The 56,933-nt window shown below is 42.2% G+C and overlaps 1 protein-coding gene across 1 annotated transcript; it reads left to right on the forward strand.

Annotated features, from left to right (window-relative positions):
• The first annotated feature begins 3,507 nt into the window (after positions 1-3,507).
• Positions 3,508-10,442, forward strand: St8sia3 (ST8 alpha-N-acetyl-neuraminide alpha-2,8-sialyltransferase 3). Its single transcript, XM_051163565.1, has 4 exons — positions 3,508-3,949; positions 5,275-5,397; positions 7,745-8,302; positions 9,760-10,442. Exons 1-4 carry the CDS (start codon positions 3,771-3,773, stop codon positions 10,040-10,042), a joined length of 1,143 nt encoding a protein of 380 aa, XP_051019522.1. The 5' UTR covers positions 3,508-3,770; the 3' UTR covers positions 10,043-10,442.
• Positions 10,443-56,933: the final 46,491 nt, after the last annotated feature.

The raw sequence follows: 56,933 nt of genomic DNA on the forward strand, positions 1-56,933 counted from the left end.
ACATGGATCAGTGCCCCATTCTGTCATGAGTTGATTGTTGTCTGGCTTTTCATACTGAACTTCCTGAAGCCCCCATCTTTCCCCACAACACATTCAGCATCATGAGGTCATGCTGCCTGGCATCACTATGGATAATCAATGCATTTCATTTAGTGAGCTGAGGAAAGAAAAAGAAATGAGTGAATGAATGAATGAATGAATGAATGCTGTTATTTATAATAAAAAGCATAATCCTTTCAAGGCTTTCCAATGACTTGGTGCCTGGAATTCACTGTGGGTGAAGAGACACAGAGTAATAAAATCATGTCTGCAAAATGTGGGCAAGAGGAAGTAAATATTCTGACCAAAGTAACAACTCCCTGGAACAGTTTCATCTTCAATCATTTACAGTTTTAGTTTGAAGACAGGCTCTCTCACCAAACCCATTGACTAAAATCACTGTCCAGTGACCTCCAGGGATCCACTTGCCTCCTTGTTTCCCTCCAATTTAGCAGGGCAGTGCGTAACTTTCATGTGAACGCTAAAGATCTAAACTCAAACCCTCGTGCCTGTGTGGTGAGTGCTTTACCAACTGAGCCATCTTCCAGGCCCCTGAATCTCTTTAAGTAACAAAAACAGAACAAAAAACAACAAAAAACCTCCATAAGAAGATACCTGTGTTTTCTTGACCCATGTCCCTGTATTTTAGTATAAGCATCTTTAGCGGGTACCGGGTGGTCCCCTTTGTCACTGATCACAGAAGTATCCTGTGTGTTCCTGATCATAGGCAGATGCATAGTTGATGAGAGAGCTTGCCTGGTCTTCAAACATTTAGCTAGCATTCTCTCAAGGTAAGACTGCACTAGAGAAGACATGAACCTTGCTCTGCAGGAGCTCACAGCCCATTTGGTGAATTTACAGTCCCTAAAGCAAAGCGTACTATTAGGCACTTCCACCTTCAGAAAGGCAAGATGTCTCTAGGAGAAATCTCAACTTGTTTTATGGAAAAAGCTCTCGAAGGCCATCTTCTGACCTTGACTTTCTTTCGATAGTCTTATTGACTGGTATCGGCATGAGCAAACAATGGATAAAGACAGAGAGGAGGAGTGCCCATCATCTAACTGTAAAGAGCAAAGCTAAAAAGAAACAAGTGTGCTTTTGCAAATAAGGCTGCTATGAACATGGTTGACCATATGTCCTTGTTGTGTGGTGGAGCATCTTCTCGGTATATTCCAAGGAGTGGAATAGCTGGGTCTTGAGGAAGCACTATTCCCAGTTTTCTGAGAAAGCGCCAGATTGATTTCCAAAGTGGTTGCACAAGTTTGCACTCCCACCAACAATGAAGGAGTGTTCCCCTTTCTCTACATCCTCACCAGCATGTGCTGTCACTTGAGTTTTTGATATTGGCCATTCTGATGGGTGTAATATAGAATCTCAGAGTCATTTTTATTTGCATTTCTCTGATGACTAAGGACGTTGAGCATTTCTTTAAGTGTTTCTCAACCATTTGATATTCCTCTGCTGAGAATTCTCTGTTTAATTTTGAGCCCCATATCTTGATTGGATTATTTGGTTTGGTGGTGTTTAATTCCTTGAGCTCTTTATATATATATATATATATTAGACCTTTGTCAGATGTAGGGTTGGTGAAGATCTTTTCCCAGTCTGTAGGCTGTTGCTTTGTTCTGTGGACAATGTCTTCTGCCTTACAGAAGTCTTTCATGAAGTCCCATTTATAAATTGTTGACCTTAAGGCCTGAGCTGTTGAAGTTCTGTTCAGGAAGTTGTGTCTCCTGTCCCAATGAGTCCCAGGCTCTTCCCTACTTTTTCTTTTAACAGATTTAGTATCTCTGGTTTTATGTTGTTGTCTTTAAGAACTGATCATACTGAGTGAGTTAACCTAGACTCAGAAAGACTCATATGGTATATACTCACTTATAATTAAACACTAGCCCAAAAGGGATGTCCCATGAAAGTCTTCATTTACCAGGAGATAGGGGTGGATGCAGAGACCTCCTATTGGGATTCTAGGTGAGAGAAGTGCAGGAGAATAGGGAAATAGAAGGGTCCAGAGGGTCCTAGAAACCTACAAGAAGAACATCATGATGGGCAGATCTAGACCCTGGGGGAATCTGCTCAAGCTACTGTACCAATCAAAAACAAGACATGCAGTAAATACTGAACCCCTCTCAGATCTAGCCAATGAACAGGACATTATCCACAGTTGTGTGGAGAGCAGGGACTGACTCTGACATGAACTTTAGTGCCCCACATTTGACCACTTTCCCTTGGTAGGGAGGCCTGGTGGCACTCAGAGAAAGAATAGACAGGCTACCAAGATGAGACTTGATAGGCTGTGACCATAAGTGGGGGAGGAAGTCCCTTATGTCACAGACATAGGAGAGGGGAATATGGTGAAAGAGGGAGGGAAGGAAGAATTGAAGGAGACAAGCAAGAGGATAACAATTGAGATGTAATCTGAATAAAATAATGATGATGATGATGATGATGATGATGATGAAATAAATGTGCTTCCTCTGACCATGACTGAAAGCAGGCAAACTTGGATTTCTAATGCATAGTTAAGACACACAGCATGTACATGGGATGAGATGATATGGCCAATTTTTTCTTACGTAGGTCTTGAGCTCCTACAAAAACATCTTGTGCATTTATAGTGGACCTGGATTCTGGGAACCTTAGGTCACCTATGGCAGCCAAAAAGCTGGCCTAAGGAGTGAGCAATAGAGTTATCAGTCAGATCTAACTGTTCCAAGCCAGATACTGGGAACACAGGCCAAGCACTGACAGAAGCATTGAGAGACACAGTCAAGGCTTCCCACACTTATGGATCACCTTATAGCTTTGCTAGGCAGTACCCACATGGTTTAAACTAGTCTCTAGGATCTTCTAAGTGTTCCCAAGGCAGGCTGGCCCAGATGCCATTTGGATCTTCCTTGCAGAGATGCTGCGGCACGTGCAAGCCCGTGGGACTCAGGGTGATGCCTGATGAAGATGAGAAAGCTTTTAAACGTTTGCCTTCCTAAAAACCATTCTCAGTGCTGCTCTGAGAAGTACCCAGCTGGTGTTTATCCTCCACAGTAGCAAATCAGGTTATTTATCGTCCTATTTCGTGATGTATTTTATAAAGTAATGAATGGTTCATTAAACTAAGTTTGGGCATCTGTCTCCTGACAGCCACCTACTTGGCTGTACCCTTAGCGGGTCCTGGAGGCCATTGGAGTGGGCTCCAGCCTCACAGCCTCCTACCCGCCTCCCACCCCACCCCGCCACTTCCCCTTCTGCCCTTCCTCCCTTGCACTCCTCCCCCCTCCGTTATTTAGGAGATTAGAGTTCATTAATTAAATCCTGTGCTTAGATCGAACTGTAACACTATTCCAATCACATTTATCTTGCAGGCGGCGGTGGAGATGGCAACCTCGCTGGAAACGCGCGGGGGAGCCTGATCCAGCAGCCTGAGACGCACTGCTCGGTGTGCTCCATCTCCCGCCACGCCGCCGCGCAGACCCTCCATCTTTCTGCTCAGCTCCGGGCCAAGCTTGCCCCTGCCCCGGGGTGGGGGTGGGGGCGGCTCCCGCTTCTCCCGGGGTTCCTTGTCGTTCCCCATCCCCGATCCTCCGAGACTCAATTGCCTGGGTCCCCCCTCCCCCGCCACACACACTCACACGCGCCCGCGAGCACACACGCACGCACACACTCACACGCCAGCAGGCTGCTGGCCGCTCAATGGACCGGTTTCCCTGGTTTCCCTGAACCCAGCTTAGCCCGGGATGAGAAATTGCAAAATGGCCCGAATCGCCAGTGTGCTAGGGCTGATCATGCTCAGCGTGGCCCTGCTGATTTTATCGCTTATCAGCTACGTGTCCCTGAAAAAGGAGAACATCTTTACCACTCCCAAGTACGCCAGCCCGGGGGCGCCCCGAATGTACATGTTCCACGCGGGATTCCGGTGAGTGTGGGTCTCTGTTTGAGTGCCCTAGGGTATCTCGGGTCGATGGTGTGTTGGGGGACCGTCATAGAAGGGTGTTTGGGCATCTCGGTAACTGCGTGAACCTTTCACTCCCTTTTCTGCTTCTCCCTTCCTTCTCCACTTTTTATTTTATCCCAAAGTCCCTAAAAAGCCTTTGTCCTAATCAATGTGATTGAATTTCTTCTATTCTTCCTCTGTGTCCCCTCCCCCATTTCAAAACTGGGGTGTTGGTGGTAGAGCGAGAGGCGGCGTTTGGAGAGGCAGTGCTTGGACGGCTGGAGGGGGTGTTGAACCCAGAGGTGGGCAAGGAGTGTGGTGGTCGCCCTGGCCAGGCTCTGGCGGCGGACTCTGCAGGCCTGGCTGGGGAGATCTAATGGCGCAGGCGCCGACTGCTCTCGCATCCCTCCCCTCCTCCCCTTTCTCATCTAATGATGCGCAGGTTTATTCTCTTGAAGCCCCTAGGGGTTCTTCCTCGACCCTTCCCCCGCTGTCACTCTCCTCCTCCTTTCGTGGATTTCTGCAATTCCTCAGCCCCTGCGGGAAGCAAGCCTTATGCTGAGGGCCGCCCACCCTTGCCGGGTCGAAGTCACCACGGGGCGCAGCTCTGCCCAGCTCGACTGGAGCCCCACCCCTACCTGTACCCGCAGGGAGCTCTCCCCGCACCGCCTCCTGATGGGCGGGTGACAAGCACAAGCTGCACCCTGTGAGGCCAGCCGGGCTGGCGAGTACAAATCTGAAAAAGCCAGGCCTGGACAGAAGAGCCAAGCTGCATGCAGCCTCTGGGGGGGTCTCCAGCTAAAGGCCGAGGGTGAAATCAGACTCGTGCTCGGGAAGGAAAAGGTTAAGGCTGGAGCCCCCCTCCACCCCCACCCCTTTCGCCCGAGTCTCAAATTTCCCCTGCCCTTTCTCCAAAAAAATCAATTCTCGGGGCCCTGGGGGTGCAGGGTCGGCTGGCGGCGGCTGCTGTCCGCAGTGCTGACTCGTAGTCCCTGCCGAGCCGCGGACTGCAGCCCAGCTCTGGTCTCTAGCCCTGAGCTGGGCTCCAACCCTTGCTGCCAGCGTGACCGCCATCTTTCTTATGGTCTCTCCTGCACCCAAGGGCTAGACATTGAGGAAGAGTTTCCCCCTTTCTCCCTTTCTGCCGGGTATGTGTAGGAGTAGAGAATGTGCCAAAGGAGAGGGGCTGCTGGGTGGGCTTGCCTGTGTGCCAGCTGCCCCCTCTGGTTACGGCTGGAGCTGTCGCTCCGCTCCCGGGGTTCCCCTCCCTGAGGCCAGAGCCTGTCTGAACCCATGCTCCTTCTCAGGTCACAGTTTGCGCTGAAGTTCCTAGACCCGTCATTTGTGCCCATTACGAATTCTCTCACCCATGAACTCCAAGAGAAACCGCCTAAATGGACATTTAATCGGACAGCGTTTTTGCATCAAAGGTAGGGTAGGAAGAGAGGTTTTGTTGTTGGTTTTGTTTTGTTTAAGTCTGAAACTCAATAAAACAAAGAGCACAAAACAAATCCAAAACCACTAACACACACACACACACACACACACAGAGTCACAACTCATCTCACTGCACCTGCAAGTGTAGGGGCTTTGTCCTCCTAGGGTAAATGCAAGAGGAGGTGATGATTAGCCATCCCTCTCAAACGCCTATAGTAATCTCTAAAAAGGAAGAATCCAGGTGATCAGGACCCTTTGTAATTTGGCCTTACCAACACCATGATGGAAAGTCTGGCAGCACCAAAGTTGTCAATCAAAACAAAAAAAGTTTCATTGCAGTCACATGATCCCTTACTTTAAAACGTAATTATACAATCTTTGGGAAACACAGAAAATATGGTGCAGTCTAATCACATCTCTCACTAGTGGAGATGTGGGCCCAAATACATGTATGCAAACAGGATTTTGTTTTGTTTATTTTTAGTAAGCCTTTACAGCTTTTAAGGTACTATAAAACTAATTTCATTCTTGTTAATTGTAGTAGCCTGTTTTTATATATGAAGAAGGGTTGTCTTTATTGTTTGATTTTGTTTTAGGTGGAGGGAGTAGAAGGAAATTGAGTTTCAGTGATTTTGGTTTCAGAACCAAAGACTTCTGCCTTGCAATGGGACTGTTATGCCACTAAATGCAATGTGAGCCATCTAGTGTATTCATTAGGGCTGTGAGTACTTGCTTTACAGCCCAGTAAGGGAGCTGTGGTTTTGTCCCATCACTATTTTTTTAATTATAATCTAAAAACAGAATCAAAAAAAACTCATGGTATCAGAAAAATGCTGTGGCTTTTTAAAAAAAATGGTATAATCATAGGATTATGGTGATGATTTTCAAGTATTTATGCTTAATTGTAAATAGTTTTTGGCCATTAATTCTAAACCATGGAGGTGCTTTTCACCTTTCGCCTTTAGGAATTTCATCTAAATTTAATTTTGCGGCTGGCACAGTTTTCAAGGTAAACCATCTTATACCAGTTCCCCAAGCACACAGAACACATATCTAACTTAATTACCGTATTTCCCTGCACTGGGCCAAGTATCCCTAGCGATCAAATCAAAGAATACTTCCTTCTCAAGACTTCCTGCCTTTCAGGAAGATTCTTAGGGAATCTTTAGTCGATTTTAACAGCATCATTTTGTTGCTCTAAGAGCTGTGCTGCTAACTCTGAAAACTGAAGCGACTGTACCAGCCTACATTGTCCTAGAGTTTGATAATATTTCTTTACACCCTGCTGTTGTTTAAACAGAAGGCAGGGTAGTTTCAGTTGGCTTTCCTGTCACTGGGGAACCCATGGCAAAGTTGCATGTTGCTTCTTTTTAAACTATTTTTAAGTGCCTGAGACATTAAAAGGAGACAATTTCACAGAAAGTTCAATGTGAAATCAAGCCGAAGTCAATGCTGAGTGTCACCTTACTCTTACTTGCTCCACCACCCGCCCCCCCACCTCAGATTTCAATGGCTCCTTTTTTTCCTGAAGGATTACCTATATATATACTGCAAAATTGTGATTCCATGTAAACAAACAGGTGGAAGAAAAAAAATCCATGCTTTGTTATTCTGCCAGCCTTAATAAGATTATCAGCTCACAGCCGGGCGTGGTGGAGCACGCCTTTAATCCCAGCACTCGGGAGGCAGAGGCAGGCGGATCGCTGTGAGTTCGAGGCCAGCCTGGTCTACAAAGTGAGTCCAGGATGGCCAGGGCTACACAGAGAGACCCTGTCTCAAAAAAAAAGATTATCAGCTCACTTTCATTAAGTATTTAGCCGTGCCCATTTTCATATCTTAATAATAGATAATACTGTGCTATGTATGGACCCATACCTATTTAGTTTTTATTTGGACACCTGTAGAGTTTGATATTCCTGGAGCACCACAGTCCACTAGCAAACAAGTGGTCCCTGGGTGCAAACTCTAAGGCACCAATGGCTGTGCATTAATGTGAGCTCCCTAGGGCCTGTGTAAATGTCTCCCTGTATTTCCTAACACAGTTTGGCATCTGCCTCCCCCCTAGCCAAATACACTCTTTGACCAGAATACCAAAGAATAGTGGCTGAAACTGTACACTGGGTTTACTAGCATCCAAAGTTTCCACTCAGAACTTGGCTGAGATATATAATGCCTGTACATTATAAACATGGCCTTTCCATTGGAGCCCACCAATACTTTTATTTGACTCGAATGTGCTTAAGACTTTTGCTGGTTGGAGTTAATTGAAAGCATAAGATGCAAACTCGGTTCTCTTTTTTTTTAATGGAACGTATTTAATGAATCTCTTTTTTATTTTAGGCAAGAAATTCTTCAGCATGTCGATGTAATAAAAAATTTTTCTTTGACCAAGAGTAGTGTTCGGATTGGACAGCTGATGCATTATGATTATTCCAGCCATAAATACGTCTTCTCTATTAGCAATAACTTCCGGTCCCTGCTCCCAGATGTGTCACCCATTATGAATAAGCGCTATAATATTTGTGCTGTGGTTGGAAACAGTGGGATCTTGACAGGGAGTCAGTGTGGACAAGAAATTGATAAATCAGATTTTGTTTTCCGATGCAATTTTGCCCCGACGGAGGCTTTCCAAAAAGATGTTGGAAGGAAAACCAACCTTACGACCTTCAACCCCAGCATCCTGGAAAAATATTACAACAATCTTTTAACCATCCAGGACCGTAACAACTTCTTCCTCAGTTTAAAAAAGCTCGATGGGGCCATTCTTTGGATCCCTGCGTTTTTCTTCCACACTTCAGCAACTGTAACCAGAACACTAGTTGACTTTTTTGTTGAGCACAGAGGTCAGTTAAAGGTCCAGTTGGCTTGGCCTGGAAACATAATGCAACATGTCAACAGGTGTGTATGTTTTATTACATTTAACTCATACCCCCCCCACACACCAGATGGCAAATCAGTACTGTAATCTCTCGGGCATGGGAGCCGTCCAACACACTAGTTGTTGTGGTTGGTTTAGTTCTTGAGGACAAACTCTTATCTTTTTAACGAATGGAAGAATCGCTCTAGTTAAAAAGTTCAGTTTATCCCTAACAGGTAACCAAGTGCTAAGTGAAAAGACTGTTCACCACTCGTTCCTTTTTGTTTCCCATTGTCTTCTTAGTGCACAGTCATGGAAGTCTCCACACACCAAGAACTTCCTTTGTACAAATAAGGATATTTCTGTAATGCAAGTGGCTAGATTAAACAAAGCAATTTTTAAAAAGAAAATAATAATTTAAAAAAGAAAATGCCCTTTTTTGTTTGCTGTTTAGATGTTTATAGATTTGCAGGACTAGGAGCCCACCTGGCATGATCTGCTTTTATAATTAAATGTTTGAGTATTTGGGGAGCTCCTTCCTGCCCTTTATGGCTTGATAAGGAATCTGCCTGGAGATACAACAGTTTCATCTATCCGGTAACTTTCAGTTCTGGCTGTTTATAAGAATCAGTTTTAAAATACTATACTACTGCCTGTGCTGTGCTTGAAAGAGTCTAACAAGATGAGGGAGGGGAGGCCAAAGTATTTGATGTTTTTAAGAACCCCTCAGATGACTGTAATAAACAGCCAGAAGTGAGACAATCACCCAGGGCATTTTTAAGGAAAAGATTAATTATAAAAAGAGATGAGTCTCCTTAACTCATCTGTGCACTGCCTCAACTCCCATGTCCTTCTTTGTAAGAAGCCAGCCATCACACCAGAACACAGATCTTCTAAGTTCAAGTGGGTTCTGGAAGGCCTGGTAACCAGAGACACATTCCTGTTGCTCCCTAAAAATCTTCCAAATTTAAGATCTATTTAGTTGAGCTTCCATTGAAATAGAACTAACAGTTTAGTAAATTAGTGTGTCTCCAAAAGGAAGGGTAATTGTATTATTTACAGTCCAAACTGGGACTTTTTCTTTGAGAAAATGGGTTTGATGAGTAATTACAGCAAGGGTAACATGCATAAACTGATACCATTTCCGAGAATGTAAGAGAAACTAGACCCCAAAGTTTAACAGCTGAATACAGAGAGCAGAGTTCGTCCAAAATCACTGCTGACAATGGACAGAGCCAGCCGTTCCAACCCAGGTCATCTAGCAACCTATCCAAAATCTTTGCCTTCATCATTTTGCTCCATTCTGCTCCATTTATCCAATTTTTTAATGACATTTCAAGTCTCACTCAGAAGGGAGCAGGCCAATGTAACGGGGCTGGAAAGTATATGTATCCATGAAACCTAAACAGTCTAGGAAAGTCTAGCTCCCAGCCCTGACTGTTAACTTATCTGACTGAAACCTTCATACCAGCCACTGAATCTACTTATTGCTCTCCAGGTACTGGAAAAACAAACACTTGTCACCCAAACGGCTGAGCACAGGTATCCTTATGTACACTCTGGCCTCTGCAATATGTGAAGAGATCCACTTGTATGGATTCTGGCCTTTTGGATTTGACCCCAACACCAGGGAGGATCTTCCGTACCATTACTATGACAAGAAAGGAACCAAATTCACCACCAAGTGGCAGGAGTCTCACCAGCTGCCTGCTGAGTTCCAGCTGCTGTATCGAATGCATGGCGAAGGGCTCACCAAGCTCACTCTGTCACACTGTGCCTAAGAACTTCAGGTGGAAAGTGCCAAATGGCCATTTAAAAAGTGCCCCCAAACCAAATTGAATAGTTCCCAGAACAGAACCCCAGAGACAATCTGGCAAAGCTTGCCTGCCACCCACAAGGAAAGACGTGTTCTCTTCCTCTTTTGCACTGCTCTTTGGATGGTCTTAACAAACTTGGGATGGGTGCATTGAAGCCACATGATTCAGACTTGATTGGTAAAGGTAATATTGCATTTGGAAGTATGCTGCACAGAGAAGGGTTTGAAATGGTTCCAAGTTTGTATTTTAATAATAAACTGACTCCCCTGTGGGTGAGGACCATGGCTGTTGTCTCTTCAGCCCTACTCGATACCAGTCCTCATAACCAGAGTGCTCTGGTCAGCTTCAGTAGGATCTCTTTTGCCAAGGGGATCAGACTCTTCAAAAACACAAACAAAAAACTGTTTTGCAGGTTGAATCTTCTCTGTCTCTCTCTCTCTCTCTCTCTCTCTCTCTCTCTCTCTCTCTCTCTCTCTCTCTCTCTCTCTCTCTCTCTCACACACACACACACACACACACACACACACACACACACACACACTTCCTGACTTCCTGTCATCCTACTACTATTGAACTTAACACTTTGTTAGGAGTGGTACTGGATTAGCCTTGCTTGTATGTGTTTGCATCTGTACTTGGTGTGTTCAAGGCTCTGGGTAGCTTTGATGTTTTGTAACAATCTGAGCAATTTGTGATGACTTCCCTCCTGATGGATTCTACAGAAAATGCCTCTTATCCAATCCTCACTTGCCCATCCTGTTTTTCTACCACAGGGTGGTCTATCTGGGTAGAGTGGAATATGCTACAGTGTCCCTTTTCCTGTCACAAAGAAAGCCCACAGTGTGGGTGGCACTGCATCTATTGGCATGAGTGCAACTGTAACAGATTCTACAAGGGCCTCCTAACTTAGGCCTTCCACAGTCTCTGTTCAAGCACTAGGCTGGATGCTTTCTCAGAACACTGAGGCTTTTTTGGGGGGTTCGTTTAAAAGCCTGGGGAAGGAGAGTGTTTGCAAGTTATGATGTACCCTATAAAGTGTTGTGACAACTGTGAGCATTTGAGAAGCACAAGAGTTGGTGTGGAAGACAAGCTAGCGCTTTGGCCAGGCTGGCCCCTGTGTGACTAACGTCAGCATTAGCTATGTCAGCTCCTTTCTGTGACATCCCCAACAACAACCACCTAGCCATGCTTGCTTTCTTTGAGACAGTTAGAGAGTTATTCTCTGTTTCCACTGAAACCAAGTCTGTATGCCTATACATTGCGCATTTCAGAAAGAAAAGCCATTATGCAGCGGCAAGATGTGCTCCCGAGTAACCTCGGGAATCTGAGATCAGTTGGCCATTGTCCTCATTGTTTCAGCTGTATCAGTAGAAATTGCAGCTCTCCCATCTCGGGCTTTTACCCTGAGCAGCACTCTGTTCTTCCAGTTCAACCCAAAGTCTGGCCAAGTTGATGTTAAATTTTAATAAGAGTTTCTTTCCTCTTTCCAAGTGCCTGTGGGGCACATTTGTTATGTGTTCCAGGGGGATGGCTCATTCTTTTTCCAGAAGTCTCATCTAGATCGCTTACAGTGTTGTAAATAGTTTTAGAAACCATTGCCACAGTTCAGTCATCAGAGCACTGGCCCTCTTTGGGAAGGAAACAGTCATGCCTAAAAGGAACCCCTGTAAAGGGACACACAGTCTTTGTGCTTGCGTGTACCACCTGGTCCTGATGCTGCACTGTTCTTTTTGAGAAGCCAGATCAACCCCAGATACGACCTAGTGAAAGACCATTCAGATCCAAACACAGCACCAACTGTGGCACATCTTACACCCTGTGAATGTCAATCATTCAGAAAGATGAGAGGAAACAGGGGCTAACTATTTCAAAGTAAAGAGCATTAACTATACATAGAATAAGAAAATTAAAGTTATAAGCTATTTTTAAAACACTTTAAAATCCAATGATAATTTCCTGGGCATGAAAACCATACCATAGCTGTGACCTGTCACTTTAAACCTCACTGTTGCTATGCTCTGTCACTTTAAACCACACCATGGATGTGCTCTGTTGCTTTAAACCACACCATGGATGTGCCCTGTCACTTTAAAGAGCAAAAGACACCGTGCTGCTACTCTCCAGCCATGATGGGTCTGGGTCATGGAGAGACCAATAACTGACAAAACTGCATCAGTTATTGTCATGAGTGAAAGACCTGGCTATCCCTGAGCACTTAGCTCTTCTGGTTGTAGCTAAAGGATATTAATGTCAAGATTATCCAGGACAGGTTCTGAGTTCAGAGCCTTAATCTCAATGTGCCCATTAGATTTTACTAAATACAAATTCAGGCTCTTTGCACTGGGCAAGACAAAGTACCCAAAGACCAGATGATCCCCAAAGCTAGTTAACTTTCCAAGATAGTTTATTTAAATTTGATCTCATCAGAATGTTGTGGTGGGTTTGTTTGTTTGTTTGTTTGTTTGTTTGTCTGTGGCTATTTTTACCATCAGTTGTACCGTGAACATGCTGCTCCAATGGCTTGAAAATGCAGCCACCACCTGGCCCGACCTTTTTTTATTTCTGTTTTCTACTTTCTACTTTCTATTTCAAAGTAGAAACATATATAACTGTTTTCATGATGGAAGGCGTTCTTATTAGAAAGGCAGGCAGAGCTTGTTGACAGTCTCCTGGTGTGTAGACTCGAGTGCAGTGGACAGAGCAGAGGGACCATTGAGCTTCCTGTTTGTGCCACTACACATTCATGCCCTGGTCCTTCTATGTTGACCTCACTTTGTTGGGTCACTGGTTAGTATATTCTTCTGTTAGAACATTCTTATTTTTGGTCTACTGAGAACAGAGTACACCATCAGCTCTGTGAACAAATTTCACCATAACACTCCCAAAAATGCCTGACCGTAACTAACAAAGCAGCAGAAGAGAAAAAGAAAACCCACAACCCCTTGGCAGCCTGCACATTACTAGACCTTTGGTTTCATCAGCTGTTCTGAGGGTCATGTTGATCCTGGGAAGACAGAGTCAAAAGGCAGTTGCCATGACTTCCTCCCACATCCAGAAATCTGGAGTTTGTATGTGAGTGCATGGAGCTGGGGATCCAACCCAGGACCTTGCACGTGGTAGCCAAATTATCACTGATCTGCTTTCCCAGATGTGGTCTTGTGCTAAGTGACTTAAGCCTTATAAAACTGCAGCGTGTTTAGTAGTGCTATATGTTTACATGCTGAATATGACCACTGCACCATCTGTCTCTGACCTGAACACCCAACATAGGCTACAGCGAGGATGTACAAAGGAAGACCCCGCTCACTTATGCACCAAGGCTGTTCAGTACTGGTGAACTTGTGTGCCCAGACAAAACTAACATTTCAGGGAATTCAGGGAAGATACGTATGTGCTTTCTAAGTTCGGGCAAGGAGCCGGACTCTCAGACAGTCGCTCAGGGGCCCCAGTGAAGCAGGAGCAATAGATATGGAGGATCTGTTGAGTTCTCTGCTCCTTCTTGACTTTACAAATACGAAAATGATGAAACAGAGAGACTAAGTGGTATTTTTCCAAAAATTTTACATAGATGATTATTGGAGGAGTTGCAATTTTACATTTTAATCTTAACAGTATCAAAGATAAGCTCAAAGGAAAACAATTTTGATCTGGAATGTTTGGAGTAAAAACATAATAGAGAGAGGCCATAAGGGAAGAAGATTACTAAATGAACTTGTCTGGGTATGCAGCAGTAGAGGAGACACTTGCCCAGTACACAGCAGTCTGCTGAGAACCACCCATTCTCCCTTAAAATGAGAAAGGCCTCTTGTTAAATCATTGTCTGATAAAGCCATGTTCAGTTATTGATGGTCATAGCTGACAGCTGAAATTGTACCCGATAATATATTCATCCTATTAAAATCTTGTTTTAAAAATATGTTTGCATGATTTAGAAGTGGGAGGATGGAGGTGGCTATGTTCTTCTCCTTGTATATAACTTTCATCAGGGGCCCCTTGAGTTAAGAAATGTTTCCCCTATTTCAGCCCTTGAGTTACTGTATTAGTTCAGTTCACTAAGATTGTACAAAGAGTAGTGAATAACTTGGGTGGTTCTTCATTCCTCTCAAGTGACATTCTGAAAACTTTTTCTGTATAGTTCTAGCTTCTTAAAGCTTTCCTTCTCATGACTGTTTAAATGCATCAGACAACACTTGCTTAGCATCTGCTGCTTTCCAAATGTTTATAGCTGACCTCTTGACCTAAGTTGATGCTGTGTATATGTGAACGAAGAGCTCTAATGGAACGCCATGGGTGCTTGGAATTGAAAGCATCTTGGCCAGCCTGTGCAATCAAGGCCACCGATACTGAGGACCAAATGACTAATCCTGCCTCTCACACTCTGACTGCTTTGCCACATAAACGTAACATTTCAAATGGGGATATGCTTTAGAATGTTATTATTTGTTATGTAATATGGCTGGATATTTATTTTTATTGTGGTGATTTGTTTAAAAAAATATGTGTGGTTGAATAGATGTTTTAATCCTCTATTGATGACGCTCACTCTTTTATCTCTAGTGGGATCAGTGAGGAGCCTGCGGCCATGTAACTGACTCCGGTTTCACGTGACAGTGGGTTGTGGGATGAGAACCTGGGTGTCAATGATGCATCAGCAACAATGCACATTATGAGGAATATCTTAAGATAGAATTCCTGCTCCTTGATCCACATCTTTGGATCATCATATCCTGAAATAAGTCCACCCTAAAAAGATCCCTGATTGGTTCTGATGTGGCATATGGAAGCTAATAGTGTATCTCACAGTCAACTATACCGCTTTGACCAGAGCATTTCTCGTGTACTTAGTATCAAATTATCCCTAAAGTAATTACAGCACATGACAATATAGGCACAGGATTAGGGACTCAACCTATCAACTTCTGGCTAAAGTGACCATCTGCTAATTTTTAAGTGCATAGTGGCAATTTGCCAGTGTAGTCAAAACAGATATAAGCCGGCAGCCAAAGTAAGGAGCTTAGCTTTTGTGGACTTCACTCCAAGGCTACTTGTTTATATTTCACTGTCTACATTTCAAAGAGGCAAATCTCAGGCCATCCGTCTTTCTAAATGGATAGACCAAGAAACAAAGAAATTCAATGATTCATTCAGATTAAATTTGGGATTCATTCCCAGAGGCTAAAATATTCCTTAGGTGATCTGATTTCTCAACCTCTGAACAATGCCTCAAATGGAGGAATGCACCTGTGCTGTGATGTTTGAGCTAAAGTGAGACCTACTCCCTCCTCCGACCACACCCACACCAACAGAAACTCATAGAGCTAAAATGCAAGACCAATACCTGCAAGCAAGGTGGTCGGTTGTTACTAGCTGTCTTGTCCTAGCCCCTGCTGGATAAGGTGCCACCATCCTCATGAAGTTCCAGGCCATGATTTTTCTCTCTACTGTGTACATACAAAGCTCTTGATCATCACAGGGACCCAAGAACACCTTTGATTTCCTTCTGTGGGGTTGAAACATAGTCTTATTTCTGCTGTGCAGCCAGATATTTAACAACTGCTCTGGTAAACTAGCATTTATGCATTTCCACGTGTATGTAAAATCATCAGAGCCAACTTCAAGCTACTAATTTCACATCAGCCAGCTCCAATGTGCCGGAGTTCCCAAGAGCCAGTGTAAATTGGCTTTGACCTATGAGCTAGTTCCAGCATAGCACTGCCTGAACAATCCTGAATCAGTGAGTACCAGCTAGAAGCTGGTAGGAGTGGCTCTGGGTGATGTTCAAATGCTCCTTATCAAGGAGACAGGAAATCTGCCCTGGTCAGTTCACTAATTTCTAGGAATGGAATGTGTTATTATGCCCTTTGGGTGAAAGCCCTAAGGTACCCAAATATTTTTAGCCACATGCTGATGGGAGTTTCTCATCAGGTCTTCAACTTAGGAGATTGTTAGCCATGGCTTCCCTAATGTCACGGAGTGGCCTCCTCGGTGAACATGCTCTAATTTAACTGATAGTTACAATCGTGCTTGGATGAGATTTCTGCTTGTCCATTTACTTGTCATTCTTCTGACAACACAAAATTCATAGGCTTTCGTCAAGCTGCAAAGAAGCAGGCAAACAAGATAGTGCTTGGCTCACCGAGTCCCAGGCACCTGCAAAAGCTCTGTGGCTCAAAGTCTGCACTGAAGGAATGCTCAGCCTCGTGCCTGGAGCCTGCAGGAGTAAACAGCGGAACGTCTCTCAAAGATAAAGTCATAATAATTTCAGGACATTCCTGCATTGAAGGCCTCTGGACAACTTCAGAAGCTGAGAGAACAAAATTTTTAGAAAAAGACCCAATATGTTGCCCTCTTCACAGTTTAGCTAGCTATGTCTGGCCTCTGAAAAGGATCCTACCAAGCAATACGTCGCCTTGTCATTCTGTGGCACTGGGTGGCAGAGATGCTGTCCCTCTACACTCCCTACTGAGGATCTAGACGTCAAACACAGTGATGAGATACAAAATAATCTTGCTTTGCAAAGGGAGAGTTTTGTTCTGGTGGGAGTCATTCTTGGGTGAGTTTAATGAAATCCTTTGAAAGCCAATGATGGGAGAAAAATGTACTTAATTCCCCAGTGAATGGCTGTAGATTTTCGCTCTGCATAGAGTGAATCACAAGGGACCAAGCCTAATTTTCTCATGTAATAAAATATCCAGCGGGTCCTGTAGCTATTTCTACACAGTAAATGTTTGAAACTCATGTTGGAGACATTTTCCTGCATCGTGTTTAAAAGACTAAAGTATACCTCTGTTTTCTAGGAGCTTTATTTGTTTATTGTTTTTGAGACAAGGACTTGCTCTATAGGCATGAGGTTGGCCTCTATCTCACAGGGATCCACCTGCCTCTGTCTCCTGTAATTAAAGGTGTGGGCCACCACTCTGGGCATTGTTTTCTATTTGTCTTAATCATCATTGTTTCTTTATACTGAGCAAACTATATTTTGTTTCAAATAAGTCATGTATGTGTTCAGGAGATTTTTCAGTCCTCCCAACAAAGTGTATGTTGGCACAATGAATGTCCTCATCTTCTGTCTCTTTCAGAGGAAACGTCCATAGCTATCATCACAAAAGACTAGACTAGAAAACTCAATTTTATGAGCATACATTTATTACTACCCAGCCTGACCCTCCTTAGACAGAAAAGTGGAGCAGAAAAGTTCATAGACAATAGGAGAGAGGTTTGTACAAGAACAGGTTAAATAAAATTATCAAGGCACTTGCAAAAGGTCAGTAGATTTTGTAAAATCTAGAATCTTTGAGCCATATTAGAAAGGCTATCGAAACATGTTTCATAAACGCGGTTGCATATATATCTGGGAACTGAGTTTTGTCTCTAGAGCCCCAGTGGAGTCTAGGATCAAGCATCAGTAAATGGCACTGAAACCCTCCTAAAACTAGAACAATGAGTAGTTCTCAACCTTCCTAATGCTGCAAACTTTAACCCAGCTCTTCTTATTGTGATGACCCCCAACCATAAAATTATTTTGTTACTACTACATAACTGTCATTTTGCTACTGTTACGAATTGTAATGAATGTAAGTATCTGATATGCAGGATATCTGATCTGTGACCCCTGTGAAAGCATTGGTCAACGTTCCCAAGGGGTCACAACCCACTGACCTAGGACAAACACATCAAAGCATCACAGTTTGAGACAACCACAGCAGGGCTCTGTGGATCTAGGCCATTCCTGCTTCAGCTGTAGTCAGCATCCTCAATTCTGAGAATCGGAAGCAACATCTCTACCCAGCCAGAATCAAGGCCATGGATGCCATGCTATGGTTGCAGAACTGGACAGTCCATTGTCAAAACATAAATTAGAAGTCAAGGCAGAAGAACCTGTTTCTCACACCCCACTTACTCTATGCTATCCTTTAATTTCAGTACCATTTTTAAAGAACAGAGTAGAATGGTGTAGAACAGAGCCCTTCATATTGTAATGATAAAACTAGAAGGTTAAAATGCGAAGGCATGGTGAATGCAGGTTACTAAAGAAATGAGCAGGCTGAACAAACACGTCAGGTGAAGAATCAATGCCTCTTGTTATTATCGTGGCAGCCCTTCCCCCCCCCCCCCACCCTCACTGACTCATTTGTTTTTGGAAATGCCATTGTATGTAGAGACGCTTTATCCTTGCTCAACCACATTGGCCGTTCTGTTGGTCTTCAGAAGAGGTAGGGGCCTTTACCAGTCAGAGTCGCATCTGTCCTGTGACAGTCCCCCTTACCTGTCCCTGGAAAGAGACTGCTAGAGAGCGAGGGCCACAGAGGCCTGGAAGAAGCCAGTGTTGCTGGGCTGAGCACCCTGTACATAATCTTCTGCCTTCTAGGTGAACAAGAACGATCACCGTTCACAGAGATAACCGTCTGCGTGTGTGCGTGTGTGCGTTGTGGCTGTAGTTTGTGAAGAAAATGCAAAAGTTTGCTGCGACAGCTTCCAAAATGAACCTGTAAAGTATGACTTTGCCTGCCTTGTTGCCTCATGTGCCAAACACAGTACTGGATGCGTTGTTTTTAAATAAACTGTTTTATCGGGCATTGGAAAATGCTGCTCTCTGTCTATGCCCCATTCAGAAGATCCATGGGTCTACCAGCGTTGGCACACTCACGTGTAAAACAAATGCATCCTCTCTTCTCATGCCCAGTGAGGCCTTCTCCTGGTAGCTTGCAGGACAAGTCCACACAGGTTGACCCTGCATGTCTATAGCCATGAACCATCAGTGAATGCTGAAAGTGCCTGTGTACATTTTTACCATTGGATTCTTGAATGAGGGTAACTACTAATAATATCCTGACAACTACAATTATAAGCACTGTCTTATTTAATCAAGCCACAAGGCTGAGGATGGAGCTCAGTGGGTGGAGTGCTTACCTAGAGTGCACAAAGCCCTGGGGTCAATCTCAAGCATCATATAAATTAAGTAAAGTGACGTATTCCTGTAATCCCAGTGCTCTGAAGGAAGCAGGAGTACCAGAAGGTTAGGGTCATGCTTGGGTACATATTGAGTTCGAGGACCACCTGGGCTATATTTGATCCTGGAGAGAGAAGAGGAGTGAGGGAGACAGAGATGGGCAGAGACACAAAGAGAGAGAAAGAGGAGAGAAAGAGATAAGAGACAGACAGACAGAGTCATACAGATAGACAGACACACATACACACAAGGGGGGGGGCAGGGAATAGAGTGAGCCAGATGTGGTAATGTATGCTCATAAATCCCAAAACTTAGAGGCAGGAAGTTCAGGATTTTAGGGTCATCCTCAAGTACATGAGACCCATCTCAAACATGAAAGAATTGAGTGAAAAGGGCCCAGTAGCTGTAGCACACTTGCCTAGTATTCAGAAGATTTAGCTTCAACCTCCAAGAGAAGGGGAGAGAGGGGGGAAGTGAGTGAGTGAGAGAGAGAGAGAGAGAGAGAGAGAGAGAGAGAGAGAGAGAGAGAGAGAGAGAGAAGAAACAAAAGAGAAAGGAAGTTGAGTACAAACCAGAAACACTTAAGAACGTGGTTCATGAAGCACCTAATGATGACTCAAAGCGAGAACGCAGTTTGCCTCTCACTTGTGCCTTTTACTCCTGGAATACCATTAGGTCACTCTTTATAGCATCCCTTGGTTGTCACCATCAGCCTCTTTTTTATTTGTGTTCTTTCTCTCCTCTGGGATTTTTTTTTTTCTCGTCACAAGAAATGATACGTCCATTGTTCAGCTGTGTTTTGTACTGTATTAAAAGTTCTAACTTATATAAAGCAGGTAACTTAGCCTGTCTTATTCATGCTATGCTCTTAGTGCCAAGAACAGTGCAAGGATCTCGGTAAGCCAACAAGAAGTGTCCACAGGATGCAAAGAGGTGGGTGGAAGCATAGCACACTATATGCAGTGTCTCAACTCTTCTTTTTTCATCTCCTTCTATATCTTTGGATCTGTACCACAGACACCAGAAGCCCTGACTCTCCTCTGACTGTAATGTCTCAGACAGCACTGTGAGCTATGCTCAACAAGAAAGTATAAAGGAAGGAAAGGAGGGAGGGAGGGAGGGAGGAAGGGAGGAAAAAACAGAGAGAGGGAAGAAGTAAGAGAGGAGAGGAGAGAGAAAACAGGATACAAAATTGGAAAAATCACAATGCCCATCTTGAAAAATTCTAAAGTCTTGTTGGGGAAATGCCTCAATGTATCCCAGGGGATGTAACTAGAAATACAGGCGAAGGCACAACAAGCTCTGCAAGTCAAACACAGAAAGCAGAGGCAGGGGGATTATAAACTGTGGGCCTAATATATAGTGGGATCCTGCTTTAGGAGAGGAGAGATGTGAAAATGGTGGAGAGAAAAGGTTAATTCAAGTAAAGATAATCAAATTTTTAGAGTTCAGATGTAATAATTTGGGTTTCTATTTTCTGAAGATTCTCTTCCCACCCTACACATAGGCAGAGAGAGAGAGAGAGAGAGAGAGAGAGAGAGAGAGAGAGAGAGAGAGAGAGAGAGAGAGAGAGAGAGAGAGGATATGGGAGGTGGGGCAATTCTAAAACAAAACATTTCATGAACTTCAGCAAAACATGAAATTGACATCAAGCTTATTGCAGACTCCCTGCCTGGGGCTGATTAGTACAAATTAAATTTTTTTAATGGGATTTTTTGTCCTAAGAAAATGCATTGCCGCCGCTTGATCAAGACAAAGAGGACTTAAAAAGAGAGAAATCCCCTTCATAAAACAACCAGCCTGACCCCCTAGAGTGGCAAAGAAGTATGGCTTTGTGCTTCCATTAAGTGTTGGGGCTCCTCTGCCAGCTGGACTTCCTTGGGGTCCAATCTTAGAGCAGGGTCACTTGGTGCCAGCCTCAGCTGCAGAGGAGTTACCCCGAGTGTGGGATTCCAGTGAGTCAGTGAGTCAGTGAGCTCAGAGATCACGCCTCTCCTGACACTAGCCCACCAAGAACTCTGTGAAACTCTTCAATGCTCAGTGCTGGATTTCAGGTGGGGATGGAGGTGGGGAGGTGGGGGGTTGAGGGGTGAGGGGTGAGGGACTATCCCAAAGTGCTATTCTAATGAGCCATGGCTGAAGCACTTTGCCAGCTTTTAGAGAAGGAGAAAGAACTTGGCTTTTATGTCAACTCATAATTCTCTACTCCAGGTAAAAAAATATTTAAAGGGTCAGACTGCCTGCTTTGCTTATTTTATAGTGTTTGAAAAGCATTCATGAAACAGTAGAAGATGGAGGTAAGCCCAACCCACTGTTTTTCTGAGTGTGTGTTTATGATGTGCCATGTATTCTTTTTGCCTTTTCTGCCTTTTTATTTTTATAAAATTCCACCAAAGTCATCGTTCTACATTATTAAATATTAAAGGATAAGCTCACCGAATCAGCATTAGAGCTCTGTAGTTTATTTAACCAATTCTCTATTACTGCTTCAAATTTAGGTTATTTGTAATTTCTCATGGTTATAGACAGTGCTCTGAGAAATGTTGGGTGTTTAGCTATTTTCTTGGAGTAAGTTTTCAAGAACTTTACATTTTATAAAAAGAATTTTTGCAGGATCTGGGAAGGAAGCTTAGTCGGCAAAGCATTTGACATACAATTACAAGGACCTGAGTTCAGTTCCCAGAAGCTACATTGGAAGGCTTGGCTTGAGGCCAGCAAGATGTCTCAGCAGGTAACCTGAACCAGCAGCCAAGCCTGTGGACCTGAGTTGGATTCCTGGGATCCACATGGTGGAAGGGAAGAACCAACTCCAGCAATTTGTCCTGTGATCTCCAGATGTGTAACACCACACACACGCACACACACACACACATACACACACACACACACACACACACAACATAGATAGACAGACAGACAGATAGATAGATGATAAAATTTAAGAAATAAAAATATGGGCATGTTACCATGCACCTATAACCCCAGTGGTAAGGAGGACCGCCTGATCCTTGCTGGCCAACCAATATAGCCAAATAAGCAAGCCCCAGGCCGATGAGAGACCCTGTCTCAAAAAACAAAATAGACAGTACATGAGGAATGATACCTAAGATTGACATCTGGCCTCCACATGCACACAGATGTCAAGCACACACACATGTGCCTGCACACTCACACTCTCATACACAGAAACATAGGAGTAAACACACACACACACACCTTTTCAGAGCCAGGCAGAAACGTTCAGATAGGGATTCAACACTCGAATTTCTGTTCGTCTAGAAAACTTGCAAAAAAAAAAAGGTCAGGAGAAAAATCGTACATTGTCACTGAATATAACTTCCTTCATGGCAAAATGATAAGTTTTATATGCAAAACTTAGGTAAGTAGTTAAGCTATTGTATGTTTCTTATGTTCATTTACTGTGTCTCTTTTTTAGGAGCTGGGGAACCTTCACAAGGAAAGGAAAGACTCAACTGCTTGGATTCTCATTACTAATCAAATAAGAGGCACCTAGATCATGTGGGAAAGACAGTCCTTCAATACAGTGATAGATAGTTCTTTTCTTTATTCTAAGATTATGTTTATTGCTTACTCAATCTACCAACCTACTAATGCTTCCATTTTACATTAAGTCCAGTAAGTCAAAATAAGGCAGTTGAACCAAATGATCTACCTTGAGGCTGCACAGAACGTACAGAACAGTTGGTTTTGTTAAGCTTCTCTTAATTAGTAACACTGGCTACATGGAAGAGATACACTTTAACCAAATTTGAAATATACTATACATTTCAAGGCAGATATTAAGACTAGCTGGTCATCACAAAACGCCAAACAACAATTGTTTCTTTCATAAGTAAAGTAGATTTGTATCCAAAAAAATTTAAATAACATATTCATTTGTGTGTGCCTTGTAATTTCTATCAAAGCAACTCAACTCCACTGTTTTGCCACAAAACAGCCACAAATAACATAATCAAATGACAGTAGCTACGTTCGAATAAAGCTTTATTTGTGATATCAGGCAGCAACTAACTTCAGGTCATTGGGTCCTAATTTGACAACTTCTGCTTTAAGTAACAAGCCCCTTTTTATGTTAAATATTTAATTGGATCTTCATCACAACAGTTTCTACAATCTTGGTGGCTTAAAACAACACAGTTCTGGAGGGCAGATTCTGCGGTCAAGGTAATAGCAATCAAGAGTGATTGCTTCGAAGGGTCCGACACATAACTGTTGTGTGCATTTCTCCTTGCTGCTGGTAGTTTGCCAGAATCCTTGGTATTCCTCAACGTGTAAGTGTAGATTTCTGCCTCCATCTTCTACTCTAAGGCCAAATCCCTGAACTTAGAGCCCAACTGAGTCCAGGATGATCTCCTCTCAAGCCGCTCAGTCTGGGTACTTTTGTCTCGACTCTTACTATAAATGAGATCACATTATGAGTTTTCACGTAGACGTATTTTGAGTCGCTATAATTCAATTGCTTACATTCATTTATTTTTTAATATATTTTATTAATTTATTCATATTGCATCTCAATTGTTATCCCATCCCTTGTATCCTCTCATTCTTCCTTCCCTCCCACTTTCCCCTTACTCCCCTCCCCTAAGACTGTGACTGAGGGGGACCTCCTCCCCCTGTATATGCTCATATCAGATCTCTTCTTGGTAGCCTGTTATCCTTCCTCTGGGTGCCACCAGGCCTCCCCATCCAGGGGTCGTGGTCAAATATGGCGCACCAGAATTCATGTGAAAATCAGGCCCCACTCTCCACTGAATTGTGGAGAATGTCCTGTCCATTGGCTAGATCTGGGTAGGGGTTCGAAGTTTACTGAAACCTACAAGAAGAACATTATGATGAGCAGATCTGGGCCCAGGGTTCCTGCTCAAACTATGGCACCAGCCAAGGACAATATGTGCAGTAAACCTACATTCCTTTATAATACACACATGCAGAGTCATTCAAGAACTCATAGGAAGCCACAGAAAACACCCAAATGATGTGCACAGCCTCGGATATACACACTCTGTGTGTGATGACCCTCTTTCAAGGTAATGCATCATTCGATAGAAACTCAGCAGTATTATTGGGTGACAGATGTCATACCTTCAAATGAATTAGATTTTACAGAGCTCCCCACTGTTTGTTGATAGAAAATGGGTGTTCTCATCACAGACTCTGAAACAAATCACACACCACCAAAAAGAAATCAACAAATTCGAAAGACATTCCTAGAAGACGAGATATCATTTCCCACACCAAAGAGCTGCTCAACACCAGTGATGTTGATCTGGTGTGAGTGAGTCTTTCTGGCTGGGGTACATGCATAGTGTTTAACAGGAAACATATGGGTGAAGAAAATATGAAAGTTGACCAACCTATGACATGGGGTGATGCGTTTAAAAGAAATGTCTAAAATGTTTCAGTGGACACATTTGCTCAACACCTGAAAGATCAATGTAAGACTCATTCTCATCTTTGCAGCAGATAACACAGTTATATAGATCTAATATGTCTGATTTAGCTTCCTGGAACCCTGTGACCTAATCAGCAAACACAGTCTGTTGGGAAGAAAAGTGGAAATTCAGTTGGAGATATCTTTATTTAAAAAAGAAAAGAAAAGAGGCTACCTGGAATCATCCATGTGTAGCCAATAACCGGGGCTGGTTGACTTAAAGGGGAGAAAACTAAAGTTCTATAGGAAACGGAGCAAAAAAAAAAAAACAAAAAAACAAAAAAACAAAAAAAAAAACTCTGCTGCCTTCCTTTCCAAGCACTGAAATGTCTGCAAGAAAGTTTTCTTTATTCAAGTACATCCACACCAGCATGGCTGTGTGTAACATGAGGTTCCGGGTGAGAAAATGGTCTTTTTCATGCAAGTAGCCAGGGAGGTCCAGGTGGGACACACATCACATCATATACCTACCCACCCTGGACATCCAGAGTGCCGTGCTCCTTTTCCCTTCTCATTCTTTGACCCAGGTCAGAGAGAAGAGATTGTCCACAGATCCAGAAAACAAAAGAGAGGTGGTGAAAGAGCTAAGTTCATGGAGTCTTTAGTATAGAAGACAGGAAGTCGGATTGATCTGGACACTGTCTAGAGACTTATAAACCAGCAATTAGGGACAAAGGGATTTATCACTCACCCCATGCCTGTCAATCCCAAGGTCCTTTGTGGCGGGTACCTAGACTCTTCATCTTATGGGTGGGGTTCACTCTCTGATAACTTTTCTGAACAACCTGGGGTCTTCTGAATATTTGTGTTCCTTCCAACTCTCATGTTGGAAACTAATCTCCAATGAGATTAGAAGATGAGGCCCATTGGGCAGTGATCAGATCATCAGGTCAAACCTAGAATGTACTCCTGAGAATTGATTTGTCCCCTTTTACCACATGAGGACATAACTGAAGTGTACCAGGTGTGAACCAACAAGTTCTCTCCAGACACTGAACCTGCTAACACTGACTTTCGACTTTCCTGGCACCAAGATTTCCTTTGGTCATGAGCTACCAAATCTGTGGTATTTTTTGTATAGCAACCCAAACCCACTGCCATTTTTCTGAGACTGCCAGGTCACAGTCCAGCACTGTGTTTCAGAGAAAGTCCCCTGGTTTTCATTCTTCTGTCTATATAGACCTCTCTTCTATATTCAGCCTTCCCCTTGTCAGCTCCCAGGGTCATGTCAACTTCTCTGCCCATGTGCAAGGTAAAGTAATTTCAACTCCAGACTCCACGCTATTTTTGTAAGGAGGCTTTTTCTTCAATATTCACAAGTTCTGGCATAATGTAGGCCTCCAATAGTGTGCCCCTGCAAACGCACGCACAGCCCCTGGGATGACTCACCCAGCCCATCTCCAGAAGATGTTCAGCTATCAGACTATTAATATGGCTGAGAACTAGAAATCTGGCATCCTTGGACTGGGACTCCCAAGTGGTAAATGGGAGGTCATAGTTCGATGGGACAAAAAGAGAAAAACAAACCAAATCCCTGTGGCTAGAGACAGACTTCCTATGAGGGAGTCAGGGAAGCTGGTCAGTATATTCTTGATTATGTCACATACAATGGCATCTTCAGGAACTCTAGTCATGGTTTTCCATTCCCAGTCACGCCTAAGCGAGCCACGCCTACTTCTGTTCTTAAGAATCGCTGACAGCACAGCGGGTGTCCATTTATGAGTAAAGTATGGCCTTGGTTGTCTAGATTAATTCCTTAGACTTCAAATTCTCAGGAACAAATACAACCACAAGACACTGTCCATCCAGAAAGTGCTCCAGTTTACAGCTTGGTGTCTAGTTATATCTAGCTTCCTGCCCCAAATAAACTTATATTCTCTCAATGTGTTCCCCCATCCTTGTCTGTACTGACCCAAAAGTTCACACACTGAATATATTCTTTCTGCTTCTGGATTCACTGACTTTTTAGCTTCTCTTGCTTTGTGTTTCTGTTCTGTATTTTCTAACTCAATGGATATTGGTTCCTTGGGGATAAGAACCACAGCCCATACTCCTCTGTGCGCTTTGCTTTGACCCATCCAGAGCAGGTAGGGTTTGTTAACTGCACAGCTCCTCGGATTTAACTTGTGTCTCTTCTTTTTTTTTTTTTTTTTTTTCCTGTGTCTCTTCTTACAGTCACATCTTAAGGTCCTTGCAGTAGCTAGTCCTGGGTAACATCACTTATTTCATCAGAAAGTTTTCATACACGTCCAAGGCTGGGCTGGGAAGACAGAAATCATGGCTTACCACATGATCTTTGCATTGCTGGCACAGATAGAAGAATTTGCTTTTCATTGATTGGCCTTCCCTAAACCCAGCCAGAACATTCTGTTGTGGTTATTATTGTTCATCCTCAAAAGTAAAGTCCTCTAAAGAACCAGCAGGTAGTCATCTTTTCATGGTGAAGCTGCCTTGTAGAGATAGTAGCATCTTGTATTGAGTAACCTTTTTATCTCAAAGGTCAGATACTAACTTGTTAATTAACCATAGCTACTTCTTTATGTTAGAATTTTGGCACCATTCTGTAATTTCCTAAATTTTCACCAATTGGGTTCATTTTTACCATTTAAAAATTTGTTGTTATTATTATTAACCATTATTATTATCCTCTCTTTATCTCTCCCCAATAAGCCTGATGGTGGCATTCAGGAGGCAATTAAAAGCATGCTAAAATTTCCTCAAGCCTTCACATAGGGCTGCTCAGGCTCTTCTGCAAGTGACTATCCTAACTGGGATCCAGAGTGAGGAACCTTCGTCCTCTAGGCAGAAGATTAAGCAATCAGAGCTAAGTAAGAAAAGTCAACAGGCTGACAGTCCTTTGTAGCTACACATAGGACTATCAGCCTCCAGAGAGGTTTGTTCATGAGGGGTGGACAGTTTTCCCCAGTCAATGGTTCATCACTAACACTGTACAGGGGCCCTTATGAGGAACCAGCAATTTCCTAATTCACAAGTAATTAGTACTTTGACACTTAATTCTGGTCAGTGAGGGGAAAGGAAAATGGAGCTCAACACACTTCCTTTCCTCCATTTAGAAACATGGTGGAGCATGTTTTTAATCTCAGCACCAGGGAAGTAGAAATAAGTAAGTTCAAAGCCAACTTGGTCTATATAGGAAGCTCCAAATCAATATGACTACACAATGGAGAGACCCTGTCTAAAAAAGAAGAAGAAGAACAAAAAGAGGGAGAGAAAAAGGGATCAATATAGCAAGAGAGCACTCTCTAAGTGAACAGGCATGAAGAGTATTGTTCGTCCTAGATGGAACCAGGGGCTAGATGCATGAAAAAGGATGTCAGGGTGCTGGAGAGATGGCTCAGTGGTTACGAGCACCAGCTGATTGTCCAAAGGACCCAGGTTCCATTCCAAGCCCCAGTGTGGTGGTTCACAACCGTCTGTATCTCCAGTTACAATAGATCTGGTGCCCTCTTCTGGCCTCCTCAGATGGTACAGACAAACAGACATGAGGCAAAATTCACACACACACACACACACACACACTATATATATATATATATATATATATATATATTTTTTTTTTTTTTTTTTTTTTTTTTTTTAAGAAAAGAACTTAAGAAGCACATAGTCTGACTTCAGCATTTGTAAATGTCAGAGGAAAAGCTGAAATCCAGGATCCCTGTCTTTGCATCCCAGGCTGTTTGTTTTGCTGAAAACAACACAGAGCATCAGAAACAAAGATCACCTCCCTCCTGTATCCCTGTGGGCATCACCTCCTCCAACTCGTGCTATTATGGCTTGCTAGGCATTTCTGAGGCCACCCCTGTGTTGTGCTCAGAGTCCAGTCGCTGGCCCCCTGGCTGAATCCAAGTCAAAAAGCAGCAGAGTTGAAATACTCCCCACTGTGCCGTAATTTGTAATTAACATATTAATATCACAGTAGCAGCAACAACGAGTTCCACTAAAAAGAAATAGAACTAAAAATAAAACAACTCAAAAAAAAAAAAAAAAAAAAAAAAAAAAAAAAAAAAAAAAAAAAACCGAATGCAAAGCAGATTTAAAAGACATATATCACTTAGCAAATATGGTCATTGGAACTAATCCAGCAATGGTGAGAAACAGACTGTCTCTGAGAAAGACATTACATCATAGCACAGTGCTCTGAGAACAGGGGTTTAACCTAGGGTCATTGCTGGTCAGCTGCCAGCTGGAAGTCCCAGGTGTTTGGAAATATCCCCATTCCCCTGGCAAACCTGGGCTGATAACCTCAGGTAGGATTCAAATGATCCTTGATTCTGTATTGGAGTTGGAAATCAGCATTGGAAATTTTATCTTCGCTTGCCCCTAATAAATTTACAAAATTCCTTTAAGTATAAAAGTAGGCCACAAACGAACTGCTTGATATTAACTATGCCTGTGACTCCATCACTGGTACTGGTCCTACATGTTTCTAAGTCACATTGAGTAGTCCCTGGCATTTTTTTTTTTCAAGACAGTTTCTCTGTGTAGACTTGGCTGTCCTGGACTCACTTTGTAGACCAGGCTGGCCTCGAACTCACAGAGGTCTGCCTGCCTCTGCCTTCCTGAGTGCTGGGATTACAAGCATTTGCCACGGTGCCCGGCTGCCCCTGGAATCTTCTAATGCTGTGCATACATCGCAACTTGGAAATGGATTCAAAGCTACTGCTAGATCTTATTTAATATATTTTTAAAAGCGTATATTATTATATCAAAACCTAGTTATATACCATGTAATTACATTTAAAGAATTCCTGGTGCTTTATCTGCGAGCTTTATCAGAGTACCAAAGAGATCTTATAACACAGAAAAGGCTAAGGTACCAGGCAGACCCTTACACTAATTTCCTAGTGATAATAGTGTTAAAGTTATGTACTAAGGATTATGTTATAGGATTTCAACACATTACTCACTTTATCCTCCATAAACATCCTGTAGAGTGGCAGTTAAGTATATGATCATTATCAACATGACTTTGGGAAGTTAACTAAGTAAATCTGGCCTTCTCGGGGTGGGTCTGGTACCAGAATCATTTCTCCTGGTTCTTCACATAAGATAGATGTGAAAGACAAAGAAGTACTACTTAGAAACAAGAAAGTGGAGGGCTGGGACTAGGGAAATGTCTCAGTGGACAAAGAGCCTACTGCTTGGTCCAGAGTTCAACTCCCCAGAAGCTACATAAATTCCAAATACCGAGTGTGATTGGAGTGCTCCAAAGGCAGAGACAGGGCATCCCTATGCCTAGCTAGCTGGACTAACAATCCCATCGCCCGGCTCTAGGTTCCATTGAGAGACCCTTCCTCAGGGAAGAAAGTAAGGAACAATTAAGAAAAGTTCCCAATGTCAGTCTAGGGCTTGCTCACAAACATTAACACCAATACATGAATCACACACACACACACACACACACAGAGAGAGAGAGAGAGAGAGAGAGAGAGAGAGAGAGAGAGAGAGAGAGAGAGAGAGAGAGAGAGAGAGAGAGAGAGAGAGAGAGAGAGAGACTTCTTAAAGCAGAAAGCTATCTCCTGCTCTAACTATCAAAAGGGCTGGTTTAGTTAGTCCATCTTTCTAACTACGAATAGGATGCCTATTTCTTCATCTAAATCTCACTTCCCTCCTATAACCTTGGCCCCTAGGTAGCATTTTACAGGGGTCTTCCTAATACCCCCTCTTGCTTCTGCTCTGTTTGCTTTTACATGCAGATGTGTGCATTACCTCTTGGATCCTACCCGGGACTAAATTCCAGTCACTGGCTACTTTAGTAGCTTGGATTCCATCATCTTTATGTCCTAATATTTTACAATGCTTGAAATCTCATCACTTAGGACCTTTACTGTCCCTTTAATGCTTTGCCTGTGACAAGGTAATTCTGACAGCTTACTGACTCTGTGACTCATAAACACAGGGTAATTGTCTTCAACATTTGGGGAAAAGTGACTATTGTAAAGTAGATGCATTATTTTCATATTATCAGAGCAACAGAAAAGCAGGATCCATTTTTCATCCTGTTGAAAAATTAGCTTCATCACAATAGTTTTTAACCTAGAAGTGTCAATATTAGAACGTGTGAATTATTCTGCCGGTGTGGAAAACAGCAACGCATTGACTGCCCCTCGGGCCTTTATAGACTCCCTCGCCAGCCTGCAAGCAGCTGTGATGACAGAACCTAGCAAGGCATCAAATCAGACAGGACCCGTGAGATCACTCAGGAGACGCAGCTTCTCGATGCCACTGCTGGAGCACCCCATGGTTGCTGGATGGTCTTCAGACTCCTACTGACAGGGCCACTGTTTGTTTCCATTTGCCTAGCGCAGGGGTGCTTTACAGCACTTCTGGTGTCGTTATCTCCTGGGCTTTATTGCCCTCTCTAGATTCAGACATGCACGATTCGCATGACGTGCAGCCGTATGATGACCACCCTGCTTGATGATCACCTGGGCCAGCCATCTTTCTCCAGTGACTGGCAGTTGGCTGCGTAGGCAAGGAGATGACACTTGTCTCATCTCCTTTCCTGTTACTGTGATTTGTACCCTGACCAAGTCAACTTAGTAGAGAAAGGGTTTATCCTGACTCACGGTTCAAAAACCACATTCCCTTACAACAGGGTACTCAAGGCTGCAGGATCTTGAAACAGCTGCTCATATCCGACTCACAATCCAAAAGCTGAAGTCGATAAATGCTTGTTGCTGCTCAGCTGCCTTTCTCCATGAATACAGTCCAGGATCCTAAGCAGGGAATGGCACCCGCCACAGTGAATGGGTATTCCTACCTCAAATCATACAATCAAGATAACCCCCACAGACATGTCCACACACATACACACCACACACACACACACACACACACACACACACACACACCAAATAACACAAACAAAAAGCAAAAAAAAAAACCTAGCTGTACAGTATGTTCAGGAAAAAAAGGATGAACTATTTGGCTGTTGATATACTCAGTAAAAAAATGATGAATCTGAAGATAATACTGAATAAAAGCAAGGCAAACCTAAAACAATACATGCTACAATACTTTAAAGCACGTAATGCTACACATGGTAGCAAATGCCTTTAATCCCAGCACTCAGGAGGCAGATCATTTGAGTTCAAGGCCAGCCTAGTCTATATAGCAAGAACCAGGTCAGCTAGAGCTACATGGTGAAACCTCGACTCCAAAAACTGTAATGTTTTCATTAGTGAATATTAATTTATATGAATGAGATTAATCTGCTTTCTGCTGAAATATTTTTGAAAATTCAAATAGTGGTAAAATTATAGCAGATCACCGATTGTATGGGAAGCAGATAGTTCACAGGAAAGAACTAGGGCAGGGACAGAAAGACATTTTTAGAGGCAGTCAATAATTCATTTTTTAAAATGTTGGTTGCTATGATTTGGATGCAGCATAATCATGCCCAAACCCACGCTGATGTTTAATTCTTAACCCAGTGGTTTGGAGAAATTCAGCATAGTTCATGAAGGGATTGATGTAGTTCCAATGAGAATGAGTTCGTTACTACAAGAATGCATTATTGTACAGTGAGTTTTGCTCCCTCACAGAGGAATGGCATTGAGAAGAACAGCTAATTATCCTGGAGTAATCAGTAAGAGATTTAAAGTTACAACATTTAGGTTCCCACGTCTAATGAGGTGTTGTTGACAAAGTTTAAAGGCTTAGCACTCCTTTCGTATCATTAGCTGCAACAGACAACCCTGAGGTAGAGCTGGGGAAAGATGGCTCCGGCAGCTCAGGGCGTGTGCTGCTCTTGCAGAGAACCCAAAGTTTGGCTTCTAGCCTCCATATTAGGTATCTCGCAACTGTCTGTAACTTCAGTTCCAGGGCGTCAGGCACTCTCTTCTGATCTCTGTAGATACCTGCACACAAGTAGCACACACACACACACACACACACACACACACACACACACACACACGTGTTGTACATACACATACATATTAAATAAATAAATAAATCTTTTTTTAAAAACCTTTGAGGTATTGAGGTATATTCTTCAGATATTTCCAAGGCTAAAAAAAAATTTACAAATTTTTAGTAAATGTAAATTAAAGCCCACTCTCATAGCAAGCCTTTGTATCATCCATGGTTACTTCAGGTCAACCTCATGTTGACTATATAATGTACTTGAACATGCTACTCCATTACACATTCTTCCCCCTTCCCATTGGTCCCTTCTGTACTTCCACAAAGCTTCATATCTACTTTTATGTCATCAGTAGAGGACACACGTGTCTATAGAGGATTCCATGTGCCTAATAATGTCTAGGACCCACAAATAAAAGAGAAAATGTGATGTTTGTTTTTCTGAGAGTGAGTTTATAAAAAAAAATTAAGCCCAAGAAATATTCCAGTTGTTGAAGGTACAGAAGTGATGAGGGCCTGATCCCATCTTCAGAAGGCTGCTTAACCAGTCACTTGAGATGGGAGAATGTCTGCAGCTGGCCAGGGTCTCCTCTTTGTTTATTCTGAAAAAAAAATGTCACTTAAAGATAGTGTGGTTACAATCACATGGTACCAGTTTAAAATCTAAGACTTCAAGGAAAGTCTTCAATACAGGTGTTGCCTATTGACGAAGTAGGATCGCTCGAATTAGATGCCCATGTCTGAAGATGCTCACTCCAGCAGATTTGCTGAAAACAAGATGGAGCTTCTGGCCCCTGCCACCCCCATCCCACAAAGCAGACACAGCTGGAGGCTGTATCATACAGAGGACAGAGCACTCTCTCCCTGAACAAATCTGAGAAGCTCATTGCCTTTGGTTGTGACATACAAAATATGGCATAATTGTAGGCTCTAATCATCACAATGATAGCTGGCTTGATAGGCGAGGTCAAATCCCATTTTTATATCCTGAATTTCTAAAATATTGTTTCGTCCAAAAAAAAATCAATTTCTCATTTTTCTAGTGTTAACTTGAAAAGGGTATAATTGATCAAGCCTAAATCCCTTACATCACCCAGGACTGTGTGAAAGGCTCATACTCCCAGCAAGCCACTTGAGTCAGAGGCAGGCTAACGGCAGGGCAGTCGTCTCAGGCATCTGACACCCATGGGTCCAAAGGGCTGCAAAGCAAGAACACATTTTTACATCCTTTGGTTAAGACTGTGGGGAAAATATCGGCTGGTGGAATATGCTCAGCTGGCTCATTGGGGTTTTGTGGTCCAATTTGCGGAGGAGATATTTATAAAATCCGGTGATTACAATGCCATCTCATTAACATTTGTTAAGTGAAAACCACAGAGGGCAGCTTTTGAGCTCCAGCCTAAGCAGAGAAAGGCTGGCTGAGGAGACTGGTTTCCCTGCCTCAGCACAGCAGAAAGCCATCCTGATGGACAGGCATCCTCTTACTTCCTTTCAGTTTGATGTTCTCCTTACAGAAGGAAAAGACTGTGGGGAAAAAGGAGCAGAGCTTTTGCTTTCTTTTGTTTGCTACCTAAGCACAGCAAAATTAAGTCAAGACCAAATCAGTTTCCCATAAACTCACGTTCTCCGCTCCTTGTACTATTTATCCAAGAAGGAACCCCCTCCTCCATGATGTCTGCCTGGAGACAGAGTAATCACCCCATTAGGTCTTTGCAAGCTCCATGAGGTCCTAGACCTGACTGAACTCACGGTGCAGCTGTTCTCAGTGCCTTCCACTTTTCTGTCCCTGTTCCTATGAGACTGAATAACCTCTAGTCTCAGCTCTGGCACATGTTGGCCCCAGGCTCTTTGATAATGTCTACTGTGCAAGGGCGTTCCAGTGGTGGGGGTGACGAGCACTCTACAAGCTACACAGGGAGCACTCAGTCAGTAGTAGCATAATTCCTGTTGTTTTATTGAGATCTGACTCTCCTCTTCTAGTCAGTCTCAGCTTCACAGGTGGTTGAAGCTGTGCATTGTCCACAGAACCAGCCCTAGGGCTATCCACATGGTGGGCACCCTGTAACTACGGACTGAGCATGTGCCGTGTCCAGAGGAAACATTTGGAAGCTGGGCTCCATGTTCAGTGCCTGATCAAATCCAGCGATTATTACAGTGATGTGTACAGCAAGCAGCTTTACTTGAGGACTCTGAAAAACCTTCGGGGCGGTCTTTCTTTTTCAATTATAAGTAAAATCTAAACCTCTGGCATTCTTTCCCTCCTAACACCTACCATATTTTCCTCTCATCATGGACATGTGTTACATGGGCATGCACATACCTGGAGGATGGGAGCTAGAGGGAAGGGGGGAGAAAGAAGGAGGGGGAGGGGTAGGAAGAGGAGGAAGAGCATCAAACTTTCTCATTGATACTTAGAGTCACTGAACCTACAGACAGAAAATCCACATAAAGATGCCCAGGCCTGGAGGAGGAGCAGAATGTTTTATTTTCAAGTTTTGTTACAATTTTAATTCCACACAGCCTTCTGTACTTGGCCTCCCACAGGCCAGGGATGCAAGGCAAGTTAACCCTTTTCAAGCCAAGCATGAAGCCTCAGGTTGCTATGCCTTTTCCAATAAGAACAGAAGACTACCTCTGTCCTTCTGGGAGCCATAGACCAGGGGAGGGTGAACATTACCATGGAACCAGTCTTCCATCCTTACCACCCTAGAAGCCATCACATGGGTGAGAATGAAATTCTTGAGATGATATCCTAGGAAGTCTGGCAGTGCCAGCTTCCAGGGTTCAGTCTCCCACTCAGATCTGCAAAGCAGCACTGCATAAGGCTAAAAGAGAAGCTCAATTAGTAAAATGCTTGCTGAAAGGCAGAAGGACCTGACTCTGAATCCACAGCACCCACATGAAAAGCCAGGCACAGAAGCACATGTCTGTAATTCCAGTGCTGGGGAGGCAGAGACTAACAGATCCTTCAAACTTGCTTGTTAGCCAGCCTAGTCGACTCAGTAAACTCCAGGTACAGTGAGAGACTCTGTCTCAAAAATTCAAGTTTCTAGAAGGGCTAAAACTATACTGCAGTGAGAGTGCTTGACTAGCATGCACTGCTCCCTAAAGTAAATAAATAAAATTGATGTTTGAGAAAGACACCCAATATAGACAGATGGCCTCTACACACACACACACACACACACACACACACACACACACATATGTATATATCATGCCAAAGAAAGAAAGAGATGGAGAGAGGGAGGGAGGGAGGGAGGGAGGGAGGGAGGGAGGGAAGGAAAGGGTGAAAGGGAGGGAGGGAGAGTAAGAAGAAAGCAGAGATGGCATGCCTCCATTTATGTGACTATACCTCCTTGCTTATGATGAAAACATTTATAAGATATTGTAGGTGTTACTAAAATACAGTAGTTTTGTTGTGTTTTTAAGTGGCTTTTATTGAGTTTGTTCTTTGACAGTTTCATATATGCATAAAGCGAATCATGATTACTGTAACTCCCCATGCTCTCTATTTCCCTTTCAAAAAAACCCCTTTTCTGGTGTCAGAGCTTGTTATTATTATTTTTCTTTATTTTGTTTTGGTTTTGAGACCCACTGAATTAGCCAGGATCATTTGTGTGACCCTGGTGAGTTCTTCAGTGGACTCACAACTGAAGACAATGGCTGCCCCTCCCCAGAATCTGCCAGGAGCCGATACTTTAGCAGGGCGGGGTGTGGTCCCATAAGCCCCTCATCGGTCCATGACTGATGGTTAAGAGGCCCAGACCTGTGCAAGCCCAATGCAGGTAGCCACAGTTACTGTAAGATCATGACACACGAATAGTCCCATCTACAGAGCACAGTGTTCTAAAGTCCTCCTCCTTCCTGCCCACCCTTCTGCCATAATTCCTGACCCTTACAGGGCCAGCGACACATTCTTTCTAAAGGTGAGGAAAGTAAAGTGTCCATTCTAGCCATTAAATTCCTTCATCAAAAAAGTTATCCAGGGATTTACAGAGGCTGAAGCACAAAGAGCATGCATGGACTGGACCTATGTCCTTTACACATATGTAGCTGATGGGCAGCTTGGTCTTCATATGAGTCCCTTAACAAGTGGAGTGGGGGCTGTCTCTAACATGGACACTGTTGCCTGCCTTTGGATCTCTGTCCCCTAGCTGGGCTGCCTTGTCTAGGTTCAGTAGAAGAGGATGCGCTTAGTCCTGATGGGGCTTGATGTGCTGGGGTGGGTTGCTACGGGGGAAGGGGAATGCTTCCCTTTTCTGAGGAGAAGGAGAGAGGGAAAGGAGGGAGAGGGTAGGAGGGTGGGAGTGAGGAAGAGAAAGGGGAGGGGGCTGCAATCAGGATGTAAAATAAATAAATAAATGAATTTTTAAAAATTAAAAATTTAAAAAGAGAAAAATTATCAAGAGGAGATGCTTTTCTTGTCCTTGTCCCCTGATGACTCCTCCCCACAACTGTTAATCTCGAATGTCAACTGGATCAGACTGACAGGCACCAAGGAGATGAGGATAAGGCACACATCTCTGTGTGCGCCCATGAGAGTACTTCCAGAGAGAGTTAGACGATTCTGACTTAATGAATGTGTTGATCATGATGGTTTCAATTTCAAGAAGCTGGTGGGAAGGCTGTGGTGGACCTTGGTTGAACACACATGCTCTTGGCAGCTCTGTTCTTCTTGGGGGCCCCTTCGTGCTAGTGGTTTGTTCCACTTCCTAGTCACATGGTAAGAATTGCCTTGCCATGATGGTCAGAAACCTGTGAAACTGTGTGCCAACTAAAGTTATCCCTGCGGGGTGTTTCGGTAACAGCAATAATAAAGCTAACCCTTTATCACAGCTGAAATACCCTAAATTCTCTCTTCTCTTTCCCAAACACACACTCTTATTGGGTATAACCCTCACTCTCTCGGTTCTACGTCTCTCTCTGCATTCTTAGAAGAAACAGCAGAGAGCCTACAGGGATTGGAAAGACTAAAATTTCTTCCCACCAGAGATCTAGCTCATCATCATTAATTTGCAGTTGGCCGTGAAGCACTGGCCTTCTGAGGTGGAATCCTTGGTTAAAGCAGCTCTCCCAGGAAGGCATGATGAACACCATAAGTGGGGAGGCACACATCATCTTAGGAACTCCCTAGCAATTGCCGAATCAACAAAGGGGTAAAACATAGACCAGAAGGTCCACATGGGTAGAAAGCTGAGTGTGCAAGTGAAAGATTGAGCCACAGGAGAGAATGACAAATCCAGGAGGAAGCAACAAAACCAGGGAGTACACTACAGTTCTGGAGTAGTGCCGAAAGAAAATACCCAAATATGAGTGGCACAGAGAAAAGGCTTAATCAATATGGGTTCGTTCATTCATTCAATATGCATTTCCTAAGCGTCTACCAAGTTACATGCACTCTGAGCACAGGCTGACTTAGTGAGAAAGCCCCAGTGTTTGGTCGGCCTATTTTCTGGTGCGTGTGTGTGTTTGAACCTATGAGCACTGGTCTTTTCCTTTGTTGTATGAAGAGGTGGAAACAGATAATTGTGTGTATACAATCTCTGATGCACATCCAGCGTTTCTACCCATTCCCAGATAAAGTCCTGCAATTTGGCTTAGACTTACTCTTTCAATCCAAGAAATCTCAGTTGTCTCAGGAAACTACCTTTCTCAGAGCATTCAGTCTGAAAAGGGTACTAAATCCAGCACCTCTGGACCTCAAGCATGTGTCCACCTGCAGCTGCCGGCTGCTTGGTCTGCATTATCTGTAGCTTACCTGGTGACAACTGGTAATTTCTTTTAAAATACATATTATAGATGAAGGGGATGGCAATACCAATGAGCTAGCAATCTACTGGGATGTAATATAACCCACGAACCAGCCGACATGAGATGAAAAGGAATCAACTGAGTTTGCTATGTCACTATTCTACGTTTGCTCTGAAAGGAAGAGAAGACTGGTACAAATAGCATCCACATTTGAATAAGTCCTCAAATCATTGCAGCAAAGCTGGAGCTAGCCTAGATCTGGGGCTATGAGAAGTCACTACACTGACTCAGGGGCCTGAGGAACAACATAACAAATGTAGTGACTAAGCTGACGGGTCTGTGACACTTCACGCCACTTAGCCAGGCCGTGTATGATTTCTGCATGGCACATGAGAGGAACTACAGGAACCCTTTTACTGGTGGTGTGTCTAGCCTGTCAACAGTCCAAGCGTGCTTGGATTTATCCAGTTGGAGCGATCTCATTTATTTATTAAACAAACATTTATAGAGGACCTATTATGTGGCAGAAAGCCCTGGTATGAGTGAGATGTAAAGCTCTTAAGCCTTACATATTAGTGAGAAAATACAAGATGATAAGCAAAGGAGAAAAAGAAAGAAGGCAGGGAGAGGAGCAGCCTTCAGACCTATCATTTAAAATGAAAAACTGAGGTCCTATGTGAGAGTCACAAGGTAATGTGCCATGCAGAGATCTGGGTGGTGGCAAATGAGATGTTGCGTCATACTTCATAGATGCATGCATCCTTCCAACTGGAAGGGACTTTATGTCTCAACACTCACTGCACATAAGACGAAATTGGGGAGTAATGTCATGCCTCTGAGTCATCCCCGGGATTCTCTGCACAGGGACTTTCCTGGTTATTTTCCGAATAATTATTTGACAAATATGAATTAGGCTGGCATTTTATGTTTTCAGAGCACTGAGTTGGCTGTTATGTAGAAACCAAATTCCCTGCAGTAATATGAATATGAAGTAAGCAAAGGTCCACCCTGAGCTAACTGTAACCCAGGTAAGCAGAGGTCCACCCTGAACTAATTGTAACCCAGGTAAGCAGAGGTCCACCTTGAGATAACTGTGACCCAGGTAAGCAGAGGTCCACCCTGAGATAACTGTGACCCAGGTAAGCAGAGGTCCACCCTGAGCTAACTGACCTTGACTGTCTCCTATAAATGACAAGGAGAAGAGAACAGAGAGATGTGTAAAGACATGGATTCACCCAACAAGGCTGAATGGAAGAGAGGGGAGTGAGTAAAATTTAGTACTCAAAAAATTCACAAGGGGGCTGGAGAGATGGCTCAGATGTTAAGAGCACTGACTTCTCTTACAGAGGTTCTGAGTTCAATTCCCAGCAACCACATGGTGGCTCACAACCATCTGTAATGTAATCTGATGCCTTCTTCTGTCCTGCAGGTGTACATGCAAACAGAGCACTGTATACATAATAAATAAACAATTTTTTAAAAAAGTCACAAGGATGATCTAGGCTCAGCAAACACCTTTCAGAGAAGGGCAAGAGTGGGAAGGGAGACTTGGAGGAAATTAAAGAGTAGCTAGGGGGAAGTAGGACATGTTCCTGCTTACCACCATCACATGTTTAACTGCAAAGGAGAAATGTGTCCATGATAGGCACAGTTAGGCTCCCTTTGCACTCTAGAATTTGACACTCTGCTGCTGTTAAGTAACAACTTTGGATACCTCATGCTAAGACACCAGCAAGCAAAAAAGAAATTAGCCAATCTGGCAAGGGTATTTGGTGCTGGTTGTAGGAGAGCCTTTGCTTCTGCTGTCATTTAACACAAGCAGGAACCATTTGCTCTCCACCCATCAAGTATTCCACCAGGGACCTCTTGATGTCCTCATGCCCATTGTTGGATTTCAGATAAGAACAGCAACCATGGCCTGAGAGTGTCATAGGAATCTTTGGCTCAGAACCATGGCTAGGGTCTTGGGCGCCACCAGAAGCTAAACCACCTAGACCAGCATGGAGGCTACTCAGGTTTAGAGTGATATGCTGAGTGCTGAAGAAGGGTGGAAATGGTCCTGGAAGTCACCTGACCAGCCCTGAGATCAGCATAGCAACAAAAGACAGAGCATTTCCATTAAACCTTCACATGTGAGGTCCAAGACCAAGCAAAATCCAATAGTAGGTATTTCCAGTAGCGTGAACTCATAATAAGCAGTAAGGTAGTTTGAATGGCACTAAAGTGCTCAACGTTGGTCCCTCTCATCAGGAGAATACTCATGGCCCCCAGATGATAAGAATCTAGGTTGCTGTTGACCCAAGCGGACTTACCTTCATCTATAAGTTGCCTCATTATATAATCTCCCCCAAGGAAAAGCATATGACCAGCAACTAGCCTTTGTAGAGACAAAACAATGCTTGGATCTTGCTGCTTCATTCTGGGACAACTATGAAAGAGCATCTCAGCTCCCTGCAGGATCAGCAGAGAGCACCCCCACAGGAATACAGAGTGTTTTCGTCACTCACCCATTCCTTCCTTCATCACTAGAATACAGATACATATCCTGGAAAGACTATAAACTTCCCAGTGAGACTCTGTCTAGACATTCATTTCTGAGCCCATAAACTAAGAAAGGGCTATGTGTGCACACATAGCACATGTTCCAAGCCAGCAGGGCAGGGAGGAGAGCACCATAGAGCCTTTTGTCTTGGTTCCATCTCCATGTCACCAAATCTAGTAACTAACTCAGAAATCTGTATGGACAACCCGGCATGCCTCGTTGTGAACTGATGAGACTATACTATAAGTTATTCGGCAAAACTTTACATACAACCTGCTTCCTCTAACACAAGATGCAAATAAAGAAGAAGCGAAGGACACTTCAGCAGCAGAAAGTTACTGCCTTGGTTTCATCGCTGGAGCCTGGCCCATGAGAAATGGTAAAGAAGAGATTGCTGAGTACACATGGGTAGGGAAGGCCTTCAACTTCCATCAAATTGGTTCCTAACCTCTTATTTTTTTTTTATTCTTTTTCTGTTTCCTAATAATTTGAAAAAGTTTTTTTTCTGGTCACCCTCAGAACTTCCTCTGTAAGACCTATCTCCTGAGATTCTGAGAACAATTACATGAGGCCATGTAACATGACTTGTGTGCATAGCATACACTACGCCTATGTCAAGTACCAAATGAAATACTTGCAAACATACCCTGGGAACTCTAACAAGTAACAAAAAGGTGCCACTATGATTACAACATAACACGTCAGATATGTAACTATACATTTTCCAAAGCTTTGACCTTGACTCCTTAATAAGAAAAGAACCTTTGTCTTCTATTTCATTTAACTTCGAATCAACCCGCGCAGTATTTTCCATTGGGCAAGTGCTGGATGTTTTCCCTGGTTGGCAAGGCAGTGGTCCACTGTATCCTCCCACCTTGCGATTGTCAGAAAGTTCAACTGCTTCTGTAATATCCCTTGAAGTGAGATTGGGCTTTTGTTTTGCATCAGACTGAGAAAGGAAAAAGAGAGCTGCCTTCCCCAAAGTCACCAGAAGTATCATCCAGAGATTTCAAATGTATCCCTCTGTCTGAGTGTGTCCCAACCAAAACCTACATCTAACTCCCTGGTATCTCAGGACGCTGGTGTATGTGACCCAGATCCATTTGTGCCTTATTAAAAAAGGAATTGGGACCGAATCTATCCTACACTAAAACTTTTTAATGGAACAGAAATCCTTTAAGGATTATCTTAAATCTGGGCAATATTGTTAAGTGGGGCCTGAATGTAGCCAAATAGCTGCATGCTTAGAAAAAATGTCTGCCTACCTCCTCACAATGATCCCATGAATCAGGGTTTCTGTGCCGCTGATCCACTTCAATGTTGGCACATGTACTATGAGGATATTAATTGATGGAAATACAAAAACTACTCAGAAATGTCAGTATGTCTCAACATGAGAATGGTTTGCAAACTCCATCACTGTTATCTATCCCACTGAATCTCATCCTCAGGAGGACTTAAATCCTGTACATCTTTCAGTTGAATAGACATAACTTGTCTCCTGTTCATATCTTCTCCTTTTCTGTGCCAGTGTCCTGTCCCTGCACCAGCCAAATGTCTTGTTTCCCCAGAGCTACCTCCAGCCTTACTTCTTCCCACCACACATTGATTTATAGAACCCAGCTCATTTTAAGGAACTTGAAAATACAGTCCCCCTCAAAGGAAAACAACTGCTGCAGTGGCCAAGCCAGAAAAAAAAATGTGATCAGCCTTTGTGCCTCTCTGCAGGCTATATGCAAGGCATGGGCAGCTGCAGATCATAAAAGTGTAATAATCATATAATAGTTATCTAATGTACGAAGGAGTTTTTGTCTTTGAGTGACAGATATTCATTTTCTAAAGAAGACATATTCCCAAATATAACTCATTCATTCCTATTACAAAACGCTGTTCCTTTCTGTTAGTTGTCCACATTGATACTCTGCTGGAAGACTCATAAGATGTGCTTAGAAATTAAGCACAGATCCCTTAAATTCCAGCAGTCAGGTATCACCTGACTTGTAAACAGCACCTGGAAATATTTCTCCAGAGCTCTACACCTCTAAAACTTCTCTATGCTAGAACAGTGTGATTGAAACAATATATTGAAGTCTTTTTGGGGGCTGATTACATGTGCCTTTTCAGGATGGGCATCTTTTTTTTTTAAACAAGGTCTGAACTGGCTAGCCATAAAGAGATAAAAAGGGATGGAAATGTTATAACTTTGGCAAGCCAGGGAAATAATCACATTTGAAAAAAGGGTTTGGAAACGCTGCCAAATCGTACCACGTAGGTGGTCGCTTTCGGGACAAGAAAAGTCTTCAAACCTCTCAAATGTTGATTGTCACAAAGTATGAGCAGCAGCGTTGTGTGGATACAGAGGGGCTCGTGAGAAGGGTCTGAGCTAAGGAACAGCATTCTTGTGGTTCCTCAGACCAAGAGTTAAGAGGAACAGTCCCAGTGCCCACCATGCTGCTGTCCAAGGTACCATCCCGCCTTCTCCTTCCGGACAACTTGTTACCATGTTGAACCCTGATGCTTCTAAATAACTAGACTTGCAATATGCTGACCACATCAACTGATAAATTAAGGATATGGTCAGGCAGACCTACATTCAAATTCCATCTTTAAAACTTACTAGCAATGTGATCAAAATACTAGATCTAATCTTCAGTTTTTCCTTCTATGAAAGGGGAGGCATGGTAGAACCTCTTAGCTCACAGGCTTATTTAAGAATAAATGAGATAGATGGGTAACCATTAAGAAAACACAGCCCACAGAGAAGGTTCAGTCATTGGATTATTCTAGCCAATATTTGACTGCCTAGAAATAAAGCCCCTACACCAACTGTAAAAACATCATTGGTGTTTTCTTTTCCACCACAATCGCAGGGACAGTTGAAGGGTCGAGGAAGTGGACAGCTCTGAGCCAGAACCAACAGAAGGAATAGATTCTTGTCCTTGCTCTGCCAATAACCAAGTGAATTCATGGGATTGACAGGCCTTCCTCTAAGCTTAAGATTCTTCCTAGATAAACCAGGAGTGGAAAATATCACATATGTGCCACAGGGAGTGATGGAGACAAGTATGATGGCGAATGTGATAGCACACTGAAACTACAGAGTGATGAGAGAATGTGTTTATTCCACAAAACCTATGGCAAACAGAAATCATCAAAGCAACACACTACAGCGCGGTTCTCAGCCTTCCTAATGCTGAGACCCTTTAATCCAGTTCCTCCTGCTGTATCATGTTCCCAGCCATAAAATCATTCTCGTTGCTACTTCATAACTGTAATCTCGCTACTAGTATGAATTGTAACCTGGATAGCTGACATTCAGGATATCCGACATGTGACCCCAAAGAGGTTATGTCCCACAGGTTGAGAACAGCTGGTCTATAGGATGCTATTCACACCCAGAATCAGATCCCCAGCCTCCCAGCCCTCTAGATAAATAAAAACATCATTTCAACTTGATCAGAGATTCTTTGATAAAATCTTGTGTTTTATGAAGTGTGATTGCCTGTCCAATGATATTTGACCATAATAATCTGCATTGGTGGATTGTCCTACTTATTGCAATACCATTAACACAATTGCTATATGGGATACTCACAATCAAATCTGTCCTGTCTCACTCATCTTTGCATTCCAACAATTGGAAGAATAATTTGAAATACTTTATGTGCTGGTTAAATTAATGAGTAGACTAGAAAGAAAGGAAGAGAACAAATTGATAAGAAAGCTGACTCATTTCTAGTTCTGTTCCCAAGCAGCAAGTTCTAAGCCCCATGATGTGAAACTGGATCTTATATACATCATTTGTGAAATATGGATACTTATATCGCCCCTTCACATAGAAAGCTGGAAGGAATAAAATCTTATTTTATAGACTAAAAAAAAAATGGAGCTGCTAGCATCATGTCAGTGTGGCCAAGCCAGGGTCCTAGGTTTAAGTCTTCATGTGGTTTTCTGATTCATTCCAGGATCTAAAACCCTCTGGAGTAGGGAGGAGGCCACAGCCCTATTTGATGAGAAGGTGCAAACTTAGGCATGGGGACATCATGTGGTCCTGATTAGGACCCAAACATGATGATGCCTAGGCCACGGCTTCTCTTCTACATCAAGCTGTTGCAGTCTTAACCTTACAACATCCCTCTGAGGATGAACACAACCCTTCTCAGGAATAAACATATCTAAACATGGTGAGCATCCTACAAAGCCGGATCTGAATCCTTCTTCATTGATCTCTTCTATCTTTATGATTTCAATCCTAATTTGAGCTTCCTTTTCCATTATTTTTCCAATCTTGAGATGGATATACAGATGTACCCATGTGAATATGTAGCTATACAGATTGCTCGTTTTCATTATTGTCTAAGACTTGCGTTTAATCTATAAATTTATTTCTAAACAGAGTTTATCTCTATTCCCCTAAGCTTTTGATAAACAATATTTAAATTAGAATTCAAAATAGTTTATTACTTCTTCATTGACAGAAGATTTATTTAATAGCATACCGTTCAATTCCAAAACATTGAAGAATTTTCTAGTGTTTTACGGTTGCTTTCATCTTAAATCCACTAGAGCTGTAGGAGATTAAAATGTTGAAGCCAGTTGAGATCTGATTTTTATCTTAGCATACAAGTTTGGCAAATTTTCTATCTGCACTTGAAAATAATGTTCAGTCTCATTACTGCTGCCTTCAAGGTTCTATATATGAATAGATTTTCCATGGTTCTTATTTTATTGTACACATACAGTTTTTTTTTTTAATCATTTACCACTATTCAGTTATTAACAAGGTCCAAATGTGGAGATCCAAGATGTCGGTACCAACCTTGCACTGTGTCTGATTGGCAGGACTGAGCCTAGGGACCAGGCTGGGAGCTAAAGACCACAAGACCGAGAAAAGGATGTTTAAGTTTTCCTCTATGACTGTGTTTGCATCTTTTCTTGCTCTTTTACCAATGTTTAGTAATAGTTGTGATGCTTTTGGTTCTCTCTCTCTCTCTCTCTCTCTCTCTCTCTCTCTCTCTCTCTCTCTCTCTGTGTGTGTGTGTGTGTGTGTGTGTGTGTGTGTGTTGCACATTTATGTATATGTGCACCCATGCACACATTTGAAAACCAGAGGAGGGTATTGTCTTTTCTCATTCTCCACCTTGTTCCTTTGAGATAGGGTCTCTCAGTGAACCTGGGGTTAGAGTGGTGGCCATGAAGCCTCACTAAGTCTCCTGGTTCCACAAAGCTGGAGCTGCAGGTAAAGTGGCTGTGTATTGTAGCTCAGATCCTCAGTCTGTGTAGCAAGTGCTCTTAGCCACCGAGCCATTCCCAACCAAAGGATTTACTTTTAAATTTCAGGCTACGTTATTAGATGTATATCTACCTGCAGTTTATTTAGTATTTCTACCACACTGTTTCTTTTGTCATTGCAATTGTTAACCTTGGTTGTAAATCTTGGTTTGGCTAAGAGAGTCCTAGGATATTAATAGGGCACACTCCTGCGTGTGTCTGTGAGAGCCTTATCTGAACAGCCTAAAAAGCAGAAATGAAGGTTCACTAAGAATAAAATTCTACACCAAAACAATAACAGTCTAGCCTGGGAGTCTCTAGCCTACTGCTTTGTGCTGGAGCTTTCCGACTTGACTGCCCCTGCAATGCAGAACACAATTCCTTGAAATGAATTTCACTGATCTGATAAACAACCTGAAATAAATTCATATTTTATGCTTCTCAAGAGATGCTATGAATGTTGAACATATTAATCTGGTCCACACCACCTTTTGTCTTTCCAGGCACTTCAATGCCATGTGTACCTATTACAGTACAGTGTTGTTTTATATCTACAGTGTCTTTCTCTGCATGTCCATCACAGTGCTCTTCCTTTCCTCTTGCATTTCCATGCGATTGGCTTCCTTCTTCCTGGAGCATTGGCAAAGCATACTAGTGACAAAAACTCTTCTTTCTTACCCAAAACTTTCGTATTATGCCTTCATACTTGAAGGGCATTATTTCACTGGCCACAGAAGTCTAGTTCTGCCCTTCGTCAAACTTTCATCAGTGGAAAAGATTATCTTGGTTCATTGTGTCACAGGTTCCATCTCATGGTCCGCTGGCTGGATTGCATCATGCCTGTGGCAAGGCAGAAGGGCATGCTAGGAAAATGATACACACAGCATAGTGGACAAAGACAAACAGAATCTTTCCAGTGACCTCCAACCAGAGGACATCTCAGCCTCAATCTCAACACTCTTTGATATCTTGGTACCCCAGCACCTTAAAAATGTCGTCCCACTGCCTATGACTCCTGTATTGTTGTTCCACTTCATTGCTGTATTGTCTTTGCTCTACAGCTTCCTAAAGACTTTTAGAAATTTTATTAAGAGCATTTTCTTAATAAAATAGATTCTTAATTATCCTTTGTGAAGTTCATGGAACTTTCAAACTGTGACTTGATGCTATTCATTGGTTTTTCCGAACTTTTAGCCATCATCTCTTTGAAGATTCATTTTTTTCCCATTTTCCACCTCCTAGTCTAGAATTCCAATCATACATACAGTAAGCATGCTCAGGGTACACTAGGCATAAACTCAGCTATACACATGTACTTATTAGATAGATAGATAGCATGAGATTCATATTCTCACAGATTTATAGTCAAAATACTTTTAATGAAATATCATGTATATAAATCATCAGAAAAAAAATCTCAAAATTATTTCAAAAAAGAAAGTCAGAAGTCACCAACTTTGAGATGAAAATGTATTAGAATTTTTTGTTGGCGAGAAGGTGGTAGTACGTGCCTTTAATCCCAGCACTTGGGAGCCAGAGGCAGAAGGATCTTTGAGTTTGAAGCCAGCCTGATCTACAGAGTTTCAGGACAGACAGAGCTACACAGAGAAACCCTTTTTTGAAAAACCAAGAAAGAAAAAATGTTAAAGACTAAAAACCATTCACTATAACTATCTTAAATTTAACAATGATATGCACCTCAGACAAATGAGTTAATAGCCTCAAAAATATAACACATAAAAAAGCCAATTGAAAATAGAAATATTTACAACATTCATGGGCAAAAAGTTCAGTGGATTAGACAGAAGAATGAATGGAGTAAGTTGGAGAAAGAATCAATAGACTAGAAGACAGAACATTAGAAATCACAAAACCCAAACGACAGAAAAAAGTTGGGCTGAAAAAAATGAGTAGGGCCTCAAACATTTATGAAACCATAACCAGAGATTAACAACCATGGAATCAGAGCCCCGAGAGAAAAGAGGGTCTCTGATTAAAAAATAATAATAATAATAATGGAAAGGGGCTTTTAAAATCTGGTTGCATATACACACTTACAAGTAAAACTCAAATCATATAAACTCAAAGAATCACCTATCAAGATAAACTACAGTCAAACTAATGAAAACGTCAAAGAAAGAAAGGAAGGAAGGAAGGAAGGAAAGATGACAGAAAGCAGAGAGAGAAAAAATAATGGCTTGCCTATGGGAAGAGAAATCACTAATAATGGATTTTTTCCATCAGAAACCATAGTGGCCAGAAACAAACAAGAAAACCTGCAGTCCAATATAATTTAAGTGGTGGAAAACGAGTACTGTCCCTCCACGATCTGATATCCATACAGAATGTGCTTCAGCAGGGAAGGGCTCCACATCCAGCATGTCTTAGCTCCACATCCAGCATGCCTTAGCTCTAGAAACCTGAAAGAAGCAGCAAAGGAGTGAAGAAAGGACAGACACACATAAGGGAAGGCTGGGGTTGGATTGCTGTGCTGTCTCAGATGAAGAAGTAACGACAGCCTGAAACCTGCTTAATATGTATATTTACATGCTTAAGTGCATTCATATGTTTAAATATGTAGCATGCTTATTATGTACAGCATGGGGGGGGGGGAGAGAGTTAGCTGGTCCTGATAAGAGGTCTACAGGGTGTCTACAGGGTTACAGCCTTAGGTTGTGGCTATCCAGGAGAAGGAAATTGAATTGCTCGGTTTTGCACACACTGGCCAATCATTTAACACTCATGCTTGCACGCACCATCAGCAGTCACACTTGTACCAGCAGAAGGCATTGCCATCCCTTTGAGTCTCACCCAGGGAAAGCTTTGCCACTCCCATGACCCTGAGGCTCCAGTCCTTGACATGGCTGTGTCTAGAGTAGTGCTTAGTTACGCCAACATTATCCTCCCAATAAATGAACAATAAAGTAAAATCAACAGGAATGTTGACATAGCCAATGATTTCAACAACCAAGAAGATCTATTTAATATTTATAGACATATTCCTCAACAACAGCAGAATATACATTATTTTCAAGCATCCATAGATAACCTATATGGGAGGCCTGGAGAGGTGGCTCAGAGGCTAAGATAGAGATATTTACTTTTCCAAAGGTCCTGAGTTCAATTCCCAGCAACCATGTGGTGGGCTCACAACCACCTATAACAAAAATATGGTGCCTTCTTCTGGCGTGCAGGCATACATGCAGGCAAAATACTGTATACATAATGAATAAATAAATCGTTTTAAAATAAACATATGGAACACATAGTATATCCTGGGCCATAAAGAAAACTTCAAACAATTTAAAATAATTGAATCACCGTGAGCGATCTTTGTCAATGTGGAACCAAAGTAGCAATCAGTAGCGGATGAAGGGAAATCTTTAAATGCTTGCACACTAGACCACACAGTTCTAAACAATCCATCAGAAAATCCCAGAAAGTTTGAAACACACACACAACTGAATGAAAACAAACAAACAACATACCTAGGCTGCAGGCGAGGCAGTGCTGACTGGGAAATGTCTGGGACTTAATACATACGTAGGAAAGGATGGAAAGTTTCTAATGAAAATGTGATGAACTATGGAACAAGCCTGGAAAGAGAAGAGCAAATAAGCCAAGAGAAGAAAAGATGTAATGGGCATAAAGGAATGGTAATATGGGTTATTATAAATCAATGAGTAGAACTGGCGATCTCAAACAACTAAAAAAAAAAAAAAAATAGACACAAATTAATGACATCAGGAACGAAAGGGAGGCTTAAGACTGTAGACACCGAAAGGACGGCAGGGGATATGATGAAGAGCTCTGCACTCACAAACTTAACAACTTAAGTAAAATGTGCCCGCGCCCCAAGGATCATATTCCTACAGCCTGAGATAAACTGAATAGTGTTCCTGTTATGAAGGAAATTGAATTCGTAATTTAGAAACACCACCCAAACAGTAATTTCTAATTCTATTCTAGATGGTCTACCAGCTAGATAAGTCTACCAGTTATAGAAAAATTAATTCCAATCATTTTTCCAATTATACATGTTTGTACATGTGTGTTTATGCATGTCTGTGAGGTGAGGTGCACACACACGTATGCATGTAGAAGCCAGAAGTCAACGTCCAGTGTCCTCAAGGTTCTATCCACCTTGTTCATGGGTATGTAAAGCTCTCTCTCTCTCTCTCTCAGCCTAAGCCTGGGAACGTGACCCAGACAAGCTTGGGAAAGCGACCCAGAAAGAATTGAAGGCCAGTTTCAGTTTCTGAGATCAAGGTGGCCAACCGAGATAAACAATTTCAACTAAGGTAAACAATTTTCAGAAAAGTACCATCTGGAAATTCTCTGGAAACTCCCCAACACCTCTCCCTGCCAAGAATAGCCCCCAAGACCAACAACCCCTGCAAGAGCCAATAACATCTAGACAAGCACCCTTGGCGACCACCAGAGCCAATCCTAACATAGAGCACGCAGCCCCTCCTAACCTTTGCGGTTTTAGCCTTTAAGAGCAATCTGTAACAGTGACTCGGTGTGCCTCCCTCCCGAGTGAGTGCTGAGGCCCCCTGACGCGTGTCAGCAATAAACCTTGTGCTTTTGCATCAACACTGTGGTCCTCGAGTGGTCTCTCACGACGACCCCCTACCCGAGTGGACTCTAGGGTCCAACAGGTACAGGGTCTCTATTTGGCCTGGATCTCACCAATCAGCCTAGATAGCCTGGATAGACCATGAGCTCCAGGAATATGCTGTCTCTATCCACCCACACTGGGATTCCAAGTGTACCACCGGGGTTAGCTTTGCACAGAGTATTCTTTAGATTGAACGTGGGTCCTTATGGGTTCATGAAAGTCATTTTTCCAACTGAGCTACCTCTCCAATCCTCTTATTTTTAATTTAAAAAATTACACATATATGATATATCAGCATGTTATTTTGACATATGCATATACTGTAAAATAGCTAAATCAGCCTAATAGCATGATTGTTACTTTACACATATGTATGTAAAATGTGACAATGTAATAAAGGGTTGAAAATTTAACACACAATCATACATACATACATATGCATATATATGCACACATATACATGTACACAAACTACACATATACCTATAAAATTATTAGAAATCTGTTCTTCAACAATTTTTTCAGAATATAATATATCATTAAATATAGCCTTCAAGTTGAATTTAAACCTCACAGCATTTGACAAATACCTCCCCACACCTCCCTTTCCCATTATCTTGATAACAGCTACTTAGATTTTTTTTCAACTTGAATCAAATTAGTCAAAAATTTTTTTTGTTAATTTGCCACCAGTAGATTCATCTGGAAAGATGGAACATCAATTGAGAAAGTGCTTCCATAGGATTGGCCTGCAGGAGAGGATATGGGACATTTTCATGATTAATGATTGGTGTAGGAAAGCTCAGCCCACTGTGGGCAGCACCACCCCTAGGCAAGGTGGTCCAGGTCTGTATGAAATCTTTTTTTTTTTTCCTGAGACACAGTTTCTCTTTGTAGCCTTGACTGTCCTGGGCTTGCTTTGAAGACCAGGCTGGCCTCAAACTCACAGAGATACACCTGCCACTGCCTCCTTGAGTGCTGGGATTAAAGTCATACACCACCATGCCTGGTTTAAAATCTTAGTCTGAGTAAGCATGAGAGAGTAAACATGTAAACCACAACAGCATACCCCCGCCCCCGCCCCCGCTGCCCCCATCTCTGCTTTGGTTCCTGACTTCGGTTCTTAACTTGAGTTCCTACCTAGCTTCCCTCAGTGACCAGCTGTGGTCAGGATAAGTAGGGCACATGCAGTCCTTCCTCCTCAATGTTGCTTTGGATCATGGTCTTTATCACAGGCGCAGAAAGAGATCTAGGATACTAACATGTTCTCTGTTTCTTTGGGTTCCAAGGATTTTGACGTTTTTGGATTTCATATATAAGTGAGATTACATGCATTTGCCTCTCTGTGCCTGCTTTATTTAACATAACACTTTCCAGATTTATCTTCATTGCTACAGATGACAAGACTTCCTCAACTTCTAAGCTTTAACTATATTCCATTGTGTGAATATGTTCATATTCATCTACATATATAAATACACCCACATCTACATGTGATGGATACATGTACGTGTGTATGCATGTGTGTCACATGTTCAATCAATTATCTTTTGATGGACAGTTAGGTTGACTATCTTGGATATTTTTGATTAGTGTTAGCTCTGCAATAAGCATGAAAGTGCACTTAGTTATGTTTTTGACATACTGGTCTCATATCCTTTCATTCCATATACAAATACAGCTCTGCTTTACAGTTTTTTAAAATCCTCCTTTTTGTTTCTCTAAAAAGTTGCATTAATTTACACTCAGCTCTTGTCTGTGTGTCTAACGACCATGCTAGTAAGGGCGGATGATTAACACTAATTCTGTCACTGTCTTTAAGAATAAGGAAAGCCAGCCAGGTGTGGTGGTGCATGCCTTTAATCCCATCACTGAGGCAGGAGGATCACTGTGAGTTTGAGGGCAGCCTGGTCTACAAAGAGTGCCCAAGACAGCCAAGGCTGAACATGGAAATCCTGTCTCAAAACAAAACAAAACAAAACAAAAAGAGTAAGGATAGTTTTCTCAATTTACTTTATGAAGCTAAGATTATCCTGATATTAAAAGCTAGACAAAGGCAACATTAAAAAATAAATCCATGAATTGTTATTCCTCATAAATGTAGATGTAAAAATCTTTAACATAGCATTAACAAATAGAATCCAGAAGTATATGAAAAAAATTATAAACTATAACCAAATGAGTTTTATTCCAGGAACACAACTAGTTCAATACTAGAAAATCAATCAATGTAGCCCACTCTATTAACAAAATAAAGAAGAAAATTATATAATCATATCAGTCAATGCATAAAGTGTATTTGATAAAACTGAACACCTATCCAAAAAGTCTCACAACATAGGAATCTAGAGAAATGTCTTCAACCTGCTTTTTTTTAAATCCTGAAAAGACCTTACAACTAAATTACAGTAAAAATATGTTTTGTGCTAAGACTAAGAAAAAGGATGCCCATGTCCACTGTCAGCAATCATTGTATTAAACACAGAATGTATAATGAGAACAATACAAAAAAAGAAAATTACACAAACCAGAAAGAATGAAATAAAAGCTGTCCTTATTTGTAAATAGCATAAATATCTATATAGAAAATTCAAATAAATCTACAAAACATAAAGTAGAACTAATAAGTTGCAAAAAGCAAGGCACGGTATTCATTGTGTTCCATACAGCAACATTATGTGGCTATGAAAATGTTAAACATGATATGACTTTTCAGTCTTACCACCCAAAAAAGTAAAGTTTTTAGGAAAAACAAAACACAGGGTTTTCGCACTGAAAACCAAGTGACTGTAGTAAAAGAAGTCAAACTAGATATAAATGAACATGCCATATTCATGGCATAGTGGATATAGTGAAGGTTTCACAGGCTCCCAAAATGGTATGTGACTTAACACAATCCTTATCCATGTCTCTGAAAGACTTTTTATAGCTATAGACATAATGATCCTAAACTTTAAATAGGTTAAAGTAAATAAAATGGCTAAAATAATTTTTAAAGAGAGTAAAAAGGTTGTAATAACTTGTCTACCTAATTTCAAGACTTACGTAGCTAGAGTAATCAATACTATGCAATAATAGTGGAAAGAAACATAGACTGATATAGAACAGAGGATACATCAATAGAGAGCCCACATGTTTATGTCCATTTTTCAAAATGGCACAAAGACGACTCAGCAGAGAAAGTGTACACTTTCTAATGTATGGAGCTGAGCAAGTAAACACTCACTTATATGCAAAATAAAATACTAAAAAGTATTCTAAATCTCCCTTATACCAAAACTGGCTTAAACTGGATCACAAATCTGATGTTAAACACAAAACTATAGAAAACAAAAAAACAATTACAAAAATATTTAAGGACACCTTCAAGACCCAGGGCAAATTGTTCTTACCCTTGAAGCCAAAACCTTAGTCCATAAAAGCAAAAAATGACTAAACTTGATGAGAATTAATAATTTACTTTGTGAAAGCTCATATTTAGAGGGAAACAGAAACACTAAAAGTGGGTACAAATATGTATAAGTAACATATGTCAAAGGGCTACTATCTAAAATAAAAGGGACTCTCAAAATTCAGTTTGATGTGTTTGGAGGAAGTTGAGGAGGTGTGGTCTTGCTGGAGGAAGTACGTCACTAGGGGGCAGGCTTCGCGAGTCTCCCCTGTAGAGTTCCCTCTTTCTGCATAGGGCCTGCATTTGAAGATGTGAGCGCTCAGCTTCGGCTCCTGCCAACAACGCCTGCTACCTACTGCTGTGCTTCTCAGCCATGATGGACTCCTGTCCCCCTAGAACCATAAAACCAAATAAACTCTTTCTTCTATAAGTTTCTTCTTTCTGATGTCTTAGCACAGCGACAGAAAAGTACCTGAGGCAAACACAGAGCATCTATCACGGAGTAATAGAGACATGTACGTCAATCGCCTAAGAACGTGTGTGTCCATAGTACCTAGATTCATAATAGCCTCAAATTGGAATGATTACAAAGGTTAACATCCATGCTACATCCTACCATGAAAGATCACTCAGCATAAAAGAGAACGTGCCATTCATTCGCATAACAATCTGGGTGGGTCTGGGAAGAATTAAGCCTATCTCAAAGGGTCATGCACTGTATTATTGTACCTATATAATGCTCTTGAAATCATTAAATTGCAGAACACTAAAAATTATGGAGATGTGAGAGCCTTGAGTTTAGCTATAAAGAATAACACGAGAAACCCTTGAGATGAAAGTAATGCTCTGTCTTGACTGTTGCTGTAAATATCCTGATATCGTGCTTAATCTTGCAGTGTTTTCATCGATGAAAACTATGTCAAGGGTACAGGGAATCTGTCTGTATGATTTCTTGTACGTATATATGAATCTACAATCATGGAAAAGGATCTACTACTGTCCCTTTGCTAGACCAGCACAATTCCTTACTGCATTCTAAATCATATTCTTAGACCTACAGGTAAGGGCATCCCTCATTGAAGAAACCTCTCCTTACAGCCAATGGAGACCATCACAGAGAACCCCTCTGGACACAATGGACCGCTGAAATCACAGCAGTTTTCGGTAATGTACGGGTTAATACAGTTTAAAAAAAAAAAGTAACTAGAATGGGAATTGAAGCCTTGGATCCTAGTCTCACTGTGACACTTACCAGATGTATGTCCCTCAATAAGTCACATAAATTCCAAGCTTCACTTTTTCTATCTTTAAGATGGGGACAGTAAGGGCTGGAGAGCCCGCTCTGCACTTAGGAGCACTTAGCCACTTCTGTGGGAGACCAAACATAAGGAGCTGAAGTAATTAAACACTCACTCACATACAAAATAAGATACTCAAAAGTATTATAAACCTCCCTTGCACAAAACGTGGCTTTAAATGGATCACAAATTTGATGTTAAACACCAAACTATAGAAAAAAACAAAAAACAGAAACATGAGAGAACATATTCAGGATCCAGGGCAAATTGTCCTTACCTTGAAGCTAAAACCGTAGTCAATAAAAGCAAAGCTCACAGAACCAAGGTTGGGTGGCTCACACCAAAAACACCCGTTCCAGGGGATCTGATGCCCTGTTCTGGCTTCAACAGTCACCTGCATATAAAGCTCTTGCAAACACATGTGTGCACATGAGCACACTCCCACACATTCAAACACACACAATATTAACAAATAAATATGTTTATACTGAAATAAATTAAATGGTAGCAGTACTATTTCTCCTGCCCACCTAACATCGTCTCCTGAAGCTCTGATGGATGTGTGATTACTCTGAGTACAGTCTTGGTCTCATTCATCTCTGTGACACTCCTGCCTAGCTGAGGACCAGCAGGATCAGGTATTCCATAAATGTCTACAGAATGAATAATAGTTTTAGGAAGGATATGTAAAATGAAAGCCATTAATTAAGTATGATACTAAATCCTCCTGTTCTGCCAGCAAAGTATGCTGTTGTCATGCAGACCAGCTTTAAATAATGTCACAGATTCTTTGGGAAGAGACCCTCAACACTGACCACTTTGCCCAGTCTCTTTATCAAATAAATATAAAGATGGCGGAACAACTCACTGCTTCATTATATGGTATGGATTTGGCTGATAGAGTAACTTCTTTCTATGGCAAGTTTTACAAGCTTATTTACTGTGTTGCAGAATTATTCTAGCATGATCTAGTAATACTGTATGGCTTCTTATCTAGATTTCAGGCCAATGAATTCAAGTCAGTCTGCAAGAACAGGAAGTATCTAATTATACAGCTGCTAATCCTGCATTAGGGCACAATCCTTATGGTAGGCTTTTTGGGGATACACTTGAGGTTTCTCAAATATTCAAAAGCTATTCATGGCAAGTATCATAGACCACTATCTTCCAGCAGGGTCTGAGTCAGCACCCGTCCACTCAACACTGAAGTGTGTCTGCAGATATGTGTGTGGATGCTGTGTTGTGTAGTTTTTGAAACAAGACCTCGCTATGTAGCCCTGGTAGGCTTGAAATTCACCATGGAGATCAGGCTGGCCACTAACTGTAGGAGCTGTGCCTGCCCCTGCATCCTGAGTGCTGGGAGAGAGTTAAGGTGAGTGCCACATGTGCAAATATTATAGTAACTGGAACAAAGATGATAAAAAGTCTCACATCAGTTAAGGTTATTTTTAGCTTTTAATGTGCAAAGTCTAACAGTGCTTGGGTTTTCAGGGCTTTATTTAATTGTGGAAATCCAGACAACACGTAGATAATGGATTTATACTTTTGCAAGGGAATGCCTTTGTAGTGCCCTGTGATAGAAAACAGATCTCAGCCTGAGTATTTTAAACGTATAAGTTTGAAACTACCCAATGTTGTTTTTTTTTTTAAGCTATCTAAATCAAATTACCCTCACTGCTTACTCTT

The sequence above is a fragment of the Acomys russatus genome, chromosome 20, assembly GCF_903995435.1.
Source record: "Acomys russatus chromosome 20, mAcoRus1.1, whole genome shotgun sequence".
NCBI classification, from domain to species: domain Eukaryota; kingdom Metazoa; phylum Chordata; class Mammalia; order Rodentia; family Muridae; genus Acomys; species Acomys russatus.

Excerpts from the sequence above, each read along its gene's own strand:
- St8sia3 (XM_051163565.1), top strand. The coding sequence starts at position 3,771 with ATGAGAAATTGCAAAATGGCCCGAATCGCCAGTGTGCTAGGGCTGATC. Across the intron at positions 5,398-7,744 it reads ACAGCGTTTTTGCATCAAAG|GCAAGAAATTCTTCAGCATG; the intron begins GTAGGGTAGGAA and ends TTTTTATTTTAG. Across the intron at positions 8,303-9,759 it reads ATAATGCAACATGTCAACAG|GTACTGGAAAAACAAACACT; the intron begins GTGTGTATGTTT and ends ATTGCTCTCCAG.